This window comes from Leptopilina boulardi, unplaced genomic scaffold (genome assembly GCF_019393585.1).
Source record: "Leptopilina boulardi isolate dan_hultmark-lab unplaced genomic scaffold, ZJU_Lbou_2.1 LbouV2_137, whole genome shotgun sequence".
Taxonomy (NCBI): domain Eukaryota; kingdom Metazoa; phylum Arthropoda; class Insecta; order Hymenoptera; family Figitidae; genus Leptopilina; species Leptopilina boulardi.
In genome coordinates, this window is record NW_026137682.1 from 1,590,434 (window position 1) to 1,662,522 (window position 72,089).

General features: G+C 27.0%; 1 protein-coding gene across 2 annotated transcripts; it reads right to left on the reverse strand.

Annotated features, from left to right (window-relative positions):
* Positions 1-11,825: 11,825 nt before the first annotated feature.
* On the reverse strand, positions 11,826-35,301 carry LOC127291397 (protein TIS11). 2 transcript variants are annotated; one of them, XM_051320518.1, is made up of 3 exons: positions 34,577-35,301; positions 32,520-32,638; positions 11,826-17,758 (listed from the first exon to the last, which is right to left on the reverse strand). In XM_051320518.1, exons 2-3 carry the CDS (start codon positions 32,574-32,576, stop codon positions 16,709-16,711), a joined length of 1,107 nt encoding a protein of 368 aa, XP_051176475.1. In that variant the 5' UTR covers positions 32,577-32,638; positions 34,577-35,301; the 3' UTR covers positions 11,826-16,708. The 2 variants fall into 2 exon arrangements, with proteins under 2 accessions (XP_051176475.1, XP_051176476.1); XM_051320519.1 differs by lacking the exon at positions 34,577-35,301 and adding an exon at positions 32,794-32,858.
* Positions 35,302-72,089: the final 36,788 nt, after the last annotated feature.

The following is a 72,089-nucleotide window of genomic DNA, read 5'->3' on the forward strand; positions in this document are numbered from 1 at the left end:
TTTTTAATACCAAAAAGAAATATTGATACCAAGGAAACATTTTTGGTTCTAAGAAAACAATTTTGGTACCAAAGATAATATAAAAATAAGAAATGTACCATAAAGAAGAAAGAATCATTTTTTCATACCGAAACGAAATATTGGTACCAAGTAAACATATTTTTCATACCAAGGTTTTTTGGGATAAAAAATAATTGTTGGTACCGAGGAAAAATTTTTGATACCAAAAATATAATTGATACAATTTAAACTTTATTTTTGGTACCAAGGTTTTTAGAATAAAAAATTTGGAAACAGTTTTGATATCAAATATAATATTGGTACCACGTAAACACTTTCGGTACCACAGTTTTCAGGATAAAAGATAATTATTGGTACCAAAGAAACAATTTTGATACCAAACGAAATATTGGTACCAAGTAAACACTTTTGATACCAAGGTTTTTTTGGGATAATAAATAATTGTTGGTACCAAGGAAAAATTTTGGATACCAAAAATATAATTGGTACAACTTAAACTTTATTTTTGGTACCAAGGTTTTTAGAATATAAAATTTGGTACCAAAGAAACATTCTTGATATACCAAGGAAACCAAGGTACCAAGGAAAAATTTTTGATACCAAAAATATAATTGGTTTAAACATTTTTTTTGGTACCAAGTTTTTTAGGTTAAAAAATAATTGTTGGTACCAAAGAAACAATTTTGATACCAAAAAGTAATTTTGGTACCTAGGAAAAATTCTGTTCCAAGGAATTAACTTTCATGGTACAGAATATCAACATAAAAAAAGTTATTACATTAAACCGATGAAATAATTTTGGTACCAAGTGAAAATTAATTACCCATTAAAACAATTTTGTTCCACAAATATAAATTTTATGGTATCAAAAATCAAAAGAGAAAAGGAAAGAATTCATTATAATTTTGGTACGACTGAAACAACTTCATGAAGGTAAATTTAAACAAAATGAAAATTTTTTTTTGTATCAAAGAAACAATAAATTTTGGTAAAGAAAAATTTTCTTTTATCCAAAGCATAATAATTATATTATCTAGTATAAAAAAAAAGCAAAGATGCTATATTTTCTCGAGGAGAGAAAAAGTTCTGGTTGATTATTGTGAGGGACTAAAAATAAAAATATTTACCAGCTGCGCGCTAAAGTAATGTTCAATATAATATAATCTTATTGGCTCAGGATCTTGAGAGAAAACAAGAGGTTTCCATTAATACTTTTTGTATGATTATTCAGTGGCTATTTGCTTAAATGTTCTTGAAGGATCAGCATAAAGTGCGAGTGTCCCGGCGCTTATTATTGTTATTTGCAGATGACTGCTGGACGTAAAATACAAAAAAACTTCACTTGGTAAAAGTCATTTTGAACTTGAACCCCCCCAAAGGATTATATGGTCTTTGAAAATTTTAAAATATGAATTTTAAAAGTCTAACAAAGAAAAATTAATAATAAATAAAAATAAAAAATTATTTTTTCAAAATAAATAAATAAAATAAATAAATATTTAAATAAATTAAATATTTTTAACACTTTTTTCTTTTATAGTGATGTAAGGTGATTATATATGCGTGCTACTTGGGGTATAAAAAATTCTGTTATAAATTTTCTTGTCAACATTTTCAAAATGACCAATTTTCTTTATTTATTTTATGTGAATATTATTAATTTTGACACTGACAAATAGGATGTTCATGGCACGGTGATAGTTTTCAATTAAAGCGCCTATAATTAGACTATATAAACTTGTGTATACATGTAGTACATGTATACGTGAAACAGATTTCATATCTGATAGGAAATTATATAAGAAATATTGTAAAATTCTAGTAGATGAGCATATATAGCAAATATAAATTCAGATGTAGTGACAGCAAACCAATTATTGTTGATCGTTTATTTTTTTAGTCGATTGCCATTAATAATCGCTATTTTATCTATATATTTTAGTTTATCTAGATATATTTAACTTTCATATATGATAACGAATGAAATTGGAGCAAGAAATTTGTTAAAATATCGATTTTATGCACTTTCAAACTTTGAAGAAATTTTCTTTTTTATAAGTTGTATAATATAAAACGAGCCTAATAAAAATTCCAAATAAATAAAATGCTTGGTCTGTCCTTCTGTTCTAAGGGGTCGTTCATTAATTACGTAAGGATGATTTTGGCTATTTTGACCCCCCCCCCCTCCCCCCACGTAAGATTTTTTACATGCATTAGCGCCATTTTTTCTATTGAACGTAAGAATTGCTGGACCCCCCCCCTCCCCCTAAGAGCCTTACGTAATTAATGAATGGCCCCTAACTTGAAGTTGGCCTTTTCTGATTTCACGTGTTTTTTTGAATAGTAGTCTTATGACGTGTCAAATTTTGACAATTCTTTTTCTCATTTTTGCCAAAGTTGTATAATTGTGTTTCCAAATTTCGGAATAAGTTTCTTTAAAATTCCAAATTCGAAAATTCAATTCACGAAGCTGAAGTACACAACGTTTACCAACGAAACTTTTTTTAAAGTTGTATATTGATTTAAACATTGTATACTAATACAAAAAATTTATATGATGAGAAAAAAGATGCGCCAGAAAATTTCGTACAAGATAGTAATTTGAAAAAAATTAATTTTTAAGGTACCAGGGGCCAACGAATACCTATTAAATATTAATTATAAAAACACAGGCCTCGAATCAACTTAAAGACACAAAAAGTCGTTTTAGTCGATTTATATTCCAAAAAAAGTGGATTTGTTTTTTATTTTAACAAAAATATTTTACAGATTTTTAAATAAATTTTTTTTTTTTAATAATAATCCTTTTCGAAGGGTTAAAGTTGAAATTTTTAGAAATAATTAAATTTCAAAAGATATTGTTAATTTTCAAACAATTATTAAATTTTACAGAACTAAAAATAATTTATCAAACAATTTTTGGAAAACATTTTTTAAAATTAATTGAATTTTCACAAATTTAAAATTGAGATTTTTGAAATTAATTGAAACTTTAAGTGTTTTGTAATTAAAATTTTAGATGATTTCACTAAAAATTTATTAGAAAATGCGGACAAAATACAATAATTTGAAAATCATTTTTAATTGAAAAATGGTTTCAGATAGTTGAATTTTCAAAGAATATTATTAAAATAGTTAAAAATAATTGAATTTCCTTAGAATTATAATTGAAATTATTAAATTTCAAAAAAAAAATTTTCTATGGAAAATTTTAGAAATAATTAAATTTTAGATGCTTTTAAATTCAAATTATTGAAAATTCATTTCATTTTGAATTCAAATTTTTGAGAATAATGAAATTTTATTTGATTTTAAATTGAAAATTTTTGGGAAATAATTGAATTTTAATTGAAATTTTGGATAATAATTTAATTGAAGTTCAGTTTTGATTGAAAATTTGGATAATTAATTTTGAATAGAAATTTTAGAAAATAATTGAATTTTATTTCATTTTAAATTGAAAACTTGATAAATAATTAAATTTTAAATTGAAAATTTTGGATGATTATTGGATTTTTAATTGATTTTTAATTAAAATTTCGGGTAATAATTAAATTTTAGTTTATTTTGAATTGAAATTTTTAAAAAATAATTCAATTTTATTGTGATATTTTTTTTTTTTAAATTATAAACAATTGTTAAATTTCATAAAAATTTTTATTGAAAAATAATTTTGATATAATTGAATTTGTGATGTATTTCATTAAAATTATTAAAAATAATTAATTTAGTGAAGAATCATTTTAGTTCAAAATTTGTTAAATAATTGAATTGAAGAAGATCTGAAGAAGATAAAAATTTTATACTAAAAAAATGTATTTTATTTACATTTTTTTTCAAATGTAAAAAAAAATGTCGCATTTTATTAAAATAAGTCGATAAAAGTCGTATTTTTGAAAAAAGTCGGAAAAAGTCGTATAATCCGAGGCCTGTAAACATATAATTTTCATTATTATTTAATATGTAATAATATTCTAATAAATTAAATTATTATTGATAATATTAATCTTTAATTTCTTTATAACAAACAATTAAATACTCAATTTGGTGCGCTTGCGTGCGTTTAATTTTGCTAGTTCCAAATAAATTATCAAGTAAATTGTGATTGGTTAATTTTTTTTTTTTAAAGTAACACTGAAATATTTCTGCCGGATGTATAATTACATTTTTAAGACTAAATAATAAAAATTCCATCATAGGCGAAAATTCGTCGTTTTAAAAAGTTCTTTGAAATGATAATTTGTGTATAAATAAATTATCATATTTTAATGTTAAGTAACAATTTTATTTTATTTATTTATTTTTAATCAAGAAAATTTTTTTTTCATTTAATTATAAAAATAGAAATTATACTTATTAAATTACAAAATTTTATTTTTATTATTGCATATGAAAATGGAAATTGTTGATTAGATTGTGATTTGAATAAAGAAGCGGAAATAAACTTCCCCCGTGTGTCACTGGGTCACTAAACTACACTTTTCCGGTGAAAAGTGACATTCTTTTTTTCTTATTTTTCTTTATAGAGCGCAACATTATTATTTAAAAATTCAGTAATTTTATTTATTAATAAAATAGTACATCATAAATTAAAAATAATAGTAAATATAATAATAAATAATAATGTAAATAATTTTCAATAATTTTAAATAATAAATTTATTTTTCTCTTAAGCGGTTTTTTTTCTTTCTATATAATATATATATATATATCAAATTTACCGATAAAAAGAAAAAAACTTTTAAATATTGAACAGTTTTTGATATTTGGAAATAATCATTGAAATTCTCTTTTTTATAAAAAAAAAAAAAAAAAAAATTACTGCTCCCGTATAAAAAAAGTTCGAAAATTTATTTTATACAAGTATATAAATAATGTTAGTCAATTAAAGCAACATGCTGTTAATGTCAATATTTATAACCAAATCTCACGCAAATATACAATAATTAAAAGGAAAAAAAAATTCTCGACTTAATTTTTTTTGGAGTTTTTTTTTTTAAATAAATAATATGATAAATGTCAGGGTCTTTTGGATATAAAAAAAATCGCCCCCCCTTTTCTATATATCTCTAAAGAGAAAAGAAATTGAAATAAAATAACAATTAAAGGAATGTACAATTTTGTGAACATTTTCATATATATATATAGAGAAGCAATTAGCCTCACGTATAATTTTCTTTATGTTGCATAGAAAATCACTTCGAAAACTTCTTAAAGTAATTTTCGAATAAAATGTCAAAATCGTGAAATTACATTGCAAAAGTACTTATTAGGAGGTAACGTTACCACTTGACGCATTAAGATTTATATTCGAATATAAAGTTTACAATTTATTTGATCCACAGAACAATTTTTTTCCAATGTATAGAAATAAAGCTATTCGAAGCGAGACTGGTTTCTGATTCACGACACAATAAACCTGTTGATTTAACTTGTTGATTTAATAACGTGTATGTAATTGAAAAGAACCGCTAAAATCGGGAAATTGATAAATAAATAAATAATATATATTTTTTTTTTCATAGGAATTCATGTGTGGAAATTCACATTAAAATTTTTATTCTCTTCATTTTATAGAAAGTTTTAGGGGGAAAAAAATTACAAATTTCTTATCAATGAGAATTTAAAACAATTGTTTCTCTTAGAAAAAAAATTTATTTGATTCAAATAATCGATTACTTGACTATTTTCAATAATAAATATTTATTTGTCAATTAAATGCTATTTATTTTAAATACAGAAATTATTGATTCAAATACAGTTTATTTAAGTTCAATTAAAAATTATTTGGTTGAATGAAATAAATTTTTTTGCAATGTATATTTTTTTATCTTCATCCAAATTCAACTTTTAATGTCTCAAAAAGTGAAAATTATTTTTTCACATTCTTATTGAGAAACTGTGTTTAATTAATTTTTATTTTGACTGTCTGTCCAATTATAATCTTTAAAACGATTTTGAAAAAAATGAATGAACAAAATAAAAAATTACTTGTCAATAATTTTATTCATCATTTTTTCGGATTTGGATTTTTTTTTTATGTCAATTGAAAAAAAAGAATGAAAAGAAATAAAATTCTGGTATTATCTTCTGATGAGGCGAGCAGTCTATAAGATTGAAAATGCGATCAATTCAAGATGAGAAGAAGAAGTAGAAGAAGAAGAAGAAGAAGACAGTGACAGCCATATGTGGAGAAAAAGAGACGAAGAATGACGAGGAGCTGGTTGCGGTGTGGTTCGAGTAGAGGAAAAGGTATATATATATATATATACATATTGGATAAGAAAAAGGAGGATGAGGTTGAGGAGGAGAGAAGACTAAAGGAGGGACTTATATAAGAAAGCAAGATGGCAACTGGTTGTCCCTGAGAGAAGCGACCGGCGTTTATTTGCACATTTTTATCTATTTTTCGAGACCGCCAAAAAACACCATCCGACCATCACAAGAGGAGTATATATATATATATATGCCTTCGCTTCTCTCGATCTCTGCTCTGATGTGTTCTTCTTTCCATTGGGGCAAAAATATTTTTCTACTTCGTCTTTGCCTTCTCTTTGGGATCTACGAACCTTTTTCTTCATCTACACCTCGCATCTTTCTGATAATATATATATAATACGTTCATTCTATCTCTTCACAAGGCCAAAATATATCCTTTTTTTAGAATCAAGGTTATTTCTCCTCATTTATAATTTCTTTACATTCCCCCTCCACCTTTACTTTGAATCGTTAATTAATTGAGTCACAGCTATTAATCTTTTCTATATATCTTTTTTTCCAGTATTTATACAATCTTTTTCCAATTTATATGTAATCAGGGTGTCCAGCAAGAAGTACAAAAAAATATTCCCTGACTTTTCCCTGAAATTCCCTGACTTTTTCTAACCTTTTTCCAATATTTCTTTAATAAATATTTAATATTAAAAAAATGAAAAGTATAAATTATTAAAGTATTTTTAAGATAATAAAAAACATTTTATTTATTAGCTTTATTCACTTCTTATTGCACCAGAAAGTTTAAAAAATTCATAAAAATGTTCATTTTTGGCAAATTTTTAAAAACTTCCCTGACTTTTAATCAAATTCCCTGACTTCCCTGACCGTTGGACATCCTGGTAATATAATACAGAGTATTTGTTTTTCAAAAAATTAAAATTTTTTTTGCTTTCTAAATATAATTTTCACTTTTTTGTCATTATTTTCTTTGAGTCAAGAAAAATGGTTTTTATTTAAAGTAAAAAGAATATATATTTTTTTTAACAAAAGAAAATTCACTTTCATAAAATATTTCCATGGAATAAAGAAAACAACTGTTATTCTCTGGTAATAAAAAGAAAAAGTTGAAAACTTCCCGTCACAAATGGCAAGAGATTTTTTTTTTTTTTTTTTAAATATATAAGTTTTTTTTTCATCAAGGCAATTTTTATAATCAATTCAAAAGCTTGTAAGGAAATCCTTTTCTGATACAGGAAGTGAAGTGACTTCGATTTAAATGACTTTCCATCGTGCACTGATTGAATAGCAAAGTCCATGTATATTCCAACGGTCAACTCAAGGGTGTTATATACGCTTAACTGCATTTATTCACGTATTTATATATGAATCAGTTTCCTTCAATAAATAATTTACGTCTATTTCACATCTTGCAAATTATTATTTTCTTTTCCTTTTTCTTTCATTCAGTCTGATTCGTGCATATATATATATTCACGCAACAAACTGGATTTACCTTTTCAATGTGTCATCCATAAACGAGAAATATTTTTTAAATATTTTTTTTTCTCCTTTTTTTAATACCTTTCATTTTGCCTGACATATATTGAAACGTGAGTCATTTTTTAAATTATGCTAAATACAGATTATTACTTCAACCATATACTAAGTATAACAATTTTTTAAGCACAGGACAACCTTGTGACAATTTGAAATTAATATATATATATATACTAGTTCTTTTATTTAAAGTTTTTTTTCACTTACTGGGTATATACAATGTTTTTTCTTTAAAGTTAAAAAAAATATTTTTCTTTTGTCCTCTTATGATAATGACGTTATATAATTATAAAAGATTGATTATATTAACAATATAAATTATTAGCTCTATATTAAAATGATCACATATTGTCAATATTACATCGATTCTAAGTTTATGTATATATTAATTTAATTATTTGATTTTTATATCAATTGTAATTACTATCGATAGTTGCTACTATATCGATTTTTTCTGATACTGCTTGTTACTAAATATCGATTGTAACAATTATCGATTTTTACTAATATCGCGCGTTATTACTATCGTTTATAACTAGTATCTATTGCTACTAATATCGATTATAACTATTATTGATTGTTGCTAGTATCAATTGTAACTACTATCAATTATACTAATTACCAATTGTTACTCTTATCGATTTTTACTAATACCGATTATTACTAATATCGATTGTTATTACTATTGATTGTTATTACTATCGATTATAACTATTATCAATTATAACTAGTATCGATTGCTACTCATATCAATTATAATTATTATCGATTGTTGCTAGTATCGATTGTAACTGCTATCAATTATAACAATTATCGTTTGTTACTATTATCGATTTTTACTAATACCGATTATTACTAATATCGTTTGTTACTACTATCGATTGTAACTTTTATCGAATTTTACTAATATTGATTATAACTATTATCGATTTTTACTAATATCGCGTGTTACTACCATTGATTATAACTATTATCGATTGTTGCTACTATCGATCGTAACTACCATCGATTTTTACTAATATCGATTTTTTAACTGCTATCGATTTTTTCTAATATCGACTGTAAAAAGATTTCAAAATATTAAACTCCAAATATTTCTTTTTCTAACCGAATTTTTGTTGCTTTTCATGTAAAATTTAAAAATAATAAATAAAATAATTATGAAGTTAAGTAGGAATAAACCAATATTAAAAATCTTTATCAAGTGAAATAAAAAAATTTTTACCCTAAAACAAAAAAAAAAAAAAAAATAGAACAAAAAGGAAACAAATTTTTTTTTTTATGGTGTTAAAGCTATGGGACAAGTTTTGAATGTTTATTCCTGGTAACAGAAATTATTTATGTCTGTGTTTATATATCTGTATGCATGAATGTATGTGTGTGAATTAATGTCGTTGAACGCTGCCAAATATCTTGACGCTTTACTCCCTCGCTAATTTTAGGTCCTCTTGAATGAAACACACAAGTCAAGGTGCGCGGACTTGGAGCCAAGTTTCCTCTTTTCTCAGTTGTATATACTGCGTGGCCAATCTATAGAGCGCGTTTTCGAATGTCCACACACAATCGCTCTGAGGTCAAAGACCCAGCTTCTTGGCGAAACCATCGTAAAGCAAAAGTTGACTGCGCGAATTGCGTTGGGGCACCAAAGGAGTGTAACGTGTATTAAGGATGCGAAAACAGAAGCAAAATTTGGTTGAAACAAACAAAAAAAGAAAGAAAGAATGGAAGAAGAAAACTAAATTAGTGCAAACTATATATATATAGAGAATATGGGACATAAAAAAAAATTCTACAAGAAAAAAAAATGAAATATTTCTACTTTAGTTTAGGTAAATGACCCACTGATGGGCGTTAAGTGAAATGAAATTAGACAAAATTTACACGTTCACTATATTCGTTTCATTTCTAAGAAAATAAATATTTTATGTTTTTAAATTTTAACAATTTTTGAACAATGTAAGAATTAAATATAAAATGAACAATTATTTATTATAAAATAAATTATATTTATTTTTTTCTACTCTCTAAATCTGAATTAGTACACGGAGAAAAAAAATTTAGTGTTTGCAACAAAATTGTTTGGTTAGGCAATTTTGGTTCTTGTAACCAAATTTTGGTTGGCTGAAACAAAGTCGTAGAGTTATCTCAACCAAACATTTGGTTAGGCCAACCAAATTATTTGGTTGAACATTTTTAAATTCCAACCAAAATTTGGTTATGACAACAAAATAATTTGGTTAACACAACAAAATATTTTGGTCTAAAAAACCAAATGATCGTTTGTTGTCCTAACCAAAATTTGGTTGCGACAACCAAATAATTTGATTCGCTCTCAGTTCATAGCTTAAGAGAACAGTTAGTTTAAATTTCTCACAAGGATGGGTAGTCCAGTGTTCAGAGCTCCCGATCTTCAGTTTTAAAACAGAGGTTCGATCCCAGGCGGAGATGAGATTTTTCAAAGTCCACAAATATTTCAATTGGATAAATATAAATTCAATGTTAAATTAATAATAAATAAATAATGAAATAAATAATAAAGATAAAAAGAAAAGAGATAAGGTAGAATAAAATTTTTAATTATACAAAAAAAGCTGTTTGTTTGATCAACCAAACATTTTTGTTGACCTAAAAAAACAATTTGGTTGAGCTAACCAAACATTTTTGTTATGCCAACAAAAAACACTCAAACAAATAGTTTGGTTGCTTAAATACCAACAAAATTTTTTTGTTACCCCAACCAAATTTTGGTTGCTCTGACTAAACATTTTTCTCAGTGTAGTTTTCTCCTAATGAAAGAATGCTTATTCGATTACCAATTGAATTAGTAACAGTTTTTACTCTTTTTTAGTAGAAAACTACTAATTGCTAGTAGAAAACTACTAATTGCTAGTAGAAAACTACTAATTCATGGAGTAAATCGGTTTACTAATTTGAAATAGTAAAAAATACGACTTACTCCATGAATTAGTAGTTTTATACTAAAAATTAGTCAAAACTGTTACTAATTCAATTGGTAAACGAATACGCACTCTTTCATTAGTAGAAAACTACTAATTCCGATTTAGAGAGTACATTAATAATTATATGATAATTATTATACTTAAAAAATTAATAATGAATTTAATTATTATAATTACCTCCTAAATGAAATAAAATTTGCGTCATTAAAGTTAATAATAATTTATTATCATGAATAGAATATTATAATATATAATTATTGTTATAGAAACAATATTAGTTCTGAATAACTGATAATTATATAAATATATAAGAATAAAAATTATTGTATTTTATTCACAAATGGAAAAAAAAATTAAATTTAATTGAAAACAAGTTTTTATAATTATCATTATCAGATGAATATATATATATATTGATATCTGAAGAGAAGTAAATTTGATTTGAAAGTAGCAAAAGAAGAAAATGGGCTTTGAAGTAAATTTGAGAACCTGTTTTTCTTATACATATATACCGAGTTACTCAATCCCAAAGGGCAAGACATTTGCATTAGAAACAAATAGAGTTGGCAATTTCCAGAGACGATTTCCATCGTCGTCGTGAGGCTTTCTCATACACATAAACACACACACACACACACACAGCTCGTTCACTAGCTAATAAAATTGATCAACATGCATATTGATTACTATCGACTGATATGTTGGCATAACTACCAAGATTACGCATAAAAACGTTCAGCTCTGCGCCTTGTTAATGTACAATTTCAACGTTAATTTAAATTCATTGCAACTATTTACTGACAATTTTATATTTCTCATGTGTAATTTTATATTTTTCATATTAAACTTAAAAATAAAATTTTAAATTCGATATAATTTTTTTTTTTTCAATTAAAATATTAAATTATTTTCTATAATTTATTTATTTACATAAAAAGTTTTTTAAAAAAAACATAGATTCTTAATTTAAATAAAATATTTATTAATGTTTAATTTAATAGAATATTTTTATAGAATAAAAATTCTTACAACTAAATTGGGAGAGGGAAAAAAAATGAATAACACTTGGAATATTTTGTAATAATAAAATGTATTAAATAGGTAATGTATTGTTGGCAATACTTATCAAACTACATACATACATGAGACTTATGTGTTTGTTTTTCAGAAAATGCAATGAAAAAAAAACCCTGTCGAGAGAGAGAGAGAGAGAGAAAGAAAGAAAGAGAGAAAGACACTTGGGTCAGGAATCGTTTGATCCTCAGCAGTAATTCTCATTAAACTGACACCAGCCGCGTGAGAATACGATAAAATTTTATTCCACAAGTAAAAAAGATATTTTGCTGAGAATGACAAAGTTTTTTTTTTTTTCTTCTTTCTCTCTTTTCTCACAAATCAACAAAATTCAGCTAAGGCACATCGTTAAAGGCCTCTCTTCATTTTTCAATAATAATACACACAAATCAAAAAAAAAAAAAAAATCACAATAATTTTGAATAATTAATAATCATTTTCTTTTCACACTCTCAACATTATTTTTTTCCTATTGCCTGACTTGACTTTTTCTCCTTTGACAACGAAAAAAAATCTTATGTTCTTTTTTTTTTATCACGTTTGTGGTCCCGTTGCGATTTTATGGATGAAGCCGTTCGAACCTCTGATCTTTTATAACTATTCACTAAAAAACAAAAACACTTGTGTCAATTATTTATTTTTCGAAAAAAAGGGAATAATAATTTATTTTAAAGAAACAAAAAAATGTATTTCTCTTTTTGCTAAAAATAATTTTTTTTTGTTTGTTTTTTTCTTTTTATTAAAAACAATTTTTCTTCGTTTATAACAAAAAGAATTTTGACTCTTCCAAAAGAAAAAAAAAATATATATATTATAATCTCACATCCGGGAACATATGGGAAAGAGTTGAAAACCGTGTTCTATCACAGAATAAAGAAATAAATATGATCTTCGCATACACAACTAAAACTTTAACTTTGGATTCGAACGACTTCCGTCCAGCCTATCAGTTGGCTCCCATATGTGTTTTATAACATTAACTATACTTTTTTTTTTTCATTCGTCGAAGGAAGCACGAGATTTTTTTTACAATTTTTATTTTTTCATTCACAATACACTTCTTTCTTGATTTTTTTTGTCATCTCCTTTTTCTCACATATACTCGCTCAAAATCGTGGACGATCGACGCATGTACGCGTTTTCTATATATCACAAAGGGAAATTAAGTATATCATCATCTTTACGTTTAAATTCTCCGCTTTATTTGTTTGTTTTTTTTTGTTTTGTTTTAAATATACAAAAAACTAGAGGCCACAAAAACTAGAGCAAAGGGGGAGATATTTTCGTGAAAGAAGTATCATCCCTGCTATGGATCACAGTTTCATTCACTTTTTTTTTTTTAATTATTATTTTAACGGAAATATAACAAATATTTTTACGCCAAACTAAAACTAAACTTTCCAAAACAGATTTGTAAAATATAAATTAAATTAAAAAAAAAACAGATAGAGAAAAAAAGAATTGCAGGGATGATTATTCTGTCTCCACAAAAAAGGGCTTCCGAGAATAGCTGAAGAACATCCGGTTCCTCTGAGAGCCAAGAGATCGACTTGCACATAACATGCGCCTGTTTTTTTTTTTTTTTTTTTTTTTTATCATTTTTTTTCAGTTTGCTCGTGTATATCTGTGAAGAACGCAGTATAAAATATTGTATAAATATATAAATACGTTTGAAAAAATAAATATATTAAATTAAAAAAGAGACGTACACGTATAGTATATTATTCATTAATAATATTATATATATATATATTTATTTATATATAGAAGTGGTCAAGTCTATAACAGGAAAGCGCGCTGCTTGAGCGTCACCCTTACGTTTCTTTTTTGTACTTTTTTTTTTGTTTTCTTTTAAATTATTTCGTTTCAAGTGAGAGAAAAAAGAAAAGTAATAAATAAATAATATTAATAATAAAAAATAAATAAAGAAAAAGACGCGCGCATTAAAATTAATCAGATGCATGCAATTCTTTCTAATAAAAAAAAAAAAAAAAAAAAAAACAACAAAAAAATCCGAGTCAGAATCAACGGATAAAATTCTGCATACGCAATCCTTTTCAGAATTTTTGTTTTGCATCTGGCGATAAACTAAATTCAAATATTATATCAATTATTTTGTATACAATAAATATATATTAATTTAAATCGAGTTGAAAAAATTAAGAAAAAAAAAAAATATATATTATATATATATATATATATTCGCAAGGATAATGCAACCAAGCCCGCGCGCTCGTAGTGTACTGGGGCGCCATTTTTTTTTTTAAATTTTTCAATCTTATTTCATGATCTCAACACATGGCATAAATATATAATCTTGGCGTGTTTATTATACTCGACAAATAGAAAGGGGAAAAAAAAGAAAGAGAAGAAAAATAGATATAGAAAACTAACGAATTGCGAATCAGTTCTTTTCCGCTTAAATAATTATTATTTCCGAGACACTTTTTTACCACGCGCGCTCACGAAAGAAATATATAAAAACATTTTTTTTTTTTTTTTTTCATTCTCCCATATTTCTTTGTTTCCGTCTGTTCAATTCCCTTCTTCCTTTGGCCCTATAAAAATTTTGCCCTCCCTCCCCAAAAAAAACGACTCGAATTAAAAAAAGAACTCTCTTTGAGAAAACACGTTTTATCACAAACGTCTCACACAATAAGATATGGAGAAGAAAAAAAAACTCTTGAACTCTCTTAAATACTATAATATATAATAAAAAAAGCGTGTTAAAAGTAAATTATTTTGGTAAAATATAAAGTGGCAAAATCGAGCCTAGGAAGAAACAAAAGAGCAAAACGGGAAAGACAGACGAATTATAACATAGAAAAAAATTTAAATAATTAAATAATATAATATAATAATATAATAATAATATAATAATAATAATAATAAAATAATAATAATAAAAATAATCTACTAAAGTAACTTGAATATGTATAGGAGATTTTTTTTCATAATTGCAAAAGTGTTTTCTTTTTTTAAAAAAGTCGTCTGAGAAAATGTTTTTGTGAAACATTTAACCCGTTATGGAAGTGTGACAATGGCGTATGATAATAATAGAAAGTAATAGTGTAATAGCGTAACAGTACACCTAGAGTAGTAGTAATGGTTACAATAGCAATATTGCTAATGAGAAAACGGATGATTGGACTGACTTGATTTTTTTTTCTTTCCCCAAAGAGCTGACTGATAAATATGATCAAAAATTGAAGAATGCAACTCTCATCGGAAAAATTAGCGCTTTTGCAAAAACATAATTCTTATGGGATATCATAAATAGAGTATACTGCGCTTTTTAAATCCCGACGCGTATGCGAATATAATAATTAATAATAATGTAATATAATAATAATATAATAATATAATAATAATATAATAATAATAATAATATAATAATAATAATTGTTAATCGTGAAAATAATATTAATATAAACTAAATCTATAACATTTTGAATCATGTATATAATTTAAACGAAAACATTTCTTCTTCGTATCGTAAGAAAAGAGTATATGTACAGAATGTATTCGATTTTCGAAAACCACGTCACTTAGGCACTTTCTTTTTATTTGAATTATTTTTCGTGATATTTCAAAGAGATTTGATGTTTTTAATTCTAATTTTGAATAATGATTATTATTTTGTTTAATTTCAATTAAAATATTGAATTTTATTTTTAAAAACGATTAAAATAATTTTTTTTTTTTGTTTTTTAAGGTAAATACCTAAAAAAAAATATTTATTCTCAATTGTATTTTTAAAAAATATTTCAAAAGTCGAATTTTTGAAAAATATTTTAAACATTAAATTTTTTGAATAATATTTGAAATCACAAATTTTCGAAATAATTATATCAAACAATGAATGTTAAAAGAAAATTGAAATATCATTTTTAAAAAACAATAATTCAACTATTGAACTTTTTTTTTTTCAACAACGATATTGAAATATATTTTTAAATAGAAATTAAAATACACATGAGATTGTTTTGAATTTTGAAATTCAAATTGAATTCTAAGATCTTGGAAAAATTAAAAGCAAAAATTCTCTTTGAAAATCACGTTAATATATACCATGCTCTCCTATCTCGCTAGAAATAGAATTATTTTTCAATTAAAGTAAATATTTCTATTGCAATAGTTACATATCACATTTTTTTTTTATATATGGGAAAGAACATGTTACCATGAATATTTAATGACCTCCCCTTCGCACTCTATGGCGTTTTACGTGTTGAGAATGCGCGACATGGCTTGGTTCACTCCCGCAAAATGAAAGAAAAAAACTCCATCGTTAAACTTTAGAGTTTTTTTTTTTTTTTTTTTTTTTTGAAAAAAAAACTATTTTTTCGTTTCGTTATTTACCAGTCGCGTATTCCACTGTCACTCTCGCGCATTCTCTCTCGCCCCGTGATCATCATTCACGCAACTCATTCACACGTATCACACTCTCTCGCATTTGGAAGACAATCGGGAGTTCCCCTTTTAATTATTTTTTTTTTACTGAATCGCATTATTCATTCATCTTTGATTTTCAAAAAACCGACAGCGGAACGCTCTACTTGAAAAAAACGTTTTCTTTTTTTTTTTTTTTTTGAAATATATTTATATTGCAACGTCTCACCTGCCCCGAATTATTAGAGGAATCCTCACTAAGAGGCAATTCGAGAAGGAAGAAACGAGATCGGAGGATTTCTATAGGACTAAAATTTTTCCTCTTTTTTGTTTCTTCTCATATTCCCTCTTGATAATGGTGTGGTCCCTCAAAAATTTCATTCGGATATAAATTTTTTTTGTGTATAGTCCTTGTTTAAAAGAAAAAAATTCCACAGAAGAAGAGAAATCAAACTTTAAGATGATTTTTCCAATTTGTGGGATGATAATTAGATTTTAAGATTTTCAAAAGTGGAACGAGTGCTGCTGATCCTGTTGAATACGGGAAGTCGTGATTCGCCATTTGATGAGAGTGGTGATGGTGTTCGTGGTGTGAGATCATCAGAAATGGGACTGCAAATGCCTTGTGGACTTGGACTTTGTCTTGTTGCTAGTAGTCCAAAATCTTGACCAAAACTAAATGGTGTTGGTGCAATAATACCGGTTTGATCGTCACTAAAGAAGCTGGCCATTGAATTTGTTGGCGATTGACTGAGACTTGATGATGGTGAAATTGAATCGGCAGTACTACCGAGGGAGAATGTTGGACTGAGGTTCAAGGGCTTTGGTCTTGGTGCACCAATCACAGAACCCGTCGAGTGCTGCTGATGGTGTTGATGTAGATGGGTGATATTTGCCAGGGTCAACGAATTGGTCCTGAGGAGTGGCTGATTGTATGAAGTTGCAGCAGCGGGTGTTCCAAGACTGAGTGAGTTTGCTCTCATGAGTGGTGTACTGGCAGCAGCAGCAGCGGCGGCCGCAGCGGCAACGGCAGCAACCTGAGGCGATGTGGCGATTTGCTCGAGGAGACTGACACTGACGTTTGTGGCGGGACCATTGCCGGCAATAAGAGGATTCAGACCCATTATGTTGGATTGAGCGGCGGTGGCTGGCGCAGGAGCAGCGTTCACCTTTTGATTGTGAATCGTGCACAATTCCTCAAAGTTGTGCACGAAGTGACAGCGTGGCCCGTAGGGGCAAAAGCCTATCGTGTGAAAGGTGCGGCAGAGTTCGGTCTTGTACTTTGGATGACGAGCGAGATTTCTGAGTTCATTGAAGCCGTGGGCGAATTGGCACTTGTCGCCGTACTTACAGACGCCACTCTCTTCAAACGGTCGACAGAGCTCGGTCTTGTAGCGTGAGGTCGGCTCACTCACGCTGCGGTCAAGCTTCCTGTGCTGCTCGATCAGATTCACCAGGGATGTGTAACTGCGACGCAGGGGCGCGTGACCATTGCCATTTGAATTTGTTGAGGGATCTTTCTTTGATGGTGCAGCATTCTGTAAAAACAAAATCAAAAAATATTCATTAATATCATTATACGAATTTATAATAAATATATCTAATCTATCACGGAGAGAAATAGATGGTACATATATATATATATATATACGGGCAAATTCTATCAGTTACAATCCAGATTGTATGGAGTAACATATTTTTGATGGTACCGGATAACATCTACTTTTAACCATCAAAATTTCACCATTCATTTCTCTCAGTGTATATTTTAAAGTTTTTAGTGCTAAATTGTTTTTACGCTTCTGATGGAACTTTCCGTTAATGCACTTCGAATGGAAATAATAAATTAATGCAGTTGCAATTAAATATTAACAACAATAGTAATAGACAATTTGTTACTTGCTCTCAACACGATTTCTCTCCGATCATAATTCTCGCGCCTGAATTTATTCAGTATTACAACAACAGAATCATTCGTCATAAATGCAAATAATAGTCTCTGCTTTATGAGTTTTCCACTAATGTCAATATAACTTACAATTATACATATTTTATGAACAGGATATAATAATTTCAAGAGTATACATATATATATATATATTTACACTTAGAACAAAATTAACGAGACCTTGAATTTATTATTCAAAACCTAATCATTATTATCACATATAAGAAAAAAGCTAGAAAAATTCTTTCTCAAGAGAAAAAAAAATTTGATAATCATTTTTGCGAAGGTTTTCTATATAGTTTTACAGATATATGTTTGCCCTTCATTTGAAACAATCAAGAAACACTTTTAGTCAATCAGACTCCCCTTCAGTGCTCTTTGAAGGGCTTCAAAAGACGATGGAGAGTTTGAATATGAAAATAATAGAGTATGATTGGAGCAATTGATAATTGGTTGTTAGATCAGTGTGCCTCGAGGTCTGTCAATGAACTCTATATACTCTCTAAGAAATACGAACCGGATTTCGTATTCTAAACCAAAGGTCAAATTAAAGCCGGAAGTTTAGTCATCTTTTAAAAAGTCATTAAGCTATATATTATTTGCGACCTTGAACTATCGACCAATTTCGTTATACAAAGAGGCATCAATTTACACATCAAATACATATATATATATATATATTGAAAATAAGTATCTAAAATAAAAGAATGAAAAAATTAACCATGTTTCTTTTTATAAATTATAAATAGAAAATCTATTTGTTTAAATGAAAAAGTAAATAATTGCTTTGTTATTAAGAGTCCTGTTTTACTTCCGTGCATCTCTTTCTCAACAACAGCAACGAAAATTGACAATTTCGAATTTTTGGACCATTCCAAGGCCTTTTAAGCATCCGGGACGCAATAGCTTTCTCAAACTTTAATATACAACTAAAGTTGATGGCGCCAAGCCGAGAAAGTAGTCAGGATCAGTTGAAATACCTTTTTTTCGAAACATATCTCAAGGCCACACAAAAATACATAATATTTTATATATACAAAAAAAATTGCTTTAAAAAATCATATAATCTCTCTATATATAACAAGGCTATTCAAAGTAAACTGATACTATCCTCAAAATTAGGTTCGTTAAAAATTGTCTTTCTCTTTTTATGCCTAAAAAAATTTTCAAAAATATCGCCGCTTTTGAATGTGTATACAAATTGTAACACAGCTGTTCGACGATGCCTAAAATTAGTTTTAAAACTTCATTCCTGTGGGAAAAGAAAAAAAAAGAAAATTCAGGATCTACCGAAAATCTGTTTCCAATAAATGTCAAACTTCTTCTATTATCGAAGAAGTGAAGTTTAAGAACTGACACAGCTGGATATCTTATTACGAGATTCTAAAACCGGATATTCAACCTTCACTAAAATGAACGAAAGAAAGTGAAACAGAAAGTGTCTGTATAAGCGCGTACAAAAAAAAGGAATTAGAAATTGTTACTTTCATCTCACTTATTGAATTTTTTTTTATAGTTTATGTTGCTGAATTTAAAATGCCAATTAAAATATCTCATTCAGAATTATAAGCATTTATATTGGAGATAATTTAAGTATTTCACTCTTATATAGAACAAAAGAAGAGATTTTTGCTTCTATAATAAAACTGATTTAAACATATATAAAATAGATTCTAATCTTCTTTTCAAGTTAATGGAAAAATTATTAAAACTAAATTTGTTTTGCCATATAGTAGAGTGTGATAAAATCTATTAGTGTATTATAAAATTCAATAGCTTATCAGTTTCAAAAGATCACTTCATTCATGTGATTATGAAATGTCGACCCACACGAAAAAAAAATGGTATCACGTTCGCACAAGGTTATCATGTCTCGTATATTTTCAATTCTTCATTTCATTCCGTAATTTAGAAGTGCGGTAATAATCCCAAAGAGACATGAACACACATACAGTTTGAGTCTCTCTCACTCACTCTCTTAGTGTTGAATTTCAGAAATGTAAATTGTAGCAATTATGTAAATACTACTTCGAAAAAAAGAGAAAAAGAACTGCTCATTACTTTTCAGTCACTAGAAATCGGATATTCCATATAGTGAATACTAATAAGTGTTCATGTAAATTTTAAAGCTTCTGCTTTTTTTCCCAATTATCGTATACTCGCTTCACGAGTCACTCGATAACACTCCTTACATAATCCATATTCACGTGAGATTTCTGAATGTAATTTGCAAGATCATGTTATTTCATTTTTTTTGGTTAAATTCCACTTGAAACTTGAAATATCATTTGCAAAATTGTAAACCCATTCAATTTTTTATTATTCTTAAAGTATTTTTTATTTTAAATATCAAAATCAATTGTTAAAAGTGTCTTTAAATAAAAATTGCGCAAAACGAGAACCTTTTAAGATTTTCCGACAAAGATATACACTCGTTTAACGGATTCGCTTCGTGAAAAAAAATTTCTTTTTCAAAAGTGACTGGAAGTTTCTTTTCAAAAATTTCCAAGGGGTTCTAGCTCCGGCTCTAATGGACCAATTATCAGGCACTACCATCTTTCATTTCGAAATGCTACACTATACAAGAAAACCATTTTCCCCAAATTCGTCACAGGTTTTTCGGATTAAAAGAAAAACCTTTCAACAAGTTTTACTATAGGTTTCTTTTTTCTTTTTTCTTTTTTTGAAGATTTCGGCGCAATTTTGATTTCGATACGCCTTGCCATATAATTCAATTAGAATTTAACCTTTAGAAAAAGAATATTAGCCTTATCGAATATCAATGTCGTTAATTTGTTGTTAATCTGATGATAAATGTTAAAAGAAGAACTTTCACTGTTCGTATATATTATAACACGAATCCCGAGAAGGTTAGAGGTGAATTGCAGAAGCGACAGAAAATCGAGTCACGGTTTTGTTTCAGGAACGTCATCGTGTGTCGTTTGCGCCTTTGTAAGATGTAACACATATACACAGAAATATTACGTAATCGGCCTGCTCCATACTGAAATCCTAATTACGATAATTATCATCGTCTCACTCCGTTCTCAACATTTTATAAAGAAAGTAACTCGATTTCTTAAAATAACGAGTAAATTTTTACCCAGCGGGCTACATGTGTGTAAAACTTTCATAACAACTTTCCATGGTTTTATAAAAAAAAAAAAACCTTTCATTTATTGTAAATTTCTCTTTGTCAAAAAAAGCTCATGAAAATAATTTTAAAATTCACTTTTGTCTAAAAAACATTTAATTTGATAGTGCTTATAATATTCGAATCTAATTGTATAAAATAGAGACGCTTAAATATCTTTTTCATCAGCACGTGACGTTTTTTGATCACAAACGTTTTCTCTCTGTCTCTCCTTATCATTCTATAAAGAATAATTGTAGGTTTGCGTAACTCAGAGGACAGGTAGTCATTTCCGGTTGTCATTCGACAAAGTCGTGTCTCATACAATGCATTTGCACGTAATTAACAATGGGAGGTCGACAACTCGATTACGGGACTAATTATTATCTTATTATATTATAAAAAAAAAAAAAAATTTCACCTACACATATGTTTAATATTTTCATTTTGAAATTCCAAATAAATATAATTAGAAATCTCACATGGAGAAAATTATTAGTTAATGATGCGACTAACATTTTTTAAATATCGTATAAAAAAAATTAATTCCCAATTTTTACTTGCAAAAAAAAACGGTTTTGGTATTTTAATATTTTTCTATTTAATTTAAAAAAAAGCTTATTACGACCATTTTTTTGAGTGGCAGTTAGCAATAGATAAAAAAAATTAATCAAAATTTTCACAAGTATAGATTAGATATTTTTTAAAAGGTTCCGTGAGTCAATTTCTATATATTCATATTCGATGCTAATATCTAACACGGATATATATATTTAGAAAAAGAAAAAAAACATCTGCTTCAATATTGGTTTATTAAAAATTACAATAATCGAAAAGTGTTTTAATTTAGAAACAGTTGGCGATAAAAAAAAAGAAACCCACCTTCAAGTGTGGAATATATATTTTTCAAGGGAATTTTAAAACGTCTTTTCTTTCCGGTATACATATATATATATGGCATTAACAAAAAAAAGACTACCTTTTCCAAATTCACGATCCCAAATAAAATTTAATTGTATTTCATTCATTTGCCATTAAAATTCATCCACTTTTCATTTTGAAATAAAATTTTCAATTTATTTAGATAAAAATTATCTATATTTTTTTAAAGTGTAAGAATATATTATAATACAGTATAATATAAAATATAATAATAATAATATTATAATAAAATACACTGTGAAATTATATAAAAATAGTGGGCACATTATAATAGAGTGCGATATAAAATAAAGTTGTAAATGGACTTCTGCTTGGGGGATAATTAAAATATTGCGGAATCCTGATGGGTAAAAATACGAATGTTTTTTGAGATAAAAAAGTTGTGCATTGCAGGAAAAAGGGAAGGTTTCCCCTTCCGGCGCGCAAAAGAGTGTGTCTTCTCTTTTCTCCCCGGGCAAAGTGAGTTTTTTTTTCTTTTTTCTCCCTTTGTGAGCGAGGCTTTGCACGCAACCAAGACTTGGACTCGAAGAAGTGCCTATGGTTGTTGGAGACTTGGGTATGCGTCAGGCTTTGCTACATGACCGCGACGACTTTTCTGCGGGCACAAAGCCACTTTATGCTCTCAACTGAGGCAATTTATATATATATATATATATATATAACTAGTTACTCTCACATATGAGAATCACGTATTCTCACATGTACATACACACATGATTTTTTTTTAACACTGTACTCTCAGAGAGTGCGTAGGCCTATACCCGTTGACCCAACTTTTCCGTCTCTCTCGCTCTCGTTCGTCAACATTTCAAGTCTCTCGAACTCTATAACTCGCGTGCAGTCTAAAGTCGCTGTCACGCTTCGGAAATTTCAACCAGACACGAATTAACTCGTTTGACCCTCGGTTGCTATCCTACGAACATAATTGCACTCTCCATGATGAATATACTACGTGGTGAACAATGTATTGTTGTTGCTTTCATGGAAGATTTATAAAAAAAAAAAAAAATAGCAAAATTGTAATTGAAGAAAATATCATCCCGTTATAGATATACAACTGCAATATACAGAGTGTTGAGGGGCTGCAAAAATAGTGAATTAAATTCCATTGTTTAGAAATTATAAATTGCTTTACGTAATTTTCTATATACATTATTTTTTCAATTCATTTCAAATTATGTAATAATTTTTCGTGGTTTTTTTCCACAATTTTTTTTTTCCTATTATATTTTATATCGCAAATCTACAGTGGCTATTACTCGTCATATAAATAATTAAAAACTAAAAATATATATATATATATATATAATATAAAATGATGAGATAAACATCTTTCCTATATAAACTGGTTTTTCTTGTTTTTAATATTTGAAAAAAAGAAGAATATTATTTTCTCTTAAGTTGACAAAATGCTTATCTTATCACGGTCTTGTATTTAAATTTCCGTGTAATAAATGTGTAATATTACATTGAAATATAAATATTAAATTTTCATTGAAATATAAAGGAGAGAGAGAGAGAGAGAGAGAGAAAGAAAGAAATTTAAAAATTAAATTACAAATATTAAATTTCCATTTCAATGCTAAAATTAAGAGAGTTACATTGAAAAAGAAAAATCAATTTTGAATATAATTTTGAAAAATAAAAAAACAAATCTCTTGAATATCAATAAAATATTAAATAAAATTCAATGTCTTTGGCAAATCTAAATTTAAAGACTGGTGTAAAATATTGTCAGGCCAAGGGTTCACACTTTTGTCAATTCCTTTTTTTTCTGAGAAGAACGCAGTCAGTCGTATTTATTTTTTTTTTTTTCAACATCATAGTATACCGAGGGGGCCAAGTGAATACACAAAGGAAAAACGCGCGCAAAAGATCGTCTCTCCCACGCTTTTTTTCTTTTTCTTCTTTTTTTTTTTTTTTTTTTTTTTGGTTCTTTGGATCAGTGCCAGATGAACATTTTCCAGAATCATTGATATATACTGTATTCAGTATTGACGTCATTCTATTTATCTTTTGCTATAGTCAATAGATTGAACATTTATACAAATATACACAATGCGAGTAATAAAGTCATTACACGATCGGGATATCTCTCAAGTGTTTTTCATTTTATTTTACTACGTCTCAAGTTTTTTATTATTTTTTTTTTTGTCGAGAAAAAAAAACCAATATTTTATCGTTATAGATTTTAACACGAACAATAGATTAATAGTGGAATTTTTTTTTTTTTTATTTCTAATACGTTGATCAATATAATAGCAATTTATGAAGATAAAAATTTTCATTCATTGAAAAAAATACACTAAAGATTTTTATAAGAAGCTTTTTTTTTTAGACAAGAAAATATATCTTTAACCCTTGAACACGTGTTTCTTGTTCTTTCTTTATCTCTCATTTCTGATTATTTTATTTTTGTCGAAAATAATTTCTATTTCTGTCATCGATTTAATAAAAAAAAAATTTTTTTTTGACAGACTATGCTTTTTTTAATTATAAATATTTTTGAAAAAAGAATTGCATATGACAATATTTTGTATATATATATATATATATATATATATATATATATATATGAGGCAAAATTCCTGAAATGTCCGAACAAAAAATTAAAAGTTCTCGAATTTAATCCATACTTTTCTAAAATGTTGTTATTGTTGGTGAAAGTCTAAAAATAAATTATTATTGAATTTAATAAAATAGTTTTTGAATTACAACGTTTTTAATTTTTGACTTTTGAAAAAAAAATTTTTTTTCAATGTACAATATTTATAAGAAGAATGCATAAAAGTTAACATATATATAATGATTTTTGAAGCTTTTTTGACGAGCTACACGCTGTTAATAAAAATTTTTTTTTTTAAATAACATTTGACCTTGAAATTCAAGGTCAAAATGTTAATTTACGTTTATCTCAAAATCGGATTTTTTAAAATTATTTTTAACTATCTCAATGGAAAGCTTGACTAATTTCCTACAAAACATGTAATTTTCAGAGTGGGATCTTTTAAAGTTTTTGAGTTATTAATTAATTAATTAATAAATGTTTATAACAAATGAAATATTTTACAAACGAATAAAGTTACCATAATTCTGAAGTTAGTGATTGAAAGTTAACGTAATTCCGCATCCAACGAGCCCTATATGAAGTATTTTGGATAAGTAGATTGTTAATAAACAATTAGTTAACATTGCAATTGTTTATTAACAATCTACTTATCCAAAATACTTCATATAGGGCTCGTTGGATGCGGAATTAGCTTAACTTTCAATTGGTTAGTTTAGATTTAGGATAACTTTATTTGTTTGTAAGATATTTCATTTTTTATTGTTATTTAACTAAAATTGAACAAAAATACTTCATATAGGGCTTTTGGATGCTTGTTGTTAGTAAAAAATAAAATATTTTACAAACAAATAAAGTTATGGTAATGCTGAACTTACCAATTGAAAGTTAAGGTAATTCCGCATCCAACGAGCCCTATATGAAGTATTTTGGATAAGTAGATTGTTAATAAACAGTTGCAATGTTAACTAATTGTTTATTAACAATCTACTTATCCAAAATACTTCATATAGGGCTCGTTGGATGCGGAATTACGTTAACTTTCAATTACTAACTTCAGAATTACGGTAACTTTATTCGTTTGTAAAATATTTCATTTGTTATAAACATTAATTAATTAATTAATTAATAACTCAAAAACTTTAAAAGATCCCACTCTGAAAATTACATGTTTTGTAGGAAATTAGTCAAGCTTTCCATTGAGATAGTTAAAAATAATTTTAAAAAATCCGATTTTGAGATAAACGTAAATTAACATTTTGACCTTGAATTTCAAGGTCAAATGTTATTTAAAAAAAAAAATTTTTATTAACAGCGTGTAGCTCGTCAAAAAAGCTTCAAAAATCATTATATATATGTTAACTTTTATGCATTCTTCTTATAAATATTGTACATTGAAAAAAATTTTTTTTTTCAAAAGTCAAAAATTAAAAACGTTGTAATTCAAAAACTATTTTATTAAATTCAATAATAATTTATTTTTAGACTTTCACCAACAATAACAACATTTTAGAAAAGTATGGATTAAATTCGAGAACTTTTAATTTTTTGTTCGGACATTTCAGGAATTTTGCCTCATATGTGTGTGTGTGTATGTAATTGGCGAAAGTAGTTTTGAAACAAGTGTGGCTTGAATTAAATACAATTTAACAACAAATATATAATTATGATAATTCCATTCCACTCGTAAGCTCAAGATCAAAGTTTTTCAATGCACGAGTGTATTGAACTGAAGTTTTAATGCGTCATTTTCATATTGAATGCTAATCTTGGAATAACAAAAGCTTAGTAGGTTAATAAGGCGATTTTCTGCAATTGTAAGTACAAGTATTACTCATAGCAATAAAAATACAGATTCATGAATTTTAGATCAGTTTCTTTTTTAATTTTTATTGTAAAAAAAAATGCATTTTTTAAAAGTTATTTTTAAATTATCCAAAATTTATTTGCATTGAATAAAAAATTTCGAATAAAAACGAATTTATTCATTCAATATATAAATTCATCGAGATATTCGGTCGGAAAGAAATAAATGTTCAATAATAAAAAAAACTTCCAATCCATATCACGCAATAATAGTCTCTCAACTTTTACTGAAGTTTCTTTACGATATTTTTGCTTTTGTTATTCAATGAAAAATAAGTTACGAGAGGGAGAGAGAGAGAGAGAGAAAGTGAAGACTTGATATAAGTTGTGACTGATGTAAAACGGGCTTCAGGACAAAACGAGAGAGGTAGGCAACCCTCCTTGCTTCGAACATCAACAACAACACAACACACAAGAAGAAGTGCCTAGAAGAAGCGAAGAGTGAAAAAGCAAGGTGCACGGAAATCCTCCCCTTTTATAAGTCTCGTTTCTTTTCAGGAATATGGGAAAATTTTTCAAGCAAAGCAATCCAAAGCTCCAAGAGAAAGAGAGAGAGATAGAGAGGGAAACAGAGAATGAAAAAGAAAAAAAATAAATAGGAAGGGGGGAGAGAAATGGTCCGGTAAATTTAACAATAGAATGGAGGCTGTGTGCGGATGCAAGTGCAGAAAAGTGTGTGGTTGCTTTTGCACAAAGGGGAACCTCATAAACACACCCAGAATGAAGCAACAGGTTCGCACTCTTACGACCCTATGACTCCTCGGCAAAACGTGACTAAGATACCAAACCAGTACTTCCGGCATACATATGCATCAAAACAAAAATTAGGGAACACTCAAAATCACGATTAAGAGGTCGTGAAATTTTAAATATCCCTCTCTCTCTCTTTCTTTCTCTCCTTAGGGACGAAAAACACGTGGTTCGATTTCCGGTTCAAAGATCACCTTTAAAGGAAAAATTCTCTTTTCTATTATATATATATATATAATAATAGAACACATAATCCCACTCATTGTTTGAAAATGAAAAGAAAAAGACATTTGACAGTATTAAAAATGTTGCTTTGTTAAAATAAAAATTTGCAATCCACATTAAAAAAAAAAAAAAAATTTAATTTATTTAAAAATATTTTTATATTATACAATTATTTTTTGTTAAACAAAATTTTTGAGTTATAATTGGTGTAAAAAAAATGGGCTGAGTAACGAGTGAATAAATCGTGCAAACATGACTCATTTCGTGGAACGTTTTTTTTTTTATTTCTTGTGCGTGTAGTGTGAAAGGTCGACACACAATGAAAGAAAAAAAAAAGAAAGAAAAAGTTTTGTATACAAATATTTCTTTCTTGTACACGAGACGAGGCGAAACCGCGTGTACAACATATATATATATATACCTATATGTGAAATGGAGGGCCTTGTCTCTCAGAAAAGCAAATGAGCAGAGTCTAGTTCGTGTGTCAAAGGTCGAGCGATCTATTTTTTGCGGAAATGGAAAAATCGTGTCACCTCGAAAGTCAAGGCAAACAAAAACTGATTCTTATCACTTTTGTATGATTTTATTATTATTATTTTTTTTTTTATCAATTTCTCGAGAATTTCTTTTAGCGAGTTTTATCCACGCTCAGTAAATTTGGATTTATGAACAATTTACTTTCAGTCTAAATTAAGAGACTTTATCAAAAAGACGAATTTAATTGTGGCATTTATCTTAATATATTTTTTTTTTGTTTACTGATGTAAATAAAATTGAAAAATCTTTTTTTTTTTTTTTAAATGGAAAAAATTGATATATTGCGTCAAAAGGGGAAACGAAATGAAAAAAAATACAGATAACACGAACTTTCAAAGAGTAACATACAAATTGATATCAACCATGCGATAACTAAAGTAAACATATATTAGTTTACATTTTAACCAGAAATTTAAACGAAAGATTGCAACCAATGAAACATTTTATTTATTACGATAATTGAATTTTTATTTTTTACTATCGTGATAGAATTTTTCGTTTTTATTTCAATATTAACAAAATTTTTTTAAAAAGAAAATATTCCTTGTAAAACATTTTTAAAGGCATCCATTGTTAAATGTCTAAGTTAATTTTTTTTACTGATTGTACATTAATTTGATGAAAAAAAAAATTAAGATTAATTTATAAATTAAAATTACTAAAAAAAAAAATAATTAAATTATAAAAGTCATCAAGCAAATGCTTAAATTAAGTCAGTCACGTATATTTAAGTTCAGGGTCAATCTATAAATTTCACGTGTGCTTTTTATAAATTTAGATTTACAAACTTATTTTTAAACGCATAAGTATCAGGTTTAAATTAAGAATAGTTTAATTTTTTTCAGATTACATAATTTAATTATATATTGACATTAATCTTAAATCAAAATTTTATTAAAATTCAGATTTATCTCTTAATATATATATATATAAAATTTTCTATTTATTGTGAAACTTTTTACGTAAGTATAATAATATAATTGGCGTGAGAAAGTCATACGACATTCAAAAACTTATACGCAGTTTCAATCGCTAAATCTCGTCATTAGTAATTTTAATTCCCATCGTTTATATGAATCAGTAATTGAAAATAAAAGAAAATTGAATTATCAATGAAAATTTGTTCTCTTTTTAAGTCTCCCGAGGAAATTTTACTTTGAACACTAATTGGAAAATGAGAGTGTATTTTTGTTAATATATAAAATTAATAATTGAATTCTTTCACGTAAGTTATAATTAGCTTTTCATTTAGAGATTTCAATATCAAGAGAAGAATGCGGCACAAATATAATAGTTTATAATAAATTATTAAGAGAAAGAAAAAGTTTTAATTTTCAAGTTAAATTGAGATTTGTGAGACAAACGAGATCATAATGTTACGCTCTATTAGACTACTGTGGTTTCCGATTGTTCAATTTTTTTTTTCTATTCATATTTCCATCTCCGTTCAAGCCATTGGCAAAACAGTCGTAAAGAAATAACATTATGAAGTATCAAACAAGACTGTTGCTTATTCCCTGACACGCATCATTACTTTCGAGAGCGAGACGAACATTCAGGGCCGTACTTTAAAGTCCAAGAAATATTAAAATTTCATTAGCATTTATATAGTTAAAAAAAAAAACATCCCCGTTGAATCATCTAAAATTTCATTTCTTTTTCTTTAAATTTATTGTAAAAATTTATTTACGAAAAATATTATCCAAAGTATTCACAACAACTTCTAATTTAAAATAAACAGTTTTGAATATAAAATTTGTTTACCAACTTTTCGGCAAAGCCATAATTAGTTTCTTGTCATTGCTTTTGAACGTTATCGCTTTTCGATTAAATTTATTTTCCAACAACTCAATCTTTCACACAAAGTATGATCCAGCATATATTATTATAAGTATCACCATTTATGGAATAATTGATGATTTCACTTTTAAAAAATTAAGCTATTAAAATAATTGTTTTTCACTAATGAACTTTCATTATAAATTCATACGAATTTATCATGCAATTATAATAATGCTTCTTTAATATTTCAATAATGTTTGTTTAATATCAAAAAAAAAAAAAAATAAATAAAAACAGAAAAAAAATTCCTTAAATAAAACACAGGCGCATTCACTTGCTGCAGAAAGTGCAATGACTTCATAAATAAATATAGGAAATGCAGTACTCTTTAAATTACATATGTGGCATTATAATTGGCTCATTTCTATTTTCAAGTTAATTGAACGATCATTAATTTTAATTGAAAAGGTGAAAAGTTGACATTCGTATTGATTGTTAGTTGAATAAGATCCATTTCATTTATATATATATATATATATATATAATCGCGCAAGGAGTGAAACTCTGTGTGCGAGGTAGAGAAACTGAGAAAGAGACTTCTTTACGTTCTGCGAAAGGCGAGAGTTGTTTCCTTTCGTTTTGTCTTATTTAGTCGCGTGTCTTTGCCCGCTTTCGCTCTCTCTTTCTCTCGAGATTTTATTCTCATTGTTATATATATATATATATACACCTTCACAGTCGAAAAATCAGTGGGCGTGCAACAATAAAAATTCGTCCAACAGTGAAACCGGGTGAGAGACTCGAAAAGTTACGGACATTAAGACAGACACAGGATATTCGAAGAACGCAGCATGAACAATTGAAAAAATATTACAATTTTTATATATATAAACTTTCTCAACATTTAGTTATATATAGCAATAAAAAAAATACTATTACTAATTAATCAAAAATTGAATATTAATTTGTTTTGAAGAAATTATTTAATTTCACTCATGAAAAAATTTATATATATATAATAAAAAAGAACGTTTGGTTTAGTAATCGAAAATTTGTAGAATAATATCTCATAATAAAAAAATTATCTAATTTATAATTTGACATTTTTCACATAAAGTCGAATAAATTTTTTAAAACTAAAACACTGCTTGAAATAACGTGAATGTTAATGAAAGAAAATATAATTTTCTGCTAATTAAGTTCTGTCTATCAATATACAATATTTTTCAAATGAATCAGCGCACAGCAAAAATGCAAAATGGGAATCGTTGATGAAAAACGCGAATTGTGAAATGTGATCGACACTTTGAAAAAAAAAAAAAAAACAATTTTTCAAACGAGTAATCAGAAATTTGTAACCAGAGAATAATAGGTGAGCGTATTTTTATAATTATTTTGTGCCATTTTGCATCTTATGTTTCTTCTGAAAAGCGATTAGAAGCAATTTAAAATTACGTTTTTACACACCTGGAAATATATCACGTGCGCTCGTGAAATTAAAACATTATGAGAAAATATATATGTCAACAAAAAAAAGTGTCTTAAAAAAAAAAAAAAAAAAAAATTTTCCCCTTTGAAACATAAAAATTATGTTGTTATAGCTGCTATTAAAATCAGAAATTATTATTTGAAATATGACAAGAATTATTATATAAATGAAATGATATTGTGTAACATCCTGGCAAATCGATCTATAAGAATTTTTCTGTTATTTATAACATGAGGAGCAATTAAAATTTTACTGCATTTATAAAATCATAATTCAAAAAATTATTTTATAATCAAAATGTGAAATTAATAAGAAAAAGAAGACGAAGAAGAAGAAGAATGTCGAAATGGTGGGTGTGATTTTCCCGTGTGGGTAAAACTCACGCATAATATAATCATGAACTTATTTATATGTAAGGATGTAGCTAATCCGTCTATCATGAATATAAAATGATTTTCATATTTGTCCTGTTTGACGTTGGAATTCCCTTTTTTAAACTACGTTACACAAATTTTTATTTACTATATAAATTTATCAAAAAATGTGCTTTTTTGAAAATTAAATACAAAAAATTATGTATAATTAAAAAAAAAGAATCGTTAATTACTAATAATGTGAAGAAGAAAACACCTCAGTACTTAGAAAATGAAATCGTGTTGAAACAGGCTTGTCATCATTGTTTATATAAATATTGAAAACCCTAACCTCTAAATGAAAATATTTTTATTTCAAATGAGTGCACAAATTTTTGTATTATCACTAAATACTTAAGATTCTTCGATTTAATTTAAAAAAAAATATATTAATTAGTTTTCCCAAAAACGAAATCTATTATTAAAAATAAATTTAAAAAACATTAAAATTATGTTTATCATTTCAGTACAAATAATAATAATAATATTTACACTTTGTTGTATAACACTCAAGGAAGAATTACTACAATCAAGTTCCAGAGAATAATAATTGAAAATGACTGGATATTGTTATAAGCACATTAAATTGTAAAAAGTACCTTGGAAAATAAAAGTTAAAAATTCCTTTAATGGAAAAATGTTAATTACCTTAAAAAGAAGCTCACTGCACTCAAACATAGGTGTGTTCATTACAGCAGCCGACATCTTATCCTTTTTCTTATTAAATGGCCCTTTTGCTACAGCAAGTAGCCAATATTATATAGTCACTGAAAGTTTATAAAAAAAAAAATATATTTATATGTCACTGTATTTGCAAAATGTCAAAATAGTAAATATTTAATTTATATTAATGTCCTATACACAGTTTAATAAATATTTATTTAAAAAAAAAAAAAAAAAGTTTCCTAAAATGTGTTCTTACACTAACGTCAGACTGAAGTTTACACCTCCACGTTTCGTGAGTGACTAAAGGAGAGGTGAAAGTGAATGAGGAGAGGAGAGGGATATGCAGCCGCGGCGCAAGCAGCTGCCATCCGCCCCCCCCCCTCTTCAAAAACTTTACCTATCATTTATGTTACATATGTAGAATTTATAATCTATCATTGTAATTAAAAACAAATTGTTAAAAATAAACAATTTTTAAAGTATTTATTTGTGATAATCGTGGAAATTTTTCATTTTTTTAAACATATATTTAAGTCTCTTGACCCCAGAAGTCAAAAACAAAAGGATTTTCAAAAATATGTCAGTCTGTTCATTATATTATATAATAATGAATGATTACCCAAATTGAAGTGAATATTGGAGGCAAATTTTTCGTTGAAAACTTTTTTTACATTTCTAATTTTTGTATTATTGTTATTTTAAATATTATTTTTTTACTACTAATACTATTATTATTATTATTATTATTATTATATTAACTATTATATTAAAACTGTTTTCGAATAGAGATTAAATCTACTTTAATCTTCAATTTGTGTATAGGTCATCATTATTTAAAAAATGTATAGTATTTATTATTTCGTTTAATTAATTACTCCTTTGTCTAAGTTATAATAACAGTTGTCCGAATAAAACATTTTTAAAAGGCACTCTTATTTACAATAGTCTCCATTACAATTTTTGCAAAAGAGTCATAAAAATTTATAGGACCTTTGAGCAAGAGAAAGACATTTTATTGTGTTTTATTTAATTTGAAAAAATATTTATTTGACAAAAAAAATTAACGAAAAAAAAAAATAAAAACGACAAGTTAATATTTACGAATGTCAAAATAATAGAATACCTCTTTTATACGATTTCGTTTGTTTGAACGTTCATAACTTGCAGGACATCAATATTCAAAAGTGAATTTAATCTTTTTGAAAGAAATAAAATTAGAGTTTAGGTGGAATTTAAAAATATTGCATTTCAGACACAGTCCTTAATCAGAAGTCTTGTAATTTTAAAAGCAATTAACATTTTTATTTGCCTCAGAAAGAACGATAAATTTTTTCTAATTTATGTCGATATAATAAATTGTATTTAAATTATAATACATGACAAGTATAGTGCTAACTGATAAGTATTGATAATTTTTTAAGTCGTGTCATCATTTGAATGGATTTTGGTAAACAAAATTTTTCATTACTGTTAAGCATTATAATCTTTTTTTTATTGATACCAGATTTGGAAATCTTTGGGTGATGTGATTATATTACTTTCATTTTTTTTTTTATCTTACCTAACGAAAAATAAAAAAAAAAGTTACATCTCAAAGGAGATACAAATCTTTTAATTGAGATTATTGAAATTAATTGCATTACATAATAAAAGAATTTCTATATTTAAAAAAAATTCTAAAATGTCATAATTTAGGTTATGTTATCTAAATTGTTTATCATGAAAATTGATGTTTTTCTTTTGTCAGAAGTTTTTAAATTCCATTCAAATTTAACTTTAACTAAATTAGCACACTTTCACAAAAAACAGATGAAGGTAATAGTTAAAAAAGAAAAAATTGATGCAGGGATAACTTTTTTTTATACTGTTCGATCTTCTGATTTAAAGGTTACTATATCATATTCTCAGGCTGAATTATCACAATTTAGTTGAGAAGGTTATCTGATATATTTTTTTATGGAGACAGTGATTCAGAAAAATTATCTTTCTCTTCTTCTTCAGTAAACAATTAATTTATTTTTTTGCAAAGAAATAATTACCTGTAGTAAAAAAAACTCCCTTCGTACTGCTCTTATTAAATTCAAGACTTAATTGCATTCAGAATTTACTAAAAACAAAGGTCTCTTTAAACTTCAATAAGTTTTATAAAATTTTTCTCTTTGTAAAACACTGTAGTTTTCTTTCTTCTTTTCGGAGTATCGTATCGTTTATCCTCTGCTAAGCCAGAACAAACTTGAATTGATCTTGTTTTGATTATTTATCAGCTTCTTGCAATAAACTTTACACTATATACTCGAAGAACTGACACTTAATAAATCGCGGTTACATTTATGCGAATACACACACGCTGCTCTCATAGAACGCCGAATTGACAATAATAAAAAAAATCACGTCAAAACACGTCTTAATAAAAAAAATAATAATAATTGCAAATCCAATTCTCAGAATTGGTTCTCCTTGTCAGATATACTTGAGCCCGTTGTTAATCGTGAATGATAAGTGTACTTTTAATCGAAGAGTCTGCATTGATTAATTTAAAAAAAACATTAACTGTGCACTTTATTTATATCGACGCACTACTCTTCTTTCTTGTAAAAATAAAAAAACAATTATTGTTTATATTGTCTCTCTCTCTCACTCGTGATACTTGTTTCAGAGTGAGCGAGGGTTTATTTCGTGAAGCCGGTTCTCCGATTATTTTCAAAGGGAGAAAAAAAAAAAGATTGTATCCTGCTCGACTCCCGAAAGCAAACTGGAAAACAGAGTGTGGTGAACAGGGATCTGAAGCTGAATTCAAGTTGAGTAAATTGGTGTGAGGGAAAGGCGGCGCCACTGGACGAACCAATAAGGTGAGTGAATTCCCTTCTTTCTTTTCAAGTAAACTCGAGGGCAACGCAGCGTGAGTAAAAACATTCCCCTCGATCATGAACAATACAGAAACCCCGCGAATTTCGAAGCACGCGATTTTCCAACCCTCAGGGTCTCTTCAAGCTAAATGATTGGTGGAGGGCTTCGGTCAAAATTTTCTCCTCATCCCTTTTACAAGTTCTCCCACTGCGATTCTTGATCCCGCAGACTTGAGAGATGTTTTTTTTCTTTCACTCTTACTCTTTCTTTCTCTCTTTTATCGCGCTCTCTGTTCTTGAGTTCCCACTTGGTGATCCACACTGCCTGCTGAGAGAGCAAGTCTGGAGAGAAAAACTAGACAGAGACGGATGATTTTGTGTTCTGTCTGTTCAAAATATGTTTTTGGAAGAAATGATGATGATGGCTTTGTGAATTCTAAATTCTAATGTGATGGGCAGGTATTTCTCTGGAAGGATTAATTACATTTTTAATTTGTTTTGTCCTTCCTTCGTGAAATTGATTCTTGCGGTTTTTCAATCCCGGACTTGTCAGTTCTTTCTTTATTATTTTTTTTTTTTTATGATAATAATAATTATTTCGACTTTTCCTTTCTTGATTTACGCAAGATAGTGTAAATTTTTTTCTTATTTGCAATTTTGATTTGGTATGAAAATATCTGTAATCACATTTTTATTATATTTTATTTTTTAAAAATAATAATTATTATTTGATATAATAATATTCTTTTTTTTAATAATTATTTTTAATTTATTATTTGTTATTATTTATCAATTATATTTTTTCAATTAGATTGATTAGTGGAGTTATTAGCCCAACCCTGGTATTAAAGCCTCATTAATATGCTATTCATTGCATTTTGGCAACAATGTATGTACGCACCTTGTATATTTTTTGTTCATGGACATTAGTCTATCTGGAAAGTTACTTGTTTGCCGAAATATATTTCTCAATTTATAAAAGAAAAAGTTTTCCACAGATTCATTTTATGTATATATAAAGATTTGAATAATGAATCTTTGTGACAAATTTCAACCGAGTGATTGAAAATCGAATTTATTATTGTCAAAAACTCGATCCAATTTTCACATGTAAGTTTTATTATCAACGAAAATTATTGTTCATTTTCACTATTAATTGATTGTGTCAATTTGTATCGTTTTTAATGGTTAGTAGTAATTTTTATATTTTTTTTTTGTGAAATTATTCATTCGAAAACCGGCAACCTAACCTAAAAAAAAACCGAATCAGTTTTGTGATTAGAAAACTATTGTGTCAAAAGGAAAAATTTATGAAATGATTTTGCAGGAATTAAAGATGATATTTTTGTTAAAATCAATTTTTATGGTAATTGTGTGAAAATTTGGTTTAAACACCTCGAAATCGTGAAAGTGATCTCAAACGTATTTTCAAGTGCCGACATATAGGAATCATTTCAAAGTTACTATTAAAATTAAAGTAAATTACATGGTCTCTTGCTGCGGGTATACGTATAATTGTATAATGTATACCTTATACTATATATTCTTTATGTGTGTAGATTCATGAATACACATGTATATATATTGAAAGCGGTCGGGTCTCATGAATGGAATCTTTACTTCTATTCATGCTTCTTGGTAGACCGCCGTTTCTAAATAGTAATTGTCGTTGCTGTTATATTGTTATTACCTCTCTTATATGTGTCTAGAGATTTCATTGGATCTTATAATTCAATACTCTTGGCAATCTTTTCTCTGATCGATTTCATAAAATTCCTCCCAAACTATACTGTTCGTATCTAAATCCAAAAATCCCGAGGTGCACATTTTTCTTCCTGTATAGTATATTCTCTGACAAGTAGGTATAATTCTTAATGGCCTGTCGAATATAATACACATTATATGATGGCATTTAAGTAATGGATACTGGATTTTAATCCTAAATAAACAATGAATTATCTTGAATTTTACTCCTCGTGTAATTTTTTTTATGTATATTGTTTCAAATTTTTGAATGTTCATGTGAACTAGACAATTGATTGATTCAATAATATATGGTTTTTATTGTTATTAAAAAATAATTTTAAATTATTAATAGAAATTATTGTTTTTCAATAATTTAAAAAATCGAAAAATAAAAGTTTTTTTTTTATTCAAATATTTTTACCGTATTATTGAATTTCGTTAACGATTTGAAAATTATTTCCTTGTCTTGATGAGTATATACGGGCGATTCCACGTGAGATTTACCTATGGCATTTTAAATTCGGTAAATATATTTTTTTCGATCTTTATAGAAAAAAAAGGTTTACGTATTTTTTTTATAAGTGCTCAAAATTTCCAGTTATGAATTTTTAAAAATCTGAGATTTTTTCCAGTTTTTTTAAAATACAACTAACTTCAATGACATCTAACTCTAAAAATATTGAATTTAGCAATTATGACCAAGATAGAAAAAAAGTTTCAGTTTTTCATCGACTTTCAAAATATGTTAACGAAAAAAAAAAATGTTGAATTTGTTTATAAAAAAACAGCGATTTTTTTAATAAACAAATTAAATTTTTTTAAATTTAGGCGCGATTTAAAAATTTTTTTTTTTTATTTTTACACAATATATATAAAAAATATTCTATTCAGTTTAATAATATTATTAAATAATTTCAAGCGGAAGTTGATTTAGTATATAATTTAACAAAATTTCTTTAAATAAAACAATTTTAATTTATATATTAAAAAACAAATATTTCTCACAAATTAAATAGATATAGCATATCTCTGTTAAACAAATATAATTTTTTTTTTATCATTTAAAACAAAAGTTTTATAGTGAATTAAAATTTGCTTGTATTTCTATTAAATTTTAAATCAAGTCTTATATTAGTTCAGCTTATTTTATTATAACTATATTTCATTTTCTTATTATTTAAATATAAAAAAAAGAGAGAAAAAAAAAACCCGAGAACAAAAATAATACGTATTTTCTTGAGTTGAGAAACGTGTATATTATTACTTTCATTTATTTTTAAAAATTCTCTTATCGCGATTTTATTTGTCATGAGTGGAGAGAAGTAGGAAAATGTAACACATTATTTGCTTCAGGTACACGGAAAAAAATTTCTGAAATTGGGCTAAACATACAAATAAAAAATGCAATGTATTGCAAATAAAATGTCAATAGCTTTAGAAATTCTTTTGGTGAATTTTATTTTCTTTTTCGTTTTCTTTACACAAAAAAAGAAAAAAAAAAAAAAAAGTATCAGTTCATGTGGTACATTCAATGTATATAATGGTATATTCATGTGAAATTTTTCATGAAAAACTTTTTTTTTTCCTGAAAAATGTCGTTACAACTTTGAATACATTTATACACCCGCATGTATATATCACGTGGCAGTTTAGAGGGTTACACACTTTGTTAAAGTGAGCTTTGAATTGACTCCCCCTACCGTTATATATATATATGTATTTAGCAGCTTGAGAATCTATTACTCTTGTATAGAGGGTTGAAAACACCCCCATAAGTGGTTTTGTCCGGACTTTCCCCTCTCAATTTGCCCCTATGCTAACCGATGGGAAATATCACAGAAATCCTAATTGCATTGGAAGTCAAGCCCACCAGATTTTTTTCTGTCCCACTTAACATATTCCCTTTTTTGAAAAGTGGTAAAAATTCCCTGACATGGGTCGATTTGTTTTCCATAGACTTAATTTTTGGTGAAAAAAAAAAATTCCTACGGTTTGAAAAGATTTTCAATTAAATTTTAAATACCTAATTTAAATATAACGTTGAGAAACGTATTTTCAAGATATTTCTTTTTTTTTTTTGAATATATTTAAAAACTTAGCCGTTTAAAATTCAAAATATATATATAAATAATTTTTTTAATTATTATTTTTAAAGAAAAATAATCTGCATTTAAAAAATTATCTAAAAATAAATTTGTCACTTTTTTTTATTAATTTTTTTATTTTCACCGTGGCAATTTTTTTTTTTTTTTTTTTGTAGTGAAAACAAGAACATAATTTTCTCAATTGCTGACTGTAGGAAAAAAGAAAAAATTGCCAACACAATTGAAAAGAAAAGTATAGGTACATACATACAATATATTTTTTGAAATAGTATAAGTGACAGGTTTTTTTTTTCTTTGACAAAGTAGGATAAATGCTTTACGCTAGAAAAGAGAGCAAACATTAGCATTTGCAAAACACTATGTCTACTTAATTATATTAAAATAACGTCTTATCAATTCGTTATCGGTGTGCAGCTGTCGATCGTCGGAGAGACACACTGGAAAATAGAATTTTTTTTTCCCCCCTTATCATTCTTGTCGGGTCAGATGAATATAGAAAAGATTTTGCTTGGTAAGAATTATTTTGCAATGCTTGCAAGTTGTTCTTACAAAATATGTACATCGCAAGAATTATTAACGAATTTTTCAATATTATTTATTTATGAAAGATAATTTTTTTTTCATTTCTAACAATAATGAAATATTTATAATTAGCTTTTGAGTGACAAAAATAAAAATTTCTCATAGAATTTTTTCACATTTTTAATTATATATTAATTTTGTTTATAAATTATTAAAAACTTATTAATGAATAGCATTTATTTTTGTATAATAATTATCAAAAATTGTCTTTTAATTTCTATTATTTTTACTACGTCATTTTTAATAGAAAAATAGTAATATAAAGAATGATAATTTTTGGAAATTTTAATATTTCGTCAGTTTTTTAAATTAAAGGTCATTTAAAATTACTTTTTATCAAATGGGTAAATTAAATGATTTGACTTTTGAAAAAAACTATACTACAATCAAAAATCGTTTCTTTATGTATAATTAACTACTCGAAATCTATATAGTAATTTTAGTGTTCGTATATAAATAAATTAAAAGTGAATTATTTATCGCGAGGGGTTTTTAATGATAAAAGTAATGAAGTAATTTGCATATATAATTAGAATTTTTTTTTTGAATATCGATTAATTAATAATCGCTATTAAATGGAAATAAAATATATTATCTAATTATATGTAAGGTAAACGTACACAATTACGGCCTAGTACGTTATTACGTGCTATTTCTTTATACTAATTGAAATAAGAAATTGATAAAATGTTTCAACAAGTGAAAAATTGCAACACAAACTTTGCTATTTATTAGATCAATATTCTGTGTTTTAATTACATCTATTTTGTTTATGTATTGAAAATAAAAGTTTTTGTCAGTCAGTCGACGACTGAGCTTTGTGCAATACAATATACTGTAAGTGACAGCTAGGACTGAAGGTGATCTTCGTAAGGATATTAAAAGTGAAGTGTGTTTATTTTTTAATTTATTTTTTAATTTGTTGATTAATTATGATCTATTTAAATTATATTTTCTATTGCTGAATTATTTTTAAAAGTTTTCTTTATATAAAAATACTTTTTTAAATAGACGGAATTATGTTCGCTCTTCTCACACGAAGTACATTATTCCGTTTGAAACACGTAAATAGGGAATTACATTGTTTTATATTATACTTATTTTAATGAATCTAATAAGAATATTAAATGTGTTTACATTTTTTAACAAAAAATAAAATTATAAATAAACAAATGAGGTAATTGCGTACTAGTATTTTATTAACCATATTTGAAATATTTTGTTAAAATTATATGAACGGAATTAGGTTCAAAACATTTTATACATACATTCATTATTCCGTGCTATACGCCGTATTTAAGTTTAAGTAAAATGGAAAAAGAGTTTGTTCACAATTCTTTAATTTTAAACTTATTAATTATCATTTCAAGAGGCAAATTTTTAAAAGTATCGTTTTTTATAAGAATTATTAGGTATTGTCACGAAAATAATTCAAGCAAAATGTGAAAAAATATCAATTAAAAATTAATCAAATGAGTGGGACAAACTGGCGCTGGCTTGATAGAGACGATATCCTCATCTACGATGCTCAAGATGTTTTAAAAAAACTGAATCCTCTAGTATTATTTGATGACCGTAAAGTATACATGTTTAATGATTTATAATATTATTTCAAAACAAGTTAATGACCAAAGCGAGTAACCAAAGAAGAAAAATAATGACTGAATATTACAAAAATTATCATTTGAATAAACATTATTTTATTTGACATCTGTGTAAAAAATTCCCTTTTAAACACAATCTTAAACTAATTTTAAGATTATGTTATTAATATTCTTATAAGAATAATTATTATCAAACAAATTGATATTTTATATATAAGTATGTGTGAAAACCTGGAATATGCCGCAATTATGGACAAGTTGGAACGGAATTAGTTACATGACAATATTTTTAAAACGGAATTACATACAATTGAAAGGATTTAAAAAATATTAAAAAATAATATAAATTTAATTTTTGAACAGATATATAAAATGAAAAATTGAAAATGATTGATTAATTTTTACAATACAATTGTTTTCTTAAATTTTAAGTTACTTGATAAAATAAGAAAAATAAAATTCTCAGGAAGGGCCTTAACATGCCGTAATTGTGTACATTTACCTTATAGTATAAAAAATTTACTTTCCATTTACTTTTTTATTACTTTTCGCGTATGTTCTTTCTATTCAGAGACATAAATCTTCATTATTGTTGCCAGCAGCAAATAGACTTTTACGTTAGAAAAAAAGAATAAAAATTTGAAAAAAAAAGGATCCTGTTGGTTTATTATTTACCGCAAAACCAATAGAGGAGTTGTCAAGAAAGGGTTAAGACCCCCGCAAAATAGAATGCATAAACCCTAAGAATTACAACGCAGTGAAAAAATAAATATCAAATTTTACGTCTCACATTTTCTAACATTGAATATATATATTCATATTATATATTACAGTCGGATTTGATTCTTTCTTTATTATCGTTGATATATGTTTGTTGTTTTGCATTTTTAGTGGTCAAGACTCGTGTTTCTTTTTTTCTTTATATAGCATTTGAAAATGTTGAGAAGGTTTTTGATTTCTTTTGCAATTTTTGCACAAGGGAAAGCCGGAAGCTTGGTCTCGAGGTTGCAAAGTGTAGGAAGCGAATCTCCTGCCGTGCTGGTTTCGTGGAGGTCCAATGTCAGGTGTTACGAAAAGGTCATGTGCACTTGAGGGCCATATTATAAACCTTGTTAATCGAGTTGGCCTATACGGTCAACAGCTGTCGTTTATTGGAAATTTCGATTTAAATGTCCTTCCAAGTCCTTTCAGCTTGCCATGATTATACATTTATTTTTAAACTATATATAGTTTTGAATTTTCGGATTTAACAACGCGCATTTGTTTCCTAACCTGGCGGCTATAATGCTTTTTTTCTTAATTTTTTTTTAGAGTAAATTTAAATTCTGTTTACAAAGAAAATATATGTCTATTTCTTTTATAGCTTAGAAGATATTTTGTTTTTTAAAAAAAAAGTTAATTTATCTTTTTTCTATTGGAATTTTAAAGAAAAAAAAAAAATATTAGAATTAGGTAATTTATTTGGACTTTTTTTTGCAAATACGGATTTTGACACAATTCTTGCTCAAGATGATGATATAAGAACAATTTCCTGAAAAGACAATCATAAAATTTATTGTCATTCAAAATAAAGTGGAATAATAATTGTAGGAATTTCCAAAAGGATTTTCCCAATTTTGTTTTATCTTTTGTTTTTCATGTGGCGCCCTAAATGACTTTAATGTTGTGAGCGATAAAAGATATACAAATTATTTGTGTTCCTGAAATTCTGAACTTTAAAGAAACAAATTTTTTTTTTAACTTTAAGGACGTTTATTCACGGAGAAGCAGAACTCTAGAAAAAAATGAGCAATTAACATTTAAAATATTTTTAATTGTATACTTTCTGAAAGATGAGATATCAATTTTCAAGAAAAACATTTAAAACCTACAAAATTTATTTGTTTATACAATTTGCATAGGATTACATTTTTTTGTCATATCGTTTATACAGAATTTTTTAAAAATGATTCGATTTAAATGTAATAAGGATTATTTTCTTCAGAAAATGATTCTCTACAACTTCACTGATGAGGAGATTTTCAAACAAGCAAGCCATTTGGAAAATATAGTTATTTGTTTTAAAAAAATCCAAATTTTTCTTTTAAACAAATAGCTATATTTTCCAAACGGGTTGCTTATTTGAATATCCCTGTACAGTGAAGTTATAGAAAATCATTTTCTGAAGAAAATAATCCGTATTACATTGAAATCGAAACATTTTTAAAAAATTATCTAGAAGCTAGAGTTATTTGGTTATTTGCAATTTTAGAAAAATGAAGATTAGTCGTTTTAAGAATTCTATCAAACAACAATTCGAGCAAATAAAAATTCAGACAATTGAAGATTTAGTAAATTTAAAATTTCTGACATACATAGAGAAAAATGGAAAAAAGAATAAAGTAACTTTTACTACTTTATAAACACACAAAAAACAAATACTGAAACCGTTAACACCTTAAAATCAAAATGCCTGAAAACTAGCGTAATTTTTATCTTAAAACTAGATTCGGTCAATTTTAGGACTTAAAATCATATACTCGAGGCTGAAATTCAGTAAAAATGGTTCTTATGTTATCGGTTTTAGTCAAAAGTGAACTGAAAGTAAGTATTATTTTTTAGTGTGAAAGTAAAATCTGAACTGTCCGAAGTTTCTGCGCATTTCTGGTAATTTTTACTCCAGAAATAGTGAAAATTACTCCAAAAATAGTAAAATTTACTCCAGAAATAGTAAAATTCACTCCGAAAATAGTAAATTTTACTATTTCAGGAGTAAAAATTAAATTTAAAATTAGTATTATTAAAAGTAAAAATTAAAAGTAAATTAAAATTAGTAAAAGTTACTTTATTCGTTTTTCCATTTTTCTCCGTGTATAAAAATTTGAATTACTTAAAATTCAGTTGAATGAGAATTATGCTAAATTTAAATTCGAATAGTTATATAGAATTCTATTTAAAAAAAAGTTTGATAAAGGGAAATTTCGTGAAATAAAAATTCTGCCAAATAAAAATTAGTTAAAGAAGAAATTTTGATATATTTTAACGTAGTTACAAATAGAAATAAGAAATGAAAGAACCCTAGCATTTTTTTGTGATAAAATTAAAATTCTTCGGTATTTTATTTTTCAATATTCAATAATTTCGATATAGTATAACCTTTAATAGTAAAATTTAATTTAAAAGTTTGTTTTAAAGAAATGATGTGATGATAATGTACGTTCATATATATGAAAAAGTCAAAGTAAAGGATTCGTGACATCATTGACTCGGCGTGCGACATTTTCAGCATGGGTGTTTCGTGTTAAATGCATTCGCGGTTGGAGTTGAGTATATTCTTTGTCTTGTTTCCCTTTCTAGCTTTTTTTTTAAAAAACACAATCTTTCTTTCTCTCTTATATATATATACATATACATTCATTCAGCATTGGTAATACGCATGGTGGTGGTGCAACGCAAAACGTGAGGACGCAAGAAAGAACGAGCAGACCCCTGGCTGAGCTCTTACTTCCATGTGCACTTCCAATACTGAATAGTTCCATGTTCCTATGTTGTTTTCACATAATAATGCCAGTTACGTTCATTTTTTTTGTATACATCTGCTGGACACTTGGGCTTTAGGTACAAAATATATTCAATTGATTCCAGATGTTTTCTTGATATAATATACACATGTATATTGAAAGGAAAATGGAAAAATTATTCGAGATGCGAAAAATTCTGTTTCCGTTTGCAAAGGTTTCCCTTTTAGATTGTTAGAACTATATATTTCTCATTCTATTCGCAGGAGAGAAAAATTGTTATTTTTAAAATTTAGTTGAACCGGAAATGATCGTAAATTATGGAGCCTTTTTTTCATGTAAAAAGGGTGTATAGGTATATACTAATACAAGATTTATATATACTCTTTCTAAAAATATTTTTAAATTGCATTTTTCGGAATTATTTTTGAAGAAACTTATTCTCGATATTTCATCTTTATATTTTATTGTTTTAAAGTTTAAAGAATATAATCCTAATTTTTGTCAAATATTTGTAAATGGTCTCTATGGAAGATGTCGTTAAGAGTGTTAAATAACTTATTTTAAAGTTTTCTTAACACTTTGAACCTTAATCTGAAACATGTTGAGCTTATAAGATCCGTTAAGTCTCACTTTCTCCCTCTTCAGGTCTTAAGTTTTTAAATGATATTTTAGGGTTTTCGACACCGTTTCACCGACATCCTCAAATTAGTAATTTTTGGTTCTCGGAAGTATCGTAAATTCAAACTCGGTATTATTTAGTGGGAACATAAATTATAGTGGAAACTGTAATAAAACTAAAACAAAAGTAATTTACTTGAAAATTGAGAAAAATATAGTTGCAAGTAGAATGAAAGAGAAAAAGAGAAGAAATAATAGGTTAGGTGGGGGGGGGGGGGAATAAAAAGGAAGAACAAAGAGCTGATGCAATCAATTTCTTTTACCATCAACTTTGATGAACAATATTGCAATTTTATAATAGTAAACAATGATGGCTTCAAATAGTTATTTATGGTAATAAAATGAATAATGATTTATTTATTCTTATTATAAATTAAATATTAATTTAAAATGTGTAATTAAATAAAAATTTATAATTTTTATTGGTTATACTCGGAAAAAAAATTTGTTTGAAACAATCAAATTTTTGTTGAATCAACCAAAAATTCATTTGGAATCAATCAAATTCTTTATTTGTTCGAAAAATTTATTAAAATTAATCAAACATTTATTTAAATCAAATAAATATTTATTTGAATCAAACAAATTGTGTTAATACAAACAAAACTTTTCTCTGAGTTTCTTTTTTTTTGAATATTGAAGTTTTCAATAATTTTTCCAATGAATGATATATATATATGTGCCATTCCAGGAGTTTTTTAGCACTTTTCGGAGTAACCTTTCCAAATTAAATGAAACATTTTTTTAATAATATTTATTAATATAAAGGTCCAAGAAAATCACTTTTTAAGTAAAAACAATTGTTTATTTAAAAAATACAACAATAAATAATGCAAAAAATTCACTTTTTTCCTGCAACTCCAAATAAATTGGTTTAAAGATCAAAATTTTCCTTATCTTTCAAGCTTTAATACCGCACAAGAAACATTGAGTCCGGGAAAATATTCAACTCACAATTTTTTAAACAATGTTTGTTTACTTTTTTGTATTTTATTTACTGTGAAACGTCTGCTAAAGCTGCGCGCGACGTTTGGAAGTTGTCGCTTTCCTTATTGAGCAGAAGCTCATTACACTAGCGTAGTAGAAAGCATGTTGTGCGAAAAGTGAGGTTATGTTGTCATTAAATGAAACGTAAAAATTTCTGGTTATCACATTGAATGGTTTTTAATTATCTACTTTGCAGTAAAAAATCATAAAAAACATTTTTGAAGGATGAAAAACCTCACTTTCCACACAACATGTTTTTTACTACGCTAGTGTAATGAGCTTCTGCTCAATAAGGAAAGCGACAACTTCCAAACGTCGCGCGCAGCTTTAGCAGACGTTTCACAGTAAATAAAATACAAAAAAGTAAACAAACATTGTTTAAAAAATTGTGTGTTGAATATTTTCTCGGACTCAATGTTTCTTGTGCGGTATTAAAGCTTGAAAAATAAGGAAAATTTTGATCTTTAAACCAATTTATTTGGAGTTGCAGGAAAAAAGTGAATTTTTTGCATTATTTATTGTTGTATTTTTTAAATAAACAATTGTTTTTACTTAAAAAGTGATTTTTTTGGACCTTTATATTAATAAATATTATTAAAAAAATGTTTCATTTAATTTGGAAAGGTTACTCCGAAAAGTGCTAAAAAACTCCTGGAATGGCACATATATATATATATATATAGATAAAAATAACTTGTTTATGCGAATGTATACTGGTATATAGACCTTAGAGAAATCAGTGACGGGATCGGTTCATTGAAAATATGAACCGATATTATTGATGCAATCATAAAAAATGCTGATGTTACTCCGTTGCTCTCCGGTAGTTGATGAAATACATATTTATGTCCAAAGAAATGTGGGTGCGATTAGATAGCGACCGATAACGTAATCTTCACATATACATATATGTATATGTAATTAAGATATCTGTGTGATGAATTCTGGCCTCTTAGCGGCTATATTATAAAATCAACCATGATTATTTTATAGCCCATACTAAAACGGATTAATTTTCAACCGCTGCTTTTTCCAGACTAAATATTAAGCATAGGTTTCAAAGAACAGTTCGAAAAAAGCGCATGATAATGAAGTTACGTGCACCAAATAAATATTCATATCAAAATAATGATGTCATTTAGTTACGTTTTGCAGATCTAGCAAAAAAAGTAATGTTATATGTATACATGTGATGTGCTCTGAAGAAAGAGACCTAAGAAGCAAACGAATTATAGGTTATGTTTACTTGATTCAACTTAATTATGATATGTGTTACAGGAAGAAAAATAATTCTTTCCGATCCGTGTTTATATAAAAAAATTACGAGGCGATATATACTTATACGAAAATTTTATATCAAATGTCCATCTTGGTGCCCTGTCCATCACTGTAAAAAGAAAGTCTTATTTTAAGGCCAAAAAGAGGTCTTATTTTAAGAGGCAACATTTTTAAGTTAGCTTTGCTGAATTTACGCAATGCAATTTCCATTAGAGCTACTAACGCTGATTTTAAGACTCATCTGAAAATAAGATCTTCTTTTTACAGTGATCCTGGGGCCCTCTTCCCTATAAAAAACAAAAAAATTGATTTTTAAATTACTTTCTCTCTTAGTAATTCGCTTATGAGAGTTTATTGTTGCTTTTTACTAAATATTTATTTATTTATTCACAATCTGTTTTTCTCGATTTACGCAAGTGTATTTGAATGATTTTAAATTTGATTGAATCTGTTCAAGTGCGAAGAGAATCAGTTAACGGTATTTTCTTTCAAAATGTCCCATATGTTATGCAAAACATGGAATCACATTTTATTTATGCATTCTCCTCGCAACATTTTTATTCACGCACTTTAAGCAAAAAAAAAATATATATATATACACTGCTGGTTTATTTTTTTTTAAAACATTTTCGCACATAACGAAAGTGCAAGAGATTTTTATATATATATGAATGTATAAATAAAATGAGATGCAAATGTAATCGTGCCATTTAAATATATCTGAAGATAATTGCTATAGATAAAGAGATGATTATAATGTATTTTCAATGGTGTGCTTATAAATATAATAAGTATTGTTATAAATTTTTTTTTCTATTCTGCGAGTAATATGGGAATATATGATTTTATGTTGAAAAAACTTAGTGTGTTAGTTGCGTTGAGAATTACTTTGAAGTAACTTTCGAGAGTTGTATATATCGTCGTATTCGTTAGATCAAGTTAAGTCGAGAGATCTTTCCATGAATTTGAAAGGCCAAGGTAATGCCGCGCAGGTATATGTATACCTGAGTACACTGTAAGTACTTCTCAGTTACGAATCTGATAATTATCAATGACTGTACAGAAACCGGACTTTCAAAATTGTCCAGCAAGTTTTCTTGAGGAGAGGAAACGTAATCATTCGCTTTTTTTCTTCTTCAAATTATGCTTCAATTTCTTGAAAATATTTTTATTCTCTTCACAATGAAGCTCGATTGTTGCGTTTATTCATATATCCTCTTAAAAGTTCATTGACACTGAAAAATGATTTTCTTTGTTATAGAAAAAGAAATTTTTCTTTTTTTTTTTATCATTTTCCTTTTCTTTTTTTCTTATTAACATTTTAAAAAAGTTCAATAATCTTTATTCAAGTGCCATTTACATTTTTGAATCTTAAAAATTATAAATAAGTAACATTTTTTTGTTTTGATAATAATTTCTCTTCTAAATTAAATTGTGAACAATGTTGGGGATTTGGAAAATTTTTACACAATACATAGAATAGAAGTTTATTTTTCGAATTACACAGCCCCACAAAAAAAAAAAAGTGTCATGTACTTTTGACCGGAATACCCTAACCCTATGTATTTTGACGCGCTGAACACGAATCCGAAGTCCGTTTTGCTCCATCACGTCAGGATTTTTTTCTAACCTCAAAAAACATGTCGGATTTTGAGAAGTAGGCGATTTTTTTAAAAATTGATGTATTAACTTCAAACTTGGTATCTGGGGGTTTTTTGTGTCGCTGATTACGAATCTGAAGATAGATTTTCAAAATCAAAAATGGCGGATCCAATATGGCAGACGAATTTTGAAAAAATTTTAAGATTTACTTCAAACTTGGTATCTAGGGGTTTTTTGGGTCGCTGATTACGAATCTGATGTCAGTTTTCAAAAATTGATAATGGCGTATCTAATGTGGCCGATAGAAGTCCATGTTGGATATGCCATTTTGAATTTTTGAAATCTGACATCAGATTCATAATCAGTGACCCAAAAAACCCCCAGATACACTATTGCACATTAATTTTTGAAAAATTTCGTAAAATAATGTCCCCTTACCAAAAAAAATTCAAGGGGTATTTCCTCCCCATAAAACAGCTTTTTGGGAAAAACAAAACATACGTGTCAAATTGTTTTCAAAAAACTACAAAACTGCCAAGTTTCAGAACAATCGGCGTATGGCACTTCCCTAGTGTTACTTGTCAGCAACTTAGAAAACCTGTAGATACCAAATTTCATAATAATCTGACAATTTTTTAAAAATAATTCCTTAATATTGAATCAGACATATCGAATTTCGGAAATCTGACATCAGATTCGTAATCAGCGACCCAAAAAACCCCTAGATACCAAGTTTGAAGTAAATCTTAAAATTTTTTCAAAATTCGTCCGCCATATTGGATCTGCCATTTTTGATTTTGAAAATCTAACTTCAGATTCGTAATCAGCGACACAAAAAACCCCCAGATACCAAGTTTGAAGTTAATACATCAATTTTTAAAAAAATCGCCTACTTCTCAAAATCCGACATGTTTTTTGAGGTTAGAAAAAAATCCTGACGTGATGGAGCAAAACGGACTTCGGATTCGTGTTCAGCGCGTCAAAATACATAGGGTTAGGGTATTCCGGTCAAAAGTACATGACACTTTTTTTTTGTGGGGCTGTGTTATTATTTTGGGGCGCATGAATGTCCCATAAAAATGATTAGTTAAAATTTTCATTTTCAACAATTTTATTAGATATACATAATATTATTTTTTAAACGAATTTTTGTATTTAAATTTAGCATAATTATGATTCAACTGAATTTTAAGTGATTCAAAATTTTAAATGTCAAAATTTCCAATTTACTAAATTGGCGTTCATAACGACGCTGAGTTCTTGAAAACTAAGTCATATTTTCAAGATTTTTGTGTTATTCGATTGCTTTAAGTTTAATCTCGATGCCGCACACTTATTTTTGTTAAATTTGGAAATGAAATTTTTTATAGCTTTCTATATTACCGACCTGTTAAAAATTTAACTACATGTTAGTACAGCGCTGACAGCAAATTTAATTTTTCTTTTTGCAGATTCCATCCTCGATGGCTTGTTGTGACACGTACTTCAAAGATAAGGGCAAAAGTGAAAAAGGATATCTTATCTTGAAGAACACAGAATTCTTCATATTCAAACGTTTTAGAACTCGGTCTATTTTTACGGTTATTTTTCACATTTTCTAAATGGATATTTAACTTGAAAGTAGGGATCTCCGAGGGCTCTTTAGTTTGAAAGGATCTCCTTGAAGCTGAAAATTCGTTATTAAGGTAAATATTTGAATTTATTGAAAAAATTTTATTACAAAAAATTTAGTTGTATTTTTTGACGTGACAACGTCTTACTCCGAGGTTTAGGGAGTTAGTCAAAAAAAATTGGCGTTCATATCGACGGCCAGAACTCGAAAACTATAAGTCATATTTTCAAGATTTGTGTAAAATTAGAATTACAATTTTTCGATTAAAAAATTAAATAAAATCGGACAAGTGCGAGTTACACTCGCACTGAAATCGAGGGTTCCGTACTCGAAGCGAACTTATTTGGTATAAAAACAAATGTTTAAAAAATATGTGTTGTATGACAACTAATATAAGTGATACAAAAAGGAACAATTTTGTAAAATTCAAGAAAATTGTTCCTCTTCGTATCACTTATATTAGTTGTCATACAACACATATTTTTTAAACATTTTGTTTTTATACCAAATAAGTTCGCTTCGAGTACGGAACCCTCGATTTCAGTGCGAGTGTAACTCGCACTTGTCCGATTTTATTTTTTAAAAAATATTTTACTAAAAAAATATAAGAAACATAATTTTATTTCAACTCGCAATATTTTTATTGTATTTACATTTTAAAAATATATTGAATATTAAATTTTATCTTTCTAAGTCAAAAAGAGATAAAACTTAAGATATTGATATAAGGCTAGTAGCTGCTTGTCAAGGAAAAATCGAAAGTTATCTAAAAAATAAAATTTGTTTATTAATTCCAGAAAAATCAACTCCAATCATCCTCGCTATATTTTTTTTGTAATCTACACGTAAAAATACGTCAAAATATATAAATTTGAATCACTGTAGAAAAACTTTTTTCGTTTTTTGCGGAAAAATAAATTTTTTTCTGAAATTTATCATTTTTCTTCAAAAATTTGATAAAAATTGATCATCAACTCCAATCGCGCTTACATTTTTTCCCTGTATTTTTCACGCAAAAATTGAGTTTTACAGCAAGTATGAACAGTCTGGATTAAATATTGTGTGCGCTAGGGAGAATAAATCATTTTTTTCGAAATTTTTGATTTTTCCTTGACAACGTTATGTAAATTAATCCGAATCAAGTTCGCTATAATTTTCCTGTAATTTTCACGTAAAAATACGTAAGTGTGTCAAATTTGAGCTCTTTATGTGAAAAGATGTGGCCGCTAGGGGGGGGGTACATACTCATTTTTAGGTATTTTTCGTAAAAATTCATGGTTTTTCCTTGACAACGCTATGATAATCAACTCCAATCATGCTCGCTATATTTTTTTTGTAATCTACACGTAAAAATACGATAAAATATGTAAATTTAATTTCCTTTAAATAAAATTTTGTTCGTTTTTGGTGGAAAAATACATTTTTTTCCTAAAATTGTCATTTTTTCTTGAAAAACTTGATAAAAAGTTAATCATCAACTCTAATCGTGACCGCTTTTTTTCCCCTGTATTTTTCCCGTAAAAATACATTTGTATACTAAATATGATCTGTCTGGGTTGAATATTGTGTGCGCTAGGCAGAATAAATTATTTTTTTCGAAATTTTTGATTTTTCCTTGACAACGCTATGTAAATTGATCCGAATCAAGTTCGCTATAATTTTCCTGTAATTTTCACGTAAAAATACGTAAGTGTGTCAAATTTGAGCTCTTTATGTCAAAAGATGTGGCCGTTAGGGGGGGGTACATAGTCATTTTTAGGCATTTTTCGTAAAAATTCATGGTTTTTCCTTGACAACGCTATGTTAATCAATTCCAATCAAGTTCGCTATAATTTTCCTGTAATCTACACGCGAAAATACATATGTGTACTAATTTTCAGCCCTCCAGATAAATTTATGTGGCCGCTAGGGGGGGGGGTACACGATTTCAAAAAAACCGATATTAATAGGGTTCCGAACCGAGTACGGAACCCGAAAAAGACGTTTTCAAGATCAAAATTCTTCGTCCGTGTAATGAATATAGTCACTGCTTTAATTTTTTTTTAAATCAAATAAATTTTTTTTAAATTAAAGAAAACATTTCTCTGTCCACACGAAAAAAAGTAGAATTTTTACCTTAAAATCGGTATAAAAATTACCTGCAACAAATTTTATCCTAGTTGAGGGCGCCACCGTCTATGTGAATTAGCATTGGTTAAAATTACCCGCAACAAAATTTACCCAGCGTTTTTTCTGTGTCCCTATATATAGCACAAAAATACTTCTTTAATTCAAAGAAACAGTTTTTTGCACGGAGAAAAATGGAAAAATGAATAAAGTAACTTTTACTACTTTAAAAGTAAAACCTGATCTGTCCACAGTTTCTGCGCAGTTTTGTCAATTTTTACTACAGAAATAGTAAAATTTACTCCTGAAATTGTAAAAATGATTCCGGAAATAGTTAATTTTACAATTTCTGGAGTAAAAATTACCAGAAATGCGCAGAAACTGACGGACAGTTCAGGTTGTACTTTTAAAGTAGTATAAAAGTTACTTTTTAATAGTTTTGTTTTTATCTGGTCAATAATAATATTCCATTAATTGAATTTAGGAAACGTTTTGTTAAATGATAGCATCTTAAAGACTATTTTCTTTCTTTAAAAAAAGATTTTCTTTTTCTTGAGTACATACACGCACTGAAAAAAATTTATTTGATTCAAATAATAATAAATAAAATATAAATAATAAATAATGTATTAAATTATTTTTTGACTATTATCAAATAAATATTTATTTGTATTAAATAATTATTATTAAAAAAGAAATTATTGTTTTAAATACAGTTGGTTTGATTCAAATAAAAATTTTTTGATGCAAATAAATATATTTATTTGTTAATAGTCAAGTATAATAATCGATTATTTGAATGAAATACATTTTTTTTCAGTGTGGGACACACGTTTTTGCATTGGTATTATTTGTTACTTTTGCTTTTAAAGAAACTATATATTGCAACTATTAAAGAGAAATTCACATTTTTTCAATAATTATTGTAAATAGTTAGGGAAAGCATTATATGACGTTTATTTTAAGGCAATAACACATTCGCTATAAAGTACAAATTTATATGAGGGGTATTTCATGCGTTAAGTGATCGAGGTCCAAAAATGAATTTCCTCACATGTATATAGAAAGTTTGGAATTAAAAAAAAAAAAAGATGGTGAAACTAATTTTATAAAGTAGAATTCTGCCTTTTGCAGACACAAGTATTGAAGTCAAGTTGTTTAAGTTTCAGAGATAGTAAAATATCAAGTTTAATTTGAATTAAGTCGAGTTTACATTAATGATTACCAATTTTGTCGATTGGTGATGGTTATATTGGGTGAAATGCGGTATATCTCCATTCACGCCTCGTTGTATGTATATATGTGTTCTTGTTTACGTCTTATTATTACACTTGCTCTCACTTTCTTTCTCTCATATATATCTGAGAGGCCCCCGAAGGCTAAGCAATATTGCTTGGCACTTTCACATTTCACGTTAATTTCAAATTAATAGCAATCTTTACTTACGTAACCGTGTTCTTCATGCGAATACATATATTGTATTTATAATATGTGAATTTCCGCATATTGATTTTTGTTTTTTTTTTTTTTTCTATTAATATGGCAATAATATTATGGAATATTACAAAATTCGTAAATATTTAAAATGATAGAGAATCTATAATTTGTGTTAATGAAATTCGTGTTAAAATTTCTATTTATAGTTTTCTTTTATATTATTTGATTCTATATAGATGAATTTCCTGGTTCATTAATGATATACAAAGGCTTAATTTATACGAGAATATATATCATGTATTATAATGAATTAGTTATTTTATTGACGCATATATGGAATGATTTAAAGAAAAAAAAATTGAATAATAAAAATGATGTGTATTGAAATAAATGCGAGGGTTTTTAGATGCTGGTTGTTGTATTATATGATGTTGGTAGGCGTTTCAGTGTATATTTATGGAGTCATTGCTATAGGTCGAAGGGTGCGTCTGCGTTCATACATGTATACTGTATATATATATGTATATCTATCATTTAACGCTTGCGCTTTGCGTTATATATGCATTGGCGAATTGATAGAGACTCATTCGTGCATCGTTATGTTCTTATATGTTGCCATTCTCTCTCGTATTAGGCACATTTTCGATCACACATGACGTGCACGTGGGATGACTCAACGCTCGTAATTATTCTTTTTCAATTGACTCCCTTCCACCACCCAGCTGCAATTATTATTGTTATTATTTCCTTCTCTTATATTATGTCTCAAATAATGATTTCTTGAGAAAATAAATGTTTTTGCATTTTTCTTTATTAAAACACAATAATTTTTATTTAATATTGCAATGTTTAATGATTCAAAAGGATGTTAAAATATTAATTTGTTTACACTTTTGCAACAATTTTTAAATTATTGTTTTATTTAAATTTAATTATACAAAATTATTGATCCTTTCGCGGAGAGAAATAGATGGTACAGAGTACTATCTAGATAGTACCAGGTACCATATTTGATTTTACATATATACCGACAGCAATCTAGATTCTATCAGTTATCCAGATTGTACGAAGTAACATCTTGATTGTAGTGGGTAACATAACCATATTTTTTGTAACATCTTTGATAGTACCGATGACTAGCATAATGATGGTACCGGATAATATCTACTTTTTACCATCTATTTCTCTCCGTGTTCAAATTTGATTTTTAATATTTAAGGACAAAACAATGTCCTTTTGTTTTAAAAGTCGAAAAGTTTGTTTTCAGTCAAATAATATAAATGAAGGAAACGAAAAATGAAGATAAGATAAATATGCAATGAGGGACGAGTTTTATGTAAAAGATTTTTGACTCAGACTTAAAAAATGTCTATCCCGCAGGTAAAGCATATATTACCTGGAGAAGATATGTATATATATATGCTTCATTGGCTACTGGGCTTGAGATAGTCTCACCTTTCGAGACGTAACTGCCAATTGGAGATAAACACACCAGACAAAAGTATATATCTTATCCTCTCTGCTCGAGAACTTTCACCGCGCGTTAAAACTTTCCCTTTCTTTCTCTTGTAAGAGAAGGAGGAGGAAGGAGAAATATTATTATATACGAAGTTTGTTTCTTATGGCGAGCAATGTTCTCTCTTCACTCGAATGCCGGAACTTCGGTGTTGTGGAGCCAATTCACTTCCGGTACCTTCTCTCTCTCTCTCTCTCTCTCTCTCTCTCTCTCTCTCTCTCTCTCTCTCTCTCTCTCTCTCTCTCTCTCTATGAAGGCACCCACCGAACGCACCTTCAAGCTTGCATGCGACCGTGTTACCGTCTGACATTAACCTATTTTTTATGGTTTCGGATTCAGAGGAGTTTCTAATTTCCTTGAGAATATTACTTCATGCGTAATAGATAATAATTTGAACGCAGTGTATATAAATGTGTGTCTATTTTCACTTTCACTGTGTATATACCATGGTTACGTAAGGTTATTTTCTTCAAATTTAGAGTTCTTTTACTCACTTTTAGAAAGCAGGTCATTATATTGATATTCACGATTATTGTATTTGAGATGATTTTTTATTTTTCGTTTTTAATTATAAATTAAGTCTATTATTCATTTATGAAACAGTAATAAATTAGGGATGTGCATTCGAAACAAAAAATCGATGGACTTTTTAACCCTGAAAATTCGAATTTAATTGATTAAAAGTCGAATTTTATCGATTTTTAACGATTTTTAATCGGCTTTTTCAACAATCGATTGTCATTATTTGATTAATCGCATATTATTAATCGATTTTAATCGAAAATCGATTTCGACTTGCACATCCCTATAATAAATATTATACCTACTAATCGCTTTTTATGCGATTATCAATGCTTTACCTTATATTATGATTTCATTCAAATTTTGGAATAATATAATAATAATATTATTTAAAAAATAATAATAATAACCTCACACTGAAAGACTTTTCGTTTGAAAAATTAATATGATTTGTTTGAAAATGAGGATAATTCTGTTTTTATGCGATTTAGTCGTATGAATGTATCTTACGACTAAATCGCATAAAAACAGAATTACCCTCACTTTCAAACAAATCATATTAATTTTTCAAACGAAAAGTCTTTCAGTGCATGAAATCAAACAAAATTCAAGGATTTTAAAAAGAAACTTTTAAATTGAATTGAATTTTAAACTTTTACAGTGAAACTAAAAATATTATTTAGATAAAAGTCATCAGAGAATTATTAAAAAGGAATTTTTTTTATATTTTATTTAATAAATTTTTATTTTATTCACTTGAATAAATTACCCTGAAAATAAACAAAAAAAAAAATTTTAAAAGACCGAAAGGTCATTACTAATGAATAAATTAATAATAGATATGTGATAATAATAGAGAATGTATAAAGAAAAAAAATTATTGGAAAAACAATTGTATAAAATTTATAATAATTGATTTTTATAAAAAAAAAATTTTTTTTTATTTAATGCAAATATTTATATTATATTTGAAATAAAATAAAACTTTTATAAATAATTTTCTCTTTTCACATTTAACTCGGGTTCTTATGGGAAATTGAATTTTTTGGTCTGAAATCTGAAATTGTGAAAAATCTGACGAAAAGATATTACTGGAACTTTATATACATAAAGTTTAATAGCCAATGTTCACTTACTTTTAATAAAATTGATCAGACCTGACTTAGGAGACTCACAATTAATTATTTTGTCTAAAAAAACACCGTATTTTGACAATCAGAAATTACTTAGCACAACGCTTGGCAACGTTGCGTCTTGTAGGTTAGGTATAGAAAAAGCGCGAAATTTGAAAGTAATATAAGTAGTATATACATATAATAGTATATTCTTCAAAGATTCATAATAATGAATAATAATTTGAATTTGCTTATAAAAAATTAAGATTTTTAAAATAATAAATTATTATTATTATTTAACGAAAATAAATCAAACAATAGCAAACGACACGAAACGGAACGGGGGAAATATAATCCAACGTTGCCAAGCGTTGAGCTAGTACTACATGATACAAATGAAAACTTAAATGGGCATTGATTTGACTGACGTTGGAGGGGGAGAACTTCCTTAAATATTTATTTTTACTAAACAAATATTTATTATTTTATATGTAATATGAAATAAATTTTTGTGTGTGTGTGTGTTATAAATAATTAATTATATTATTAAAAATCTTTTATATTATAACAGAAATGAGGTAAATAAAATAAAGCGAAAATAGATAAAAAATTGTAATGTAATTTAAATTCAATAGTGGAGATTAAAAAAATAATTGCCAATATAGAAAATTTTGTATAAGTATAAAAATGTATATCCTCGAAACTTTGAATGAAGGGATGAAAGAATAATTATATCTTTGACAATACATCCAATCACAATTATTTCAATTATACTTATGTAGGTATACTCAAAATATACAATTTCTATTATTCATTGAAAATTAAATTGTTGAATATTAAATTCTTGTTGAAAGTTTAATATTTTTATTAATGAAAGAAGTGTCTTTAAAAGCATATATTCTTTATTATTTACCTTATATTTCTATAATAATAAAAGATTTATTTATTATGATTAATGTAAAATATTAATGACTTATTTTCGACTTTATTATCACTCAGAAATGAAAATTATAATATTTTGTGTTGTTTTGAAACAATTAAAAAGCCGAAACTATAAGTATAAATAAATAATATTAATACCTAATTTTATTTATTCCAATGACTAAATGATAAAGTAATTTTTTATTTATGGTATTTTACACCTAATTAAAATATGATTAAAGAATAAAATAAATAATAATTGGCTATATATTCATAAGAGGCTAATAAAAAAAAAAGAATATACACAGAAACAAAATTAATTATTGAACATTGAATTAAAAAAAGCACTTAATATTCTTTATAAAAATTTCTGAAAATGATAATATAATTTATTTTAACACACATTCATAAAACATTAATATTTTTTGAATTTTAAACAAACTGTTAAACTTCATAATTAATTAAGAATATATTAAAAAAAGGCAACACTTGTGCAAACTAGATAAAGAATTCCTTTTTTTTTTAATATTTAATTGAAATTTTGCTCTACAAGTACAATAGAATAAAAAAACCTTTATAATATCACAAAAACTTGTCTAAATAATAGTCGCTCACTAAATTGCAACGTGAAATTTATTTACCAGAAAAATTTGCATTTGTTTGGGCCAAATTTTTGAATTGCCTACATTCAAAACACATATAAAGATAAATGAAATATTAAATTCAATTCACATGGCCTTATAGATTAGTTTTATATTATTTTTTATAAAAAGTAAATAAAATGTGATAATGATTTCAAATTTATTAAAACGTCACACAATGAAATGTATTATTAATATTATTTATGACTACTTGTCATTAGTATTAGGGAATACAAGGTCAAACAGAGTCTATAATTTATAATAATTTTAATAATATTAATAAATATGTATATAATTCAACTAAATAAATATAATATAAATATAATAAATAATAATTAATTAAATTATTTTGCTTCCTCCCTTCGTGGAAACTTTGTATTCGTGACGATTTTCAATTTTTTAAAAATGGGTTATATGGGCTCATTTTTATCTTTCATTTGTGACACTTATGTTTATAATTTAAAAGAAATGAAAAATTATAAAGAGAAATGTTACTTGACGTTAAAAATACTATATTACAAAGTTTGATATTTAGAGAAAATATTAGAGTGATCATTGTAGTGTTTGTAACATTTATGTATATACATATATATTATCTCTGGTTTATAATGCTCTATTTTAGTCATCCCCCAAGTGTTTTCTTGTTACATGTCTGCATTCGTTCAATGTACTTATTGTTAGTTGTTGTTACTGAACGGCGATAAGTGCAAATACATACCTATCATTTTGCTCTACATAAACGAGTCATTGACTTTTGCATTGATAAACTATCTAACGCTCAAAGTGCTCTAGCCAAGTCGATAAGACTCTCGCGACTCCCACGTACTAAAAGTCATTTTCAAATCATAACCAATATCATTTTCAATCTCTTCAAAAGACATTATATGTATATACTATTCCACTCATAAAACATTAATTGATTCCGTGATTACGTTTTATTGTATATTATCGCAGTTCTCATATGGTTTTTTACTATTTTTTTTAAATAATAAAAATGTACCTTTCGATTTCAATGAAGTTCTATAAATTTTATATAGTTCAGTGTTTCTTTCAATATTAATTGTCTCGTTCTTTTTATTGTTTCAAGACAATTGAGCAATTATGACCATTTATAGACGATTGAAATTAATAACAGAACAATTTTAATTTGAAATTATATTAGAGACAATAACGACTCTTGTATAAATTGGATCGTTGATATAATAATATTGATTTTGAATGAATAGTTTTTAAAATCAAAAATAGCGTATTTATAATTAGTATTTGTAATCCCGCCGCTGTCACTTTTTGTCACATCTTAAAAATTTTATATAATGAAAAATGAGTTTTAAAAAATAAGAATAAAAATAATTATTAAAATATGAAAATAAAATGAAAACTAAAATATAAAAATAAGAAATAGTATATAAATTAAAATATTAAAAAAAAATATATATTCGAGGAATTCCAATTTTCTTATATAATTAAAAGTAGGTATATATCTGAACTATAAGCTGAATCATTAAATGGGCAATTTTGATTGTATAAGAATCGTGTTTTAGTAACATTCTCAGGTATAGAGCGAAGCGATATCTAAGGTCAATTAAGAATATTATCTCTCCCTTTTTGCCAAGATTCTAGACCCTCTATTTCTCACTGAGAAATTCAACTTGGTCACTATAGAGCGTTGGTAACTGGTTACACTCTGTTAATAAGTTTTATATACATTCCCTCACGTACAGCAAGCTCATAAAAGTATTGGCACTATCGCCATTGATTTGCAGACCTTGCTGAAGTCACGAAGAAACCGATTTACCAGAGTTGTGAAAAATTCATTACACCCATATATATACATATAATACGTTCAACAATAATCACTCATTACTTTATCGAAAATTCTTATCTAAAAACCGTGACATGATATCTGTTTTGTATGCTATGAAATAAAAAATTCACAATTATTAATCGATGTCAACAAATGAGAAATGTTTTATGTATTATTAAATAATGAAAAAAAAAATTAAATTTACGATCAAATAATATTATACCTATACTAAATGGAAAAAAATTTACCTCAAACAGCTAAAACGTTCAGTAAAATAGTTATGAGCTAAAAGTTTTGATCGTTCAAATGAACAAAATTTTTTTTGTAACTTCTTTAAGTACGAATTTTATTACAAAATATTGTTTCAAATATCTAAAAAGAAGTTATTAATTTAATATTTGTTTAATTTACTGTTTTATTTTACATTGACATTATAATTTCTAACTAGCGATGTATTCCTCGCTTGCTAATAACGCTCACTCGGTTATAGTTGTACTTATTGTTGTTTACTTATTGTAGTTTATGTATATTATATATATAATTTACGTTTTAAATTAATATATTATTAATATTGTATAAAATTTATCTTAATTTTGATTAGTATCATTGAAGGATGAAATGACAATTGTTAAATATTAAATGTTTTAATTTATTATAATTATAACAACAATATTAATTATATTATATTATAATATTTTTTTTATCTTATATTATATTATATTGCTGTAAATTGTCCCACAAACACATGGAGATTTTGCAAATTTTTTAGAAAAATGTTCATAATAAATCGAAAAACCTTTTAGAATATCGGTTTTTATTTTTATTATTCAGAGTAAACCTTTATAAAGAGATTTTAAAGGTATATATCCAAAAATTCGTAAAAAATTGCATAAAATTGCAAAATAACCCTTTTTTGGGAAGAGAATGCAAAATAACCCTTTTTCGGGTTATAAAATTAAAAAAAAAATGTTACAAAAAAAGTATGTAAGATTTTCTAAAAGCATATGGCAAAGTATTTTGATTTATTTGAAAATAAGTGAAAATAGATTTTCCAAGGACGGTGTCGAGGTCACGGTGTCGGTGTCGCTTTTGGATATTTGTTAACATAATATAATAGAAGATAATTTATATAGATTGAAAAAAATATTTTGTTCATTTGAACGTTCAAAACTTTTGGCTCATAAATAGTTTTCATTGTTTTAGAAAAATATTTATCTGTTTCAATAAATAACATCTATCTAATTGAAAAAAATATCTCTTAGCAGAGTGAATCTTCTTTCGCTTTTTTTAAAAACTAACGTTATTTAGCAGTTTTAAAAAATAAATTGTTTTTATTATTTTAAATAGAAGGTAATTTTAAATAATGTAAATTTCACAACTTTACTTTCAAGTACTTCAAAATAATTTCTATTGAAAATGTCAAAAATAATTTATAAGCCCAAAAAATAGTTAAATTGTGAATAAAAATAAATATTTTTTAATCTGAAAATACTATACTTAAAAATAAAGTTTAAGTTAAAGGAAACAATCTGTAATTATTTTTTTAAGGGCACTTTGTTATCTACTCTTTTTACATCTCAGTACAATTTTATTTTTTACGCAAATACAAATATATTTTTAGTCTGTATATTTCTATAAGCATAAGGCGGTGAAAAAGTAAATATCTATAAATAGTTATCTTGATCAAAAACCTTTTTGTTAAAAACGACATGCAATGTCGATTAAAATACCAGGCATTCACAAATATTATAATTATACTAAGTTATACATAATATTCTTTATATACATAATAGTTCCTATGTTAAAATTTTCAACAATCAATTTACTTATTTTTAGAAATTATTACAATTTTCATAGAGGAACCCAGTAAAAAAAAAACTAATTCAGATGAATTGAAATGAATTAACTTTTTTGTCAAGGGCCAATTCGTATTATTTTGTGGCTAAGCAAGAGTCAGTGAAGCCCTTTGTATATTCATAATTCAATTCGTACCAATGAGTTTTCATCAGTTGAGATCATTCAAAACAAAAGAATTTCGAAAAGAATATTTATTTCTTAAAATGAAAGTTTTGCTATATTATTAAACATCTTTTAGTGTATTTAAAAAAAATATTTATTCATAAAAATATTAATTTTTCTGTTCTTTGCATGCGATCTCCCAAAGGTCATCGAAAAAAATGTATCTCACGGTGACCAACATAACTTCTGACAGGATCATCTGAAATCAAAAAATAAAATAGATTCTGTTAGTTTATGAGAAAATGTCGCTGATCAAAAGAATTAAAAAATACCACTTTTTCTCAAAATAACAGCATCTTAAAAAAAAAATTTCATTTTCATGAAAAAAAATCGTCTTAAATTGTTGATTAAATTAATAATTTTAATTTTATTTTTAAAAAAACCTTCGATCAACGACAACAAAATGTAGTTGTTGAGCTTGTGTGAAAATTTGAGCCAAATCGGTTCAACGGTTATGATATTCATAAACTGAATATAAAATGTAAAATTAATAATTTTGAATGCGGAATATTTTTCTCATTTTCAGATTTTTTTCGGTGTTTTAATTGAATTTTTATTAATCTGGTTTTTATTTATTCTTGATAATCAATGTTTATTTTTTTATTTAAAAAAGCAAAAATAAACGACGATAACATATTTCATTAATTTGAAAAACGTGCATGCATTTTCACGTTTTCTTGTTTGTAGTATGCGATTAAATGATCTATCAGAAGAAGTAGAGATATATACATATATACATTTAACACACAAGCGTCGTGATCGTTGTTAATTTATGTTGTCTCTTTCTTGTCACTATTAGGCTCCTATATATAGTGGAATTTTCCAAGCGCTATTATCATGCTTCTCTCATATATGTATATGTATATGACATTTGCAGCATATGATAGCGCATGAGTGCTGGTGCGGAGCTTATTCTTATTTCTTGTATACTTTATAGGCTTATATCTTATATCTTCATATATAGCCAACACCTCAGAAAAGCCAAGACCGGTCTTTAAATATATATATATAGAAGAGAGTATCAAGGATCATCTTCGAAAATTGAATTCCTCTTTAAATGTACAAAAAAAACTGCATTTAAATTTATTTTATTTTTTTATTAAAAATATTATAAGATAACAGATTTATTACTAACTGATAGTTTTGTTTTCAGAATTTAAAAAATCATTTTACAAACAAAAAAAATTGTTTTCTCAATTTTGAAATAATTGTTTTTAAAAAAATTGAATGTTATTAAATTTATAATTATAATGTTATATGGTTATAATAAACATTATAGTTTTAATATTAATGTCAAAGGTGTAAATGTATATTGTGCTTCGAAATACGTATATGTGATGTTTTTTTTCCGAGAGGGAGGAGGGAATAGTTTGGGATAAAAAGCCTCTATCGACAATATGGCAAGAGAGCGCGTCGGTTGTAAATGCAGAGAAGTGTTCTTTGGGATCACAGCCTCTTTGTATGCGAGATAACCCATCTCCAAGAGGCAGAGAGACGATATGCCGAACGACCGAGGGATCGTAGACTCGACTTTTTTATTACAGTGCCGTACACACAAATTCTCGAGCACCACAAAATTCGATCCAATTACACGTCTTCAATTTATAAGATAGTTTTGTAAATATATCACTTTTCATTTATAAAATACGAAAAAATATTTCCTTTCTCAAAAACAATTATTTTTCTTTTTAAATGTTAAAAATTAATGGCGAAATTTTCAAAGAATAAATGAATTTAAATTATTATTATTAATAAAAATATATTTTACAATATTGTGTTTATCTGAAAATAATGAGTTAATATTTATTCTTAAAATTAAAAATATAAATGATATTTTGGATAAATAATTGTACAACATTATACAGACAGTCAAAATTTTGGCCTATACGTACTTTTGAATCTTGAACCAGACTATACTTTTCCAAAGCATTTTAAATCCGAATTTGACCTTAGAATTGACGAAGCACGTCTGGTTTTTGAGATAATCTAACCTAAAAGAACAAAAAAGTCGTTTTTTGACCATATTTAAGGTCATGTAATATCAGAGATAGTTTTTTTTTCAAAAAGGTTGTTACAGCTTACCCTTTAAAATGCATTTTGAACTCAGAGCCAAATAAAGATTTTTTAAAGTTTCAAAATGCATTTTAAAGGGTAAGAATACTACTTTCGGATGCTGTAGCTATCTTTTTGAAAAAAAATTAACTCTTGATGCTATCTGACCTTAAATATGGTCAAAAAACGTCTTTCTTGCACTTTTAGGTTAGAATATCTCGAAAAGTTGACGTGCTGGGTCAATTCTAAGGTCAGATTTGAATTCAAAATGCTTCGGAAAAATATAGTCTGGTTCTTGGTTCTGAAGTAAGCCAAAATTTTGTGTCAAAATTAAATCGACCCTAAAAATTAATAAAGTAAAAGATGATCAGTTATTTCCATAATTTTAATAATTATAATTAATTTAAACTTCATGGTATTTTTATAATAATAATTTGAGCGAGAGTGTCTTCTATACACAAAGAAAATATATAAATAACGATTCATAAAGAGAAAATATATTAAGAAAAGTGAGAAAAAAAAAGAATGAGAAAAAAATATATAGAAGGTGCTAATGTTAGAAAGAAGGGAGAGGTTTGAGATCAACTACATATATATATATATATATATATATATATATAAAGAACTAATAGAACATGATAATTATCAACACAAAGATCCTATATAAACCGAAGTGCTATATAGCGAACTATTTTAATCCCTGAGGTCTGTTTTGCGGCTGCTTTTCGACCACTTCCGGTCCGGAATTAGAAGTGCCAATAAAAGGAGGTCTGTTGTAGAGACTTATTCGTTGTTTGACCAAGTGCTGCTTACAGAAGCCTCTCTTTTTCTCTCCTCTTTTTTTTTTTATTCGTGACTCAACCCGTTCAAAATATATAATGCACAAGCTTACCAATAAAACGTATGTTCCCATACAGCAGTGAAAATAAATTCGATGAAAAATTTCTAAATTTAATATACCCTAAGAGGCTTACAGCTTATACATAGAAAAACATCTGCAGTTGGAACAACAGTTTTAGAATATTTCCTATAGTTAAAGAGAAAGAAGAAGTATAATTACAATTATTGTTATTGATGAATACATTAAAATCACGGATTTTAAACCAGCCATATACCAAAAAAAAAAAAAACAATTATTTTACACTCCAATATGTATTTTTTATATTCGGCAAAAAGAAATAATCATGAAATGCAGTTGCACATAAATTGACATAAAATAAAAGAAAAGAGAAAAACATTCATCTGGAGCTTGTGTGACAGATGAGAAATTCTTCTTTTTGTACAATAAGAAGAATTTGACGAAGGGTTAATAATTTGTCTTGTGTTGAGCGCAATATATCATATATACTTTTTCTTTCTTTTTTGCTTTAATTTATAAAAGAAGAGGAGGAGACATGTATGTAAATTCAAGGATCACTCCATCGCATCAATATGTCAAATGTTAATTTCTGGTCGACTCAATTAGACGTATTCTTGGGTCTGTTTCTCTGGAGAGCAGCCATATACATATATATGTATAATGATTGGATAAGGACGAGCGAGTGTGTGAAGACAAACATCGAGTCGGAGATGGAGGCGAGAGGATAAGGAGCAGGAAAAGGGAATCAAATACAGCTGCGCGTTCATCTAAGTAAACGAAACGCCTAATTAACAACATCGCGCAATAAGGGACAGACGAGGTGACGCTCTCTTGCGCTGTTTCCATTTACATCTACATCTTTAAACTTGCTTTTAACTTAAATAAAACCCTTAGTTTACATACAAAGATATGTATTTGTTATGCATATATATATATATATATATATATATATATATTTATGGTGGGTATATTTATATATGTGGTGAACGAAAAAGCCAAGTTTCTGTTACACACACGCATATATATATATATATATATATATATATATATGCATCGTATTTTAAACTTGTAATCAACGCGTACTCATGCATCGTGATGCAATGACAGTGTATGAGTGTAATAAATTAGTCACTTATTTTAACTTGAGAGAGCAGAATGAACAAGGCGCCACCATTTGTAGAAGGCAAGAAACAACTTTTAATTATACATCAAGTGCATTATATACTTTGAAAATGCAGTTAATGTGTCAGTCATTGACAATGCACCAAAGACAATGGCTCGTAAAATGATGCTTAAAAATTAGTTATCATATAAGATATAATAATGTATTGTAATATTATGCCTTTTTAAATTATTTTTATTTTTAACATTTATTTACTCGATATTACAGAATTTTAATTTTATTATATTACCAACAATATACGCTATATATATATATTTCTAATGGTATATTCCACATAAATGATTATGTGTACGCCAATATAGTCTATTGAGAAACATAATTGAGCTCGCTATTTAGTTAACATAACGTTGTTAAAAATCGTCAAAAAATATATGTAATACACGGAAAGAAAGTTTGTAGCAATATTTGATATAATGGTGTTACTTTTTAGTATATTTGGTTACAATTGCGGAACATTTTGGCATGATAACGATTTTCGATACTATTTTTAAGAATGATTGAGATTAAAATAAGAATATTTAATATAGTTGGAAAGAAAATTTGATATAATATTTACGAAATCTGAAATCTTTTTATTGAAACACAAAAATGTCAAATTTTAATAAGCTCTTTATCAATTTTTCTAACCAAATATTTCAAATTTCGTAATTAGAATTGTATAAAATGATATAATTATTTGAGATTTTGATATATTTGATATGAAAATTGAAAAAGAAATATCAAAGTTAACGAGATTCGACGAAATTTGCCGAAGTTGAACGTTCGGAATTGCCCGATCCTCACCGAGTGGTAACGAAGACTGACGAAGCTCTTTAGACAAGCCCCTTTTTACTATTATCTTGATACAGACCTGAATTTCTTTTATATAATTAATTTCGAATATTTTACAATAAATCAGTAAAAAAAATTGTTCTTCAAAAAATAATAAAATATTTAATTATTTCCCAATAAATAATGATTTTTATTTATATTTTTAAACATGTTTTGATATAATTTCACCTTTCTCATAAGCGGTGAAAAATATGTCTGGTTAGTATATAAGAATGGTCACATCAGTTTTTCACATGTGCGTTAATTTGTATATGAAGCGTTATTCTGCGAATGTTATACGTATTATCGTTAGTATAGGTTAGGAATAAAAATAAGCCAATCGATGTAAAACATTGCGGTGTATGTGTGTGTGTGCATTTAAAAGTTCATATCCTCGTCTATCCTCGAGATGAGAAAGAGATAAAACTTTGGCGTAGAATCTGTTGGTGTTTCTGTCGTCATCTGTCACGACTGAACCACTTCGAATTTTTAGTATAGTTTTAACAAATTTCGAAATAATCTTTCCAAATTTTCATATAAATTTAGTAAATAACGAAGTGCGCGTCGGTTTAACTTATTTCTGGTTTTTCGTATAAATTTATCAATTTACGAAATAATAATTTCAATTTCTGGAATATATTTACTAAAAAGACTATTGGTAAAAATATACCGATTTTCGTTATCAAACCCAAATGTTCCGCGTTTGAAAAAGAGAATACTAAAATTTCCTATCAGATTTATCAAATATTGCTACTAAATTTCTTTCCGTGTAAGGTATGCTATAAATTCTGTAGCAAATATATTGAATCCTAATCATAAATGAAATATATAACATCCGAATGGGAGCAATTATGACAATCAATATTGGACTGCGATTGGTTAAATTTTGTATGGAAAAAAATTTCAATTCACAGAAAATTCTGTGCTGTTTACTGATGGAGGATGTAGTTTTTATCAGCTGAATTAGTGGAGTACCGACATTTATCTTGTTGATGTCCTAAATTTTTTGACACGTGTGTTAATTTTCTTCAGATTACCACTGACAAGCATACGAAATTTACGGATTTAGACTGTAGAAACAACATAATTTCTGTAATTCTGTGAGCTGACGTTGTTGACAACATGGATAATTTTTTTGCCTGTGAGATGTTCACGATATTTTCAATCCTCAGTTAGGTAATATCAAAAATATTTAAGGCAATATTTAAGGGAATACTAAGAAAAATAACAGATTTTCAAATACTTGGTTATTAATTGGCTACAAGTATCTCGGATTAGGCTATTATTGAAAGCCAATTTTCAATAATGGCCAAATATTTGTTGCTAATTAATGAAACAAGCATTTGAAAATGTTATTTGTCTTAGTAACCAATGATGAACCAATATTGGCTACCGATGATTAATCAGTGGCCAATCTTCATTCGAAGATTTAACCAATCGCGTTCCAATATAGTTTGACAAGAAAAAACAATTCAATTCCATCCTTGACCCATTATTTAGCCAATTTTAACCATTTGCAATTTCCTATTTGGATTTTCTTACATCCATGATTAGATGAGAATTTATTGCTTCTAATATGCAGACAATTTGAACTTAAAATTCACCCTTGAATTCATTACTATAGGTCATAAAATAAAATTAGTTTTTCTTTTTGTTTCATTACATTAGGAAAAACAATAAAATTACCTCTAATTGGTTCCATTAAAAAACTTGGTCAGAATGATATACTAATTCTGCTTCTGAAGATCGTATTAAGATTGGTTTCTTAAGTAGACAGAGGAGCATTTAAATTATCTCAACCAGATTATCATTTCGATAAATTTAAACTTCATCAAAGATACTTTTTTTTAGACAATGGTTATAATTGGTTATTCTCTTTCACTTTTGAACATATAGAAGGAATTGAAAATGTTGTCTAGAGATGAATTTTGAATTCTATATTCATCATTTTTCAATATTTCCCCAGGTTCCAAAACAAAATAGGATTTTCTCAATCTAATCTGATGGCGCTATATATTTTCAGTTGTACACGGGAAATCTTTAAACCTGCCGATTTCTGTTTTTTTTTTTTTTTTGTAAATCTCCTTTTTCTTCAATGATGGAATCTTTTCGTGAAATGTGCAGAAAAGAGAGCGATGACTCAAAGGAAATTTTTCAGGTCTATTATAGAAGTGTAATAGTATAGTGTAACAGTCTTATTATAGTTCCGGAAAAAAAAGTAGCATTGTTTAGTTTCTTGATAGGTAATACAGGAGGTATATATGGGCGTCATAACATCGGTAACATGTTTAGTGGCAGTGAAGCGTGCAGATTTTTGTTCACGTCAGGCTTCTTGTGAGATCCTTGTGTGGAGGGTTAGGTCCTTTATGGTTGCCACTGGATGGAGAGAGAATGTTATGGTCGCGGTGTGCACTTGGGATACACCCTAGTGGGTTTGCCAATGTCCACTCACGCGTTTCTAGGTATGGTCCGTAAAGAATAGCAGTAGCTCTCTGTTCTACACTATATATATATACTATACAATATACGCAACTTTACTCAATTCTTGTTCTTATAAATACAGCCCACTTCGTTCTGGTCTGATCACTTTTTTCGATTCCTCTTTTCTTAACCCTTTCTCCTTAAGGCGTTATATACGTGTATACTGCGATTTTTCTGACTTTTCACTTTGTTCACTTGATTCTTCGATATAGAATATTTGTATTCTTACATTGAAAAATTTACTGTACATTTATAAATCTTTAAGTGCAAACTTTGGAATGTTAAATTGCGAGGTTTAATAAAGGTTTTATAAATATTTAATCAGAGTGAACATTTTAATATTTTTAAATACAAATATTAAACCTCGCAACTCAACATTCCGAAATTTGCACTTAAAAGATTTATAAAGGTTCAGTAAGCTGATTCAACAGATGATATCTTAATTTGATGATAAATTATCAAATAATAAAATTTTCAAATAAATTGATATTTATCGATAACGATAATTTTAACTAGTTTTAAAAAACAATGCAAATTTTTATTTTTATTCTTTCATCTAAAAAGCATCAATCATTGACAGATTTCAAAAATAGTATTTTCCTCTCTTCTCAAAAGCCGTTAAATTATTAAAATAAAATCGGTATCCTTGAATTTATTGAAATTGAAAAGTTGTTTTTGTACCGGATTTCGTATCACAATAGTAGTGATTTCCGAAAATTGATTGTATTTTGCATTTCTAAACAAAAACTGCGCAGTTGATGGAAAATTTTCCAACCACAAACGCGAGAAAGACATTTTCAAAGTATATATATATATATATATATATATATATATACCATCGTAAATAATTTATAATTCTTTTGAATTTCGATGTCTCGCTTCGTGTGGTGAAAATATCGGCCGTGTCTCTCCGATTATATATCGTTGTCTCATTATTTATAACAGCCTGAAAAGTAGGCTTTATCTGTTTCCTCTCAGCTCTTCAAGTCGGCATGAAAATTCGAGAGACTTGTGTCTCGGTATGACTATAATGTCGTTCAACAACAACAACTGTATTCTTTCATGACCGACGGGTCAGAAAACTTTCGACGAATGCATCACGGTCATATACCTGTAACTAAATTTGGAGCGCAAAAAAAAAAAAAAAAAGAGCAGCTCGCTCTGATCTTATATGTGCATATGAAGTATACAATATAAGAATATGGGTTAAGAGGACTGTCATATATACATACGAATCGTGGAATACGATGATTCCTGTGGTAAAGAAAGAAAAAGAAAAAATATATAAATATATACAATGCAAAGAGACAAGAATTGCGAGAATTCGTCTGACGTCGAGAACATTTTTCTTATCGGGTATACATATTTCCTCTGTATTTTGATATTAAAAAAAAAGTAAACATTATATTTTACTATTAAATAATTATTATGTTTATTTTTATATTTACATAAATCACGATGAACAATTTATAAGTGCATATATCAAAAAAAAAAAAAAATTTTAAAAAGAGGTAAATGTTTATGACTTTCAATAATGCAAGAGAGA

Coding starts and splice junctions, on each gene's coding strand:
- LOC127291397 (XM_051320518.1), bottom strand. CDS start 32,576: ATGTCGGCTGCTGTAATGAACACACCTATGTTTGAGTGCAGTGAGCTT. Junction 17,759..32,519: donor GCAGTGAGCTTCTTTTTAAG/GTAATTAACATT, acceptor TTGTTTTTACAG/AATGCTGCACCATCAAAGAA.